At 40.6% G+C, this 60,948-nt stretch overlaps 2 protein-coding genes across 2 annotated transcripts; both read left to right on the top strand.

Moving 5' to 3' along the window:
- The first annotated feature begins 15,296 nt into the window (after nucleotides 1–15,296).
- On the top strand, nucleotides 15,297–18,960 carry RIMOC1 (RAB7A interacting MON1-CCZ1 complex subunit 1). Its single transcript, XM_069880142.1, has 6 exons — nucleotides 15,297–15,378; nucleotides 16,073–16,173; nucleotides 16,576–16,722; nucleotides 17,164–17,295; nucleotides 17,496–17,610; nucleotides 18,543–18,960. The coding sequence occupies exons 1-6, from the start codon at nucleotides 15,297–15,299 to the stop codon at nucleotides 18,830–18,832; spliced, it is 867 nt and encodes a 288-aa protein (XP_069736243.1). The 3' UTR covers nucleotides 18,833–18,960.
- Nucleotides 18,961–19,099: 139 nt separating this feature from the next.
- On the top strand, nucleotides 19,100–26,856 carry FBXO4 (F-box protein 4). The gene is made up of 7 exons (XM_069880126.1): nucleotides 19,100–19,276; nucleotides 19,372–19,607; nucleotides 21,290–21,510; nucleotides 22,512–22,587; nucleotides 22,937–23,115; nucleotides 23,974–24,149; nucleotides 25,180–26,856. Exons 1-7 carry the CDS (start codon nucleotides 19,109–19,111, stop codon nucleotides 25,267–25,269), a joined length of 1,146 nt encoding a protein of 381 aa, XP_069736227.1. The 5' UTR covers nucleotides 19,100–19,108; the 3' UTR covers nucleotides 25,270–26,856.
- The last annotated feature ends 34,092 nt before the right edge of the window (nucleotides 26,857–60,948 follow it).

Below are 60,948 nucleotides of genomic sequence, written 5' to 3'. Positions count from 1 at the left end.
ACTTCTCAGAAAACATGGGCGGACAAAATCATCAATGTTACAGTCGCTTCAGTTGTGCAGGGTGGGGAGTTCATTCACTTTCCTTTCTGATGCTTCTTAATTTCCACAGATGGACAACTCGGATGCACCATGGCACATGTCTCCCTCTGAGGCTAAGGTGGCTTAAATTTATTTCCTACTGTTTTGTGACCAAGGACCAACATAGTGAGAATTAAAGTAAGGATGGAGGCTTGGAATGGTTGAGTTTCCTACTATAGCCCTCAGAGCCAGCCAGGCTCCAGTAAGCGCATGGTCTCCACAAAGCGCTTAGATGCTATGTTTGGGTGGGAAAATGTTACTAGAATAGATGTATACTTGTTTAGGCAGCCACGTGATGTGAACTCGTGGCATTTCTGCTGCTGCTGGAAGGAAAATTCAAAGCATGCCTCCACCATTATTTACACTTTCTAAAAATACCCCAGATGACAGCGCATGCCCTAACAATGCCTGTTGGAACAGAATAATTCACAGAAAGATGTGAGAAGCTGTTCAGATGCAGGAAAAGAGAAAATCTCCTGATGCACGTGACAGAGATCACTCTTCTTGCAGGTCACACTGCTCCTCATCTTGTTTCCAGGCTGTCTCCAAAGCAGCTGCCAGCCTCACAGTGCTTAATCATCATCATATGAACACACAGCAGCATAATTTATGAGGAGGCCAAGGTTTTTAGAGTGTGCTGCCAGTCTCTGAAGTGCTTCTGCATACCCAACCCATTTTATTCAGAGCACTGTTCAGCCTTGCAGGTACTGGTTCATGGCACCACAAGCAGGAGTCAGCTCTATTGCAGCATACCCTGCCATGCCACTCTCCTAAACATTCTAAAAGTTGGTGGCATCTGTAGTTACAGTTCATGTAACAGACAAACTTTGCAGGTCCTAGTAAAGTGTGGTTGGTTTTTTCCTATGTATTCACTGTATTAAGCTGGTCAGCTAACTCTGAGACAATTCCAGCTGTAAAAAGCTGTAAATTACAGGGTCTTAGCAAACAGAAAAACAAAATAACAGCACAGCTTGTTTTCTCCCAAAGATAAGGAGCAGCAGAAAACGCTCACAGTACTGAGTTTCCAAACCTTGGTTCCACTAATATTGAAAACAGATGTGCGAATTCCTTAAGTCACATTTCTTTTCATGAAGAAATTGCCCTAAGCATTGAAAAACTTGTCTAAAAGAAGCTTGTCTTCAGTTCACTGTCTTCCTTTAAACCGGAAGTATGCATTCTCAAGCTTATGAAGGCATTCACTCTTTTTTACGTGCCCAGCTAGCATTTGTTTTGCATGGGGTTTGGACTGTAACAGCACTCCCCCTGCAGACTGGAGGAAGGGGACTAACTGCATGCTGTAGATATAGTGCATGAGTATTAGTACATCCTTGGAACATCTATCATACAAAGCTGATAATTCTACTAATATAAATTACAGTTTCTGAACTAGGAAAAAAGGAGGATATAACTTTTCCTTCTCAAGTGCTATGGATTGTCTACAAATAAAATTATTCAAAAATAATTGTGCATGGTCCACATGCTTTGGACTGCAAGGCTCATATTTTGGCTTAGACAATCTCCAAACATAACTGAACGAGTAGATTAAAAAGTTTGTTCTGGAAGAGTTTCTAAAGGATAGTTGATCGTCTACTTCACCTTAATTTTTTAAGTTATTTTAAAGCTCTTTACACAACATGGACTACAACTAAGCAGCCAACATGAAGCGAGCCTCTAAAATGATCAAGAATATTTTTAAAGTGAACTTATTTTGTTCATTGATGCAAATCGCATAACAGTGGCAGCATGCAAGTCAAACACTTCTCAAGTTCAATAGCAAATGATTAGTGTGAGAGTTTTGAGCCCTTGCTGCCAACAAGTCAGAAAGTAGGCATTGTGGAGCTATTACAGGTTAATCATTATATATACTGCATAACACCAGCTTACTTATGCACTACGGAGCATATAAGGCATCGAAGTCAGCACTACAATACAGTGAAATGGTATTTCCTAAAGAAGCCACCAAAGCACTAGCAGATAGGCAAGCTGTCATTCCGTGTTTGATTTACAGTGCAGGGGGAATAACCAGAACGCTGTGATAAACAAATTTGTTTCTAGACAAATATTTTAAGATTTGTTTATGTTTCACCCAGATTTTAGCTAATTAAAATTTAGCACTTTACCTTTCTTTCAGATCCATTGGAATTTGACAAGAAAACTCAGTTACTGAGGCTTGAAAATCACATACGGAACCACAGAGAAGGGAAATCTCATTAAATTGCTTAGCAACTAGAACACAGATAGAGAACCTGAACTTACTCAACACATCAATAGGTCCCAGTTCTGAAAAAAAAAGAGGTTGGTGTTTAAGTACTTTTGAATATTACTCAAAGTATTAAATTATTTTTATATCAGTCATTTAAAAGCACTTGTAACTCATCTTTGGATAAAGTAGAATGAACCTGATTCCCTTGATAGGGAATGGAAAGTCAAAGGAAATTGACAGATTATTTCATAGCATCTACACTTTCCAGCACTTATGGAGTACAACAGAGAAAACAAATAAAGGAAAGATATAAAATTTATCAAATAGACCCAAAGGCATTAGATTATTATAAAAATATTCCAGCTGAGAACATAAAAATAGTTCCAAGCTCCTGCACAATGCATTCAACAATTTTAAGATGGACTCATAGTGTTTACAGGAAACATATTTAACTTGGGGAAGACAGAAGGGCTGCCACCTGCATAGCCAGTGGTTATACCAGGAAGCCATGTGAACTTAAATATGCAACTTATTAACAAGTTTCAGGTGAAAGGAAGGTCATTACAAATCAAAATGGATATTTACAGGTCTAGTGAAAACTATACAAGTTAAAAATCAGCATGGATTTAGCAAACGAAAATTCATACTTAATTAAACATAAATACTGTGTTCAGTTCTGGGCCCCTCACCACAAGAAGGATGTTGAGGCTCTGGAGAGAGTCCAGAGAAGAGCAACAAAGCTGGTGAGAGGGCTGGAGAACAGGCCTTATGAGGAGCGGCTGAGAGAGCTGGGGTTGTTTAGCCTGGAGAAGAGGAGGCTGAGGGGAGACCTCATTGCTCTCTACAACTACCTGAAAGGACGTTGTAGAGAGGAGGGTGCTGGCCTCTTCTCCCAAGTGACAGGGGACAGGACAAGAGGGAATGGCCTCAAGCTCCGCCAGGGGAGGTTTAGGCTGGATGTTAGGAAAAAATTCTTTACAGAAAGGGTCATTGGGCACTGGAACAGGCTGCCCAGGGAGGTGGTTGAGTCACCTTCCCTGGAGGTGTTTAAGGCACGGGTGGACGAGGTGCTGAGGGATATGGTTTAGTGTTTGGTAGGAACGGTTGGACTCGGTGATCCGGTGGGTCTCTTCCAACCTGGTTATTCTGTGATTCTGTGAAATACCAAAAGAAAAATTGCATTGGAAAACAAACCACCACCACCTGCAAAAAAAAACTTCTTCTAGACAGTTATGGAAATGTAAAGCAAATAAGAGCACCACTGACCCAAAATCTTTGAAGGAAAGAACCTATGGAGCTGTTGAGGAATCCCTCTGACAACTACTTCTGTCAACATTTTCCCTTCACAGTCCTAAGGTTAAGATCAAAAGCAAGACGTCTTCACGGTATGAAAGGATCCTGAAGCTACTTGATAAGGAAGAATCAACAACTGTTTGGCAAGAGTAGTTCTTCATCCCTGAAAGACCTCTTGAGCAAACAACAGAAAGTCAAAAAATATTGATTTGTTACAATGAATATCATAGTAGGATATCAGAGCTCACCTATTTAAGAAAAAGAAAAGAAAACAAAACAAAAAAACCTCAAGAAAAACCACCTAATTGGATGAGCAAGTCCATATTGTGAAACACAACAGAAGGTTGTTTAATACTTAGTTCAGTTTTCATTAGGCATACTTAGATTTTAGGCAGGGTGCCCTACTTTCATATAAACAATACAGAACAGAAGTTTCTATATCTATATCAGATTCTCTTATTATGACAAGCTAAGTAACTATGCAGAACTTCTTACAAGACACTGAACATTTTATACTTGGTCAAAATCTGAGATTTAAAGTTACTGCAGGAAGTTATTCCTTCGTAACCTGAACAGCGCTGAGAAATAGGCACTGAAGCATCAGCAGTTAAATCAAGAGTTAAATAGTTTGACAGTCTTGGGAAAACAAAACTTCACACTTTCTGACCACTGCAAATGCTGCAACTCAGTTCAAAACCACAGTATTTACAATGTGTAATTATACAGAACTTAAGGTGCCATTTTTGTTTAAATAGAACCACAAAGTCTGTTACTCAGCATAGTCCTTGCTACTTCAATTGACATTCATATATAGCATATTTAGTAACTATCATCAACACTGTAAATTAGTTACATGTAATAGCCTTCAACAATGACAGACAGTATGTCTGCTAGTTCTGGAGAAAGGATGATCAACTTATCATTCCTTAGCAGTAGTAGTGAGGAAAAAACCAAAATGCCTATTCAGCAGATATTTGCAGACATCACTGGCACAAGTTCCATATGTTTGTGTACTCATATTTATGGAGGCTGACTTAAATTCTTATTCAGAAAACCCTACTAGTCTCTTATTCCTCATTTTTACCTAGATTTTTTTTCTGCAAGAATGCAACAGAAGAGGAAACCATTCTCCGCTTCTCCCCCTCCGGCCAAGCTGAAAGCATAGGATTATTTTACATTCCATGTTGTAAAAGAGTAAAGGTAAACATAACAAGGCTACAAAAACAATAAATTGCAAACAGGAGTCCTGAGCAGCTGTCACACCGCCTGTCAGTTCTTGTTCCTGTCAGTTCACTGCTGTAACAGGCTTTTCCAGATTCTACAATGCAACGTCACACATTAATATCCTGCTCAGGGTACTTTCAAACAAACCTCACCAGCAAGAGAATGTACATTAAAACTCAGAACTTACAAGGACTTTGAAAATTACTAGTGAAGAAATGTTTTTCCTTGCATTTAATACCCAACTTACAGAAACAAATGCAGAGCCTTATGCTGATAATGCAGAACTATGTTTGTAGACCTTGTGCAGAGTAAACAGATCATGCCCCACCCTGTACCTCACTCAGCCAGTGCTGTACAGTAAGACTACAGTACAGCTGTCAGAACTCAAAATGAAAAAAAGCAACACCTGCCTGGTCTGCAAGTTTCACTTGTAACTCCGTTATCCTCTTTGAAACTTGGACTTCGACACTTTCTGGGTGTGGAGCCTGACTGGCAAGCACCATTTCTTAGCTACAGGAGTCTAACCTGTAAACTCACATAGGCAATCCAAGCCCTTGCAATTATTTTGTTGTCCACTCACTTGGGAGACAGTTCCCAATATATTCTCATCTGAATCATTTTGCCTAATTCTTCTAGTCCATCCAGTTGCTGGAGAAACAGCTATCTGGAGTTCAGAATGCTTTGCCCCAACACTGGCTTGATTCATATTCTCAATGGTCCAAACACATCTAATAGGAAAAGCAGACAGTTTTTTCCTGTGACATTTCATTCCTCAGATGCAGTCAAATTAACAGGAGAATTAGTAAAGAAGGTAACTTAAGTTTCATATGGGATATATGGCAAAATCTAAAACTTCAGTTGTTAAATTTTTTAAAGGCGATTTAAAATTAAGAGCTACCATTCACTCGTCCATCTTTTTTAAAAGCCTCTTAGAATCAGTTAGTATTAAAAAGTCAGGTTTTCTTTCAGCTCTCCCCCATTTTGGTAAAGTGTATTTGTCTAATTTAAATCTGGTTCTACAAATACACCCTCAGAAGGAGCTTGGAAGCCTGTCGAGCCTGAGCAGCAGGTTCCCTGCATCTACAACCACTCATCTGTTTTGTGGAACGCTCTTGGTCCTCTTGCTCTTAATTTCACCAGTTCCAAACATCTCATCAAAGATCCAGATGGTTTGTTTCAGGAACCAGTTTGAAACCATACCCTAACAGTTCATTGAAGATTTCCATACTCTGCTTTCGGGGTTTTGCAGAGTTTCAGGGAATGCAACCATTTCAGATGGACGTCCCTACCACGAAGCATCCCAGTTGGGGATGGACTTCACCGAACGCGCTGGTGACACCCTGTGGCATCCTGCTGAATTCTCAAGCAGAAAGGGCTTCCACTCACTCCATAAATATCTTCCTGCACCAAGGCTTGTCCTCACTAAGATCACAGGCCCCACTTGAGGAGCTACTTCTGCAGCAAATTTAGCATAGAGATCTTTAAGTACCAATGGTAACCAGAAGTACTGTTTGAAACTAACCACTACAGGAACAACAAAAAAGGGTCTCGGGCTCCTGTATAATTTTAAAGCATCTGTAGAATGTATAATTCATGTGACTCTAGATCATTCATCCAAGTGACAAACATCGTGCTTTTTGGTTGTAGTGCATTTAAAACTGTTAAAAAGTCAAGCAAGCAATTCCAGAATTTCACTCAGCTTGCAGGGTATCCACAAAAGGATCTAGAAAATTTGTCCATGATCTTCAATTTCCTGTTTACCTCATAGGGTAAAACCTTGACTACTGTTATCATGGTTTGCCACTCTAGTAGTTGTACACTGTTGCAAGAATAGGTCTTTGAAGTCAGTATGCTTATATTTGTTTTCTTATGCCTTTGAAAGACAGGGTATTTGATTGAACATAGATTCAAGAAGATTCCCTTGGCAGTCACACTCCCAGGCAGCAGATTTTCTACAAGCCAAACAGAACACTGCAGACACTTCACATCCTACTCCAACACAGACTTCCTATCCTAGCAAGGGCAGTACATGTATTTGCGTGTTTGAATATTGAACTGTAGTATGGGAAAAGGGATGGGGAGGGTTTTAAGACAGATGAGCTTTCCAGTCATGTTCATCTCAAAGACATAATATGTGTAAAACATTCTCAAATATACATTGTTTCTTATCCATTCCATGATCCTGTCAGAAATGTTGGGGAGGGAGTTCTGAAGAGAATCCCAGAAAAACCAGAAAATCTTTAATGCCAAGTGCTACATAGATTAATATAATACCCCAATTAGTAGGTTTAATTTTGGTATGATCCAAGGGAATTAACAGTATAAAACCTCTTATGGTAGCAGAAAACTTTACTAAAAGCCAGATAAAGGTTCTCTGAGAGTAACTTACACATTACAGGTTCACAAGGAGGTTACAGTTTCAGATTATAGCCACCCACATCAGCTTGGTGATCCAACTGCAGACTTGGTCTGTGAAAAAAATGGGCAGCATTCAGCCAGATAAGCAAGCTGACCTTACATACAAAATCATCACGTGACTCTAAGATGAATACAACTAAGGATGGGGAACACGCAGTTAGGGACATGAGACTGGTCAATTTTTTGAACAAATGACATTACTTCTTGTGTTAAATAGAAGCCAACTGTGAAGTAATACCCTAAATTACATAGACCTGTAACAGTTGTAGACTAAGGTGAGGACTACTGTAAGCAAGTTCTCTGAGACCAGCATGTACAGGATCCCATAACCGAAATGTGGTAGGCACTAGCATTCCTCTAGGTGAAGGTATCCACTGTACACACTGTTCTTTGATCATTAAGCATGCAATAGAAAAACACAGGTTTCCTTGCCTGTTGCACATAAACCATTTCATTCCATTATAGAAGACTGAAACTTGCTTTTTTGAAAAGCATCCACTCCAGCTCTGCCCCAAGCAGAAAGATGCAATCCCCATTTGTCAATGTCTAATGGTCCCTTCTTCTAGGGAGGTCACTTAAAAGAGTGGTTCCAACATCATAGTTCTGTGCATGCCACTTCCAACAAACAAAAATTGAATTGCTAAATTATTTTGTGTGTTCAGAAGCTATTTAAATGTAAATCATGTATCAAGTTGTTCCAGTTGCAGGTGACTAAACTGTAAGAAAGCTGCCAATTTGTATTCTGTCAGGTCAGTATCTGAACTGTACAGAGAGCAGAAAGCAAGTAGAACAGAGAATGGTTATGCAAGGTTAGGCAAACAGAAATATGACACAATTGCAGTATCTACTAATAGTTGGCACTCACATGCCTCTCCAGAATAAATACATTTCACACCTATTGGCACAAAAGTAAAATTCCATTACAGATCACACTAATGGCCTTATTTCACATTTGGCATCGACAGTACAGATGTCAAATCCTTTGACTTGGTTAAATTTCAGAGTGAATAGATAGCCTTATTTTATAAGGACTGGCTGTATTTGACACTTCCTTATTCAATGCCATGATATTATCTGCTATGGCACTGAATTCTGGAAATCATTTTATTGAGCTTAATCCCACAAACAGGAAGGAAATCTTTAGCAAATGTCTTCCACTTTCTTATCATTATTCTGAATACATTACAGTCTTGGACCCCTTCTCTGGTACTTGCAAAGCCACATAGTAAAAGAGAGAGAGAACATGCATCTGCCTTTGTGAATGTGAGGGACATTTGGAAGGCAGTACCATATTATTTGTCATCTTCCTTCAAGATATTATTAGATACAACAAACTCATTAAGTTCACATACAATAAATAGAGAACCTTGTTTAATAGTTTCTGTGCATAAGTACAAATATTTTTTCCATATTTTCAAGAACAGAAATACTTGCTTCAGAGAACTGTGATGAAAGACATGCAAAGGACTAAATACAACATATTTTAATAAATTCAGTTTTTCTCAACACTATTTATGTAAACAACATTCCTTATAATCTTCAACTAACATAATTCATAATGCAAATATGACATTTAGGGTAAAATGCAAGTGCCACAATCTAGTTGTTCTTCAGGCAGCTCTGACCAGGTGAACCACAACACAGACTGTGAAGCTGGCACGTCCCTTAATTTGTCTGTTTGCTCACTAAAGCTCATCAGCTGATGCGAAATCAAACAAGATGGACCTGAACTGACATATTTTGAGCACTCTTCTATTACTCAAGCCCACAGGAGACAAGTGTGATGTCATTACTAGACATAACTAAGTGAAAAGAGCAAGTACCTGGGGCTGAATTTTATAAATTCTCTGTAGTTACTGGAGGCATAACAAAACACCAAAGCCTCATTTATGAAACTGCTAAATCACATAATGCTCACCACACACACACGAATTCTGATCAAATCCTGAACTCACACTACCACCCAATAAAATGGAATTGGTCCCTAATTTAGATAGTTATGCTTTTGTACACTACTGAAGTTTGTGATTTTCTTAAACAACAAAAAAACCCCACCAGCGAAGTCACTTCTAATTGTTTTGCTAACAAAATACACCATTATTACTAAATATTTTACAAATATATCCCTAATTTAAGTAATTTACCAGAGATCAAATACCCTTGTGAAATTTATTGCGCTTCTGAATAAGCCTGTCTCAGCTTTCCTAACTCAACTCACATCTGTCTTAGTTACACTTACTGTATTAAATTCAGAGATAGCTGTCTAACCCTTGAATAACCTATAAAAAACTATGAAGAACACACAATATTCATGCTTGCAAATAAGGACATAAATTGATTCTTGAAAACATAGTAATTTAGTATCATCCTAAGATGCTGTACCAAATACAATATTATAATTTCTCCCAGCTTCTAAAGGACTTGAAGCACACTGCTACAAATTCACCTTAGCCAAGTACATCTCCATAAATATCCATGCTGTCTTCCCTGTCCATTTCGAAGACAAATTTTTAACAGAGACTTCAAACTTGTTAGGAATCTGCTTGATAAATGATAATGTCTGACATCTTTTGGGTCTTGTTTGATTTGGTCTAATCTACTGCTAACTAATTCCACCTCCACACACACCCCTTTTTTGCTTTCTTTTTTTTCCCTTTTGTTTTTTAACATTAAGATTTAATTCATAACCAAAGCAAGCAGTAAGTAACCCGGTGCCATCATCATCACTAGGCTTAGTAACCTCTGTTCAGACAACTAATTTGCACAAAAAAAAAAAGCCTTTTTCTTCCTGTTTTCTTTTTAGAGACCAAAACAGCACCAATCAGAATCCTGAGGAGTGCCTTCATCACCATATACAACTTCCTCATGGAGGTTAGCAGAGGTGCTGCTCTCTCCTTGCTGGTGACATTAGGACACGAGGAAATGGAATGAAGCTGCATCAAGGGAAGTTCAGATTGCACACCAGCGAAAAGTTCTCCACTGAGAGGGTGGATGGTCACTGGAACAGGCTTCCAGGGAAGTGGTCATCACACCAGGCCTGTCAGATTCAAGGAGCATCTGCATGACACTGTTAACATGTTAAGTGTTAGGTGGTCCTGTGAGGAGCAGGGAGTTGAACTCATTGATGCTCATGGGTCCCTTCCAACTTGAGATATTCTGTGATTCTATGAACACAGAGTTCACTTGAACTCAGCAAAATTTCTCTCTTGGCTACTTTCTCCACAAATTAGTACAATTTCATAATCACGCACTGAGGTACCACAGTTCAACAAAATCCGCACAACCCACACAACTTAAAAGTTCTGGGGGCTGCTAATAATGATAAAAGTATATCAATTATTGCTGTGGAAAGCTGCTTTCTCTAGGCAATTCTGTATTTTTAATTACAGCAGGCAATTCTGTATTTTTAATTACAGCTAACAACATTTTCCTAGTTTGTATAATACTAAACATAGAGAGGAACAACACACTTGTGTCTAAGCATCTTTTTTAACTTTCAGAAATAAAAGAGGTCATAGAATTTCTAAAGCAAGGCAGATTAAGTATATCCAAGACATTAAGTTTTCTAATACATTCAAAGTTTTCAGGTATTCAGAGATGTCATGCTAACCCAGCTTCGGTTACATATATCAGTAGAGTTAGTAAATGCTGATGGAATAAATACCACGGGACAAAAATAGTTTGAAAGTATACAGTTACAACTGCTGTGTTCTCTGGCAACATACACACTTATATACCTACCTCATATACTAAGAAAGAGTATGCGATTTCTAAGGAAAGAAGCAGCAGATTCTACTGCAGCAATGTGGAGAAGCTACTTTACATTCATGCCATATACATATACTTGCGTAAGCACACAAACATATTTATATATAAACCCAAATTAATAGAAGAACAGTTGTGGCAATTCTGTATCTTGGCTCTGAAGGACAGAATCATGACTGCTTTCCCTCTTCCATTAACCAGAACTGTTTCCACACCTCGATGCTTTTCCTGTTTTGCTTCCACCAAGTTAGGAACAAAGCCTGTCTCTAAGCAGCCAACACCTTACCCTTCCCTTCTTAGTAATAGTAGCCTTAAAACAGGAAGTGTGAGGCACTGAAAGGTCACAAATCTCAAATAAATCTCTTCACCTGAGATCATTTTACTGCACTGTAACTATTTCCTAAAGTAACATTTTTTGCTTCAACCTAATTTATGTTAAGTATAACCCAAAAAGAGCGTTTCTTCTCAAACATGGAAAAAAAGTCAGAAAAATACTGGATGCAGCTTTATCTTTGTATGAAGCTCCGAGAATTTGAATTTTAAGATTTCCCAGCCCTGAAAGGAATGGCAGGAGGTAGCAACCTCAAAACCAGACCATTTTCTTTCAAATACCTAGAAGAGTTTTTATACAAACAGGTTCTAAGCAAAAAGAAAATATAAGGCCAATTGAGGTTGCTGTTCTCGCAACAACCTGACACCAAGTCTGTCACCAGTCTCCAGACCAAAGCACTTCACAAGATGCGGGGAGAAGACTTGCACAGTAACCTCACAAACTACAAAACGCAGCTTGGAAGTTTAGGGCTGGAAGGAAAATTGCTTGGAGAGGAATGGACATGGGGCTGTTCAGAGACCACTCCAGCCAGGAGCCAGGCAAAGCCCCAAGGGAGGAGAGGGCTTGCCACCACTGAATAGGCAGCACCCCACCCTAGCTGCTCCTCTGGGTTCTGCAGTCTCTCAGGGGGTTGCCCAGATGTCCTGCAAGAGGTTGTCTCCTCACCAGAGTAGCGGACACCACCCTTTTTTCTCAACACCTGTTCCAGCTTCAGCTTGGCATTGCAAAAAATATACCTCTTTCATTTCATCCACTCATAAGAAAGGTCAAACCCAGATTTCACTATATATTTAAAGAAAGAGTGAAATAGTATTTCATGGGAAAAGTCACTGTATGTACTGCTAGCTTTTTCAAAACAGACACAGCTAAAGTAACCTGCAGCACCTGAAGGACAGGAAATAAAAAAGGTACCACTTCCTTTATCAAATAAGACAAGACACAACTATTTTGAAGTTTTGGTTAGGTTTGACGTTCTGACAGAGGATATGTCAAGAGCTGGAAGACATCTCCCGCATTATTGAAGGCAAACCCGTTTGCCCACTTGTCTAGTTATGAAGAAAGCAACTGCAACACAAAATCATAGGTGGATATTGAAACAGAAAGTGAGGGCAAACCACACAAGCAAAGGATCTGAAGAAGAGATCTTATCAGTGCACAGCCATCCCTGAGACCCAAAACTGACAACTGAAAAGTGTTGTATTTCACAAGAAGCACCATCTCCTCTGCCCTCAGTTATGATACGGTTAACTAACACAGTACTTCAAGTATTGTTAAAACAGCTATGATGAAAAATTGTATCTGCCTATGGACTATGAGGAATAAATGACACTACATATCCCACCAAAACTTCAATAGGTTTCTTATAGAAAACAAACAATTTCTGGAAGAAAACACATTTAGGCCTTTTAAGGTTTACTTTTTTTTTTGTATTTGGTATGTTTGGCAACTCTTTCATAAACAGGCAACAGCAAAAACATCTGTGTCTCTAAGCAGACAGCTAAAGTATTCCAGTAAGTTTTTTATGGTTTACTTTGGTGGGACATAGGCACTAACAGAATGAATACTATGTGACTTAACTGGGGGAAATGACAAGAGACAATTGCCTCAAGTTGCACCAGGGGATGTTTAGGCTGGATACTAGAAAAAAAAATTTACTAGAAGAGTGGTGAAGCACTGGATGCAGCTGCCCAGGAGGTGGAGTCACCATCCCTGGAGGTGTTCAAAAAGCAGGTGGACATGGCATTAAGGCACATGGCTTAGGCACAGTGGTGTTGGGCTGACTGTTGGACTTGATGATCTTAGGGGTCTTTTCCCAGCCTTAATGATTCTATGATTCTAAATGTCTTTAGTAAATCACTTAAAAATATTCAAGCTAAGAAAATGCAAAATGTTGTGTGAGTTCATGGCATATTACTCCAATGAATACTGAGGTATTAGCTTTTTCCAGGCAGGTAAAGAGATGGAGCAGGCTAGAGATGCAATATAGGGGAATACAGCTTTTTTGTAACTATACAACATATACATACAACTATACAACTATACCTCTATGTGTAAGGTAATCCAATGCCAAAATGTAAATTAAACCCCACCAACAAGGATATATTTGTTGATAAAAAAATCTCGGTTTGTTCTTAAAAAGCCTCACTGCCTTTCAGCATTTGTTTCCATTGTCTTATGGGCAAGACCTAGTGCCTGGAGAGCAGTTTGGCAGCACAGCACAGGGACGTGCCAAGAATCCTCCCTGGGGACCCTGACATGGACCAGCAGAAGCCACAGATGTGCGATAAGAGACCTCTGAAGCCTCCACACAAATAATCAGGCAGTCCCAGCACACAAATAATCAGCAGTTCCCCACATGGCTTGCCCAGCAGAAACGGCTGCCCTGTCACCGCCTGCCTGCCTGATTCAAATGGTTATTATTACAGAACATAGAATATTTTCGATTTAAGTTAGAGTTAAGCTTCATCTGAGTAATTGTATTTTCTAAATTAGACAGAATGTCCCTCTGATAGCATAGGCTTTTTTGACAGTGTTTTTCCAGACATTGCTCATTCTTTGAAGGTGAAAATGTCTTATGTTCAGTACGACCTATGCTGAACAGATGTGATTTTTTCTAGAATCACCTGTTTGCATCTTTCTCTATCTCAGATGCAAGATCAGGCAGAGAGCTGGAGCCAAAGCTCCAGATTAGCAGGAGATTTGACTGTTGTGGAGTTATAATAACATTGAAATTAGTCCTTGGAAAGTGATAGAATATGCATAAGATTTCTGGGAAAATTTATATGTATGCCTGTAAGTGGGAAACACACTCAGTCCCCTGTGGGAGCAACACCGATTATATGGAATATTAACTGGGACTAAGGCAAAGCATGAAGGTGATACCAAGCATGTCAGAATAAACGTTACTTAAAAAACCATGCGTTCCAAACTAGACACACAGGATGACGAATCTTGAATGTGTGATAAGGCCAGGCTGGAAAAAATGTCCTGGGAGTAAGTGAATTGGAGATACAGCTGGGAACAGTCATGAGAGTGGAACGGACAAAACCAAAATCATCCCCTTTGTCTGAAGGCTGTAAACGGGTATAAACTGGAGATGGGCAGATTCAGGTTAGACATTAGGAAGAATTTTTTCACCATGAGAGTGGCGAGACACTGGAATAGGTTACCAAGGGAGGTTATGGCTGCCCCATCCCTGGAGATTTTTAAGACCAGGCTGGATGGGACCTCGGGTAACCTGTGGGATGTCCCTGCCCATGGCAGGAGGGGTGGAATTAGATGATCTTTAAGGTCCCTTCCAACCCTAACTATTCTATGATTCTATGAAACTGAGGAACTGCATGAAGATCAGCCTGAATGAGAGCAGCCAGGAGCAGGAGAAGCAGTACTACTGCTTTCATAGAATCATGGAATCACAGAATAACCAGGTTGGAAAAGACCCACTGAATCATCGAGTCCAACCATTCCTATCAAACATTAAACCATGCCCCTCAGTGCCACATCCACCCGTGCCTTAAACACCTCCAGGGAAGGTGACTCAACCACCTCCCTGGGCAGCCTGTTCCAGTGCCCAATGACCCTTTCCGTGAAAACTTTTTTCCTAATGTCCAGCCTAAACCTCCCCTGGCGGAGCTTGAGGCCATTCCCTCTCGTCCTGTCCCCTGTCCCTTGGGAGAAGAGCCCAGCTCCCTCCTCTCCACAACCTCCTTTCAGGCAGTTGTAGAGAGCAATGAGGTCTCCCCTCAGCCTCCTCTTCCCCAGGCTAAACACCCACACGTGACTTGGGCACGCAGTGCTGACTGAAAACAATATCTAGAAATCTGCGAGGCCTGCGCCTGTTTTACCACCGCAGCCACAGAACCACTGAGTCCCCAGGCCGGACACGGCCCCCCGGCCCTCGGCGCGCGGCCTCTCCCTCAGCACCCGCCCCGCCGCGCGCCCCGCCGCACCCCGCCCGGCGCCGGGGAGGCGCCGCCCCCGGCCATGGCGGCGGCCGGGGCGCTGCGGCCGCGGCTGGAGGCGCTGGGCCGGCGGCTGCCGGCGCGCGGGGCGGCGGGACGCGACGGTGAGGGGCGCCCTCCGCCGGGGGAGGGCGGGGGGCCGGGGGGCGAGGCGAGGCCAGGCGAGGCGGGGGCCCCGTGGAGACCCGGGTTTCCGCGCAAGACGCGGTCCCCGTTACAAAAAGTGGAGTGTTCTGGTTTAAGCCGTTCACCTACGTAACTGTATTTGTTGAAGGTTAGGCAGAACGCCCTTCTGATAGTATGGTTTTTTTCCTAATAGTGTTTTTCCAGGCGCTGTTACGTCTTGTGTGAGGTATGGTCTGTGATGAGCCGGTGTGTTTTTTTCTAGCGTCGCCTCTGTTGGTATCTCTGTCTCAAACGCAAGGTCAGCCCGAGAACTGGCTCCAAAGCTGCAAATTAGCCAGAGATTTGACTGTCATGAAGTATACAATATTAAAATTAGGCCTTGGTTAGTAAAAGAATATGCGTAAGATTTCTGGGAAAATGTATACGTGTGCCTGCAAGTGGGAAATGCACTCAGTCCCCAGCTCTTATCCCACTGCCTGTGGCTGGTGGAGATCAGTCCCTGGTGTTGCCCAGGTCTTGCTTTCTAAAACTCCAAAAGGAGTCTTGGAGACCTTATTTGCCGACATTCTCGGTATCAGGGCAGATAAACCTTTATGAAGTGAAAAGGGGGAGTCAGCAAGGCACTTGCTGAGTGTGTGGCAGTGCTAAGGAAGCGTTGTCTTCTTCCTTCAGATTCCTTCTTAGCAAAGGGCTGTGCTACTCTGGAGAAACTGAAGAACCTCTGTAATGAAGGAAGAGAACATCCTTCCACGCTTTTGCAGCTCTATACTCAGGTAGAACACTTAAAGCATGAAGAGCTCCCTTTTAAGAAAGTCAACTGTGTAGGGTATGGGAGAGGGCTGGGAGTAGGAAAGGTTGCATAGCAGAAAGGGATCTGTGTTACTTGGTGTGTGCAGTGAACATCCATGAGTTACAGGGCTGTCTTTGAATTAGAAGCTAACTTAAGTTGATAATAATTGTTCTGGTACTGTAAGGACAGAAAGGGTTTTACACTCATGTTCACTGTCAACAGTTTTAAAGTAGTTTTAACTCGGAGCATTTGTAAACTAAATGTTGAAAATCACCTTAAAATTGTAATGATTTATAAACTGTAAAAAGTGTGTCAATTACTAAACTCTACCATCTCATTATTTTGGTGGTAGCATTTTATATTGTGTATCCTCTTGTTTTAACAGGGTGTCTTAGACATTACATATTTTGAGGAAAACCAGCTTGTGGATGAAGATTTTCCAGAAGAATCTTCATTGCAGAAAGTTAGAGAACTTACTTGTGTTCTCTCAGAACCAGAAGACATAGTGAGGGAATGCAGCATAAATGAAGAAGTGAGTAAATGAAGAACTGAGATTAGGCAGCCAGAGAATTAATTACGTCATTGTTTAAAAATAAAAAACTCTAAACAGGATGGTAGTTTGTGTAGTTTCGATGGGCAGAAGTTAAAATCTTTTGAAAATATTTCAAGTCTCATCTGTCTCTAGGGATTCATGAAAATATTACTTCAAAAAGCTTGTCATGTTCCCAGAATTTCTTATGCTAATATTTCACTATTCCATGTGCTTTTGGCAGCTTAAATGCAAAGCATTCAGTTGGTACTTGTGACTGCTGCTATTAAGTACAGCCTCTAAAGTTAGATATGCAATAGTATGCTGTTTGTGTGTGTAGTTGTGTATATGAGTAGTTCAGATGGTTTACATTTGGGTTAGCCCAGTTTGTTGGGTTTTATTTTACTTGATTTATTTTATTTTATTGGATTTATTTTATTTCAGCCCATCGATATCATTGGTACAGAGTTATTAGAATGTCTTTACTGGAGAAGAGGAGCCTTGCTTTACATGTATTGTCATACAGCAAGAGAGAGGAGTGAATGGCTGCAAGAAAACCTTGCCATATTTGAAAGGGTAAGGGAGATCAAAAGAAGTTCTATGAGCATGTGACTACTGTTTTAAAGTTTGACTCATCTTTTTTAAAATGGAGCTGCTTTTTATTTCCCTTCTAAATAGGGTTTTGGGAAATTCATAGCAAGAAGTATTTCTATCATTAACTTAATCAGAACTTATCTAAGAGGGTTTATTTCCCTTTGTTTTTTAACTGTACTCAGTGTCTTAATGATGGAGTTCATTACTTGATGAAGATGCTTAGCTTTAGATGCCCTCTTCAACTGAATGAAGATGTTACAGTTCAAGATAAAGACACAGCTAGATTACTCAGTGAAGGTAAAAAAAAAACCCCTACCTCCTCCAACCCTTCCCCCTTACTAACTGTGCCAGTTTATGAAATGCTTTATTGCTTTTTTTTTGTTTTACTTAATTTGTATTAAAATATCTCACTTTTTAGAACAATTAAAAACCAATGAGACAGATAGGCAGCATTATTGAAGTGCCTTTACATGAGGATCTGAGACTGCATCAACATGATGCAACTGGGGTGATGCAGCAGGAGGGATTTTGTTAACAGTGGGCTCTGAGGACATGATGTTTGGATTGTAGACATTCAAAACTAACTCTGCTCTGGCAACAAGGCGATGGAGGACATTCTTGCTTAGTTTCATCCGAAAGTAGGATTGATCCAGTTCAGCTCCATGATGCAAAGCAGAGTTCAGTACCTGACTTGTACATTTATTTAGCAGGACTCTTCTTTTTTCTGTTTTTTTTTTTCTTCTTTTTCTTTCAGTGACCATGGATACGCATGTGGCTTTCTATTCAAATAATAGAGCTGCTGGTTAACCTGAGTTAAGGTGATGCTCAGCATCTTTTAGGCTTAAATTGTGAGATGCACAGAAGAACTCTGAAACAAATATGCAAAATCATGCCTGCACTTAGTGGATTGTGAAGAAATACTGAAACTCTCTAAGATAAATAGGCAAACACAATTATCAGAATAATATTTATATAGCAATCTTAAAGATTTTAGCAATTTGCAGGAGGAGAATGCATGGAGTAATGAACAAGGCCTTGATCTTGGTTCTCTTCTAGGCACTGTCAGCCATCCCATGGTTAAAATTTGGGGGTTTTGGTGTTCCTCTTTAAAAGGCTTATATTGCCTTTTTGGATTTTTTTTCCCAGTGTTACTTAAAAAAAAATTTGAAGTTAACGAGCTGTGTACTTACTTTGAACAATAACCTACGTGATCTGAACAATTTTTGCAGGTGTATTTAGTGACACTCACCTACTGGCGATGATGTACAGTGGAGAAATGTGCTACTGGGGACTGCAGCACTGTGGAGAAAGGAAGCAGAAAAAACTGGAGACAGCAGATTCCATCTTTAACAGTGACCTGGGCTGCAGATCACAGAGTGTGTTGGTGGATTTCCGAGAAACGGGCAAAAAAATGTTAATGAAATATGTGGCTGTTTGTGAGGGACCTTTAAAATGCAAAGGGTGGAACACAACAACTGCAAAACAAATGTTGTGTTACTTGGTACAATCCCAAAACTAAACTATGCTGCCTTGGCTGTGCTGGTGTCTGAAGAGAATGCACAGGGACATGGTCTCTGCTTCAGTGTCTAACCGGTCTTCTTATCAAAATGTATGCTTTTCTTGCATTAAAATCATGCATTCCAAGAACTCCTGGAATACAGGCTCCAAAGTCTAATGAAACATTTGCGGAAAAGTGACTGTGGGGTGAAGGCGCAGGCGGAGCCACCGTTTTCCTGGCACAGCCTCATCCTCCGGGCGCCGGCGCACTGGATGCGAGGGGCGGTGGCAGAGGGCGATGGCTGATGGCAGAGCCGGGGAGCGGGGAGGGCTGGAAGCTGCCGTGAGGGGTGGGTTTCGCGTCCTCCGGGAGCGCTGGATGCGTGGGAACCGCGAGCGCGCGGTTCCCACGCATCCAGCGCTCCCGGAGGACGCGGAGGCGGTGAGCGCCTTGCAGACCCTACCGGTGAGTAGAGGTGGGGGGAGCTCGTTATCCTGCCTCTTTCAGCTTCCCTGCTCATTTCCTTCGCTGTTAAACCGCCTCCTTTGGGCCGTTTTCAGATCGACGTGCAGCTGAACATCATGTCTTTCCTTTCGCCGCAAGATTTGTGCAGTTTGGGAAGCACGAGCTCTTACTGGAGGGTGGCTGTGCAAGATCCGTTGTTGTGGAGGTATTTTCTTCTGAGAGATCTTCCCTTTTGGTCTTCTGTTGATTGGAAATCGCTCCCAGATGTGGAGATTTTTAATAAAGCCTTTTCAGAGGTCAGTGATAATGCGCTGCACGATTACATGGCAGTGTAAGTATCTTCATATTCTCGTACACAACTTACAGGCCCTCCAGTAGTAACATTCATCCTACAGTCGTGTTTCATATTTACAGCAGTAAAGCTGTGCTGTGAGCAGCTGCTTCAATTCTGACGTGTCTCAAATTCGCTGTTTATTTTGGCAATACAGTTTCCTGTTGTTCGACGTTTTGGTCAGCACTTTCTGTTTGGAGTAGAGCAAGAATGTAAAACATGGTGAAAAAAATCACAGCTAATGTTATGAAACTAAAGCATTTTGTGAACTGCATGTCTGCTATACCACAGAAACAAGTCATCTGAGAAGCTGTGCTCGTTGTTGAAAGAAACGCGTTCGTCACTGTCAATACAATGGCAAATGATTTCTTATTTTAATAAAAGTACTTAGAATTCTTCAAACTACAGCAAATGTAATGATCTTTATTTTTTTCCATTTTGTATGTTATTTTTGTGTTCAGAGTAACAAGTAATACTGCTTTAGCTTTGATGGTCAAAGGCCATAAGACAAAAGCTTGGTTTCACCTGGTACAATTGAAAAGCATAGCAACGCTCCTAACGTGTTTTGATGACTGAGAGGCACTTTTAAGAGAAGGGGACTATTCTCGGGGCGGGGGGGATTTAGGAAGATTTATTCCATTCCTTTAATTTATTTGCATTGATTTTTTTTTTTCTTTTTACTTTGCAGTTAAATTTTCTAAGTGTTTTCATGAGACTGTTGCTTCATGATAAGTGCCCTAACCTCTGCAAGGTTTGTGCCCTTCATCCTCACTTTATGGAGGGAGAGGCACAGCCAGAATTTGAAGTGCGAAACAGCTACTGAGTTTGAACCTTAGATTTAAATTTCTTTGGGTCTGAACACTTTAGAGCTTCATCTGTTTCAAACCACCTATCACTGATTTCTGTTGTATCTGTGAACACCTAATGGTTTTACTGAATTCAACTGAAGTGTCTCAGGTTGGGAGTAGAGGTGCGACATTGAGTGTTTCATGGAAGTGATTTGTCCAGCAGCATGCTACCATGATGAAAGAAGCAAAGACTGAAACTGCTTTTCCAGGATGTCTGTCACATCTGTGACTGTTACTTCTTTCCCTTGATTACGAAAGTCTTTCCATGCTTTCTAGCTTCTGCATCAAATGAACACATAAGTTTGCAAACAATGCTATCTCTGTTCAAAACAGGTGTTTTCTATGCCGACAGGGAAAATGGTCTTTTCCAGGTGGAGTTACCTGTTTCATTGTTAATAAGCACAAAAGCTGTCTAAGGTTTGAAATGCACCCTAAAGTCTCCTATTTTTCATGCTGTATGTGACTTACCAGCTTTAATGCTGATAAGTTTTATCCAAGAGGTTTTTTTGTTCAGCAAAGCTGGGGGAATTTGTAATTTAATTTTGTTTTTTAAAGTAAACTAAAAGATCCATAGATGGAAGTATACTAAGGTCCAAAAAATCAGTATTTGGACTTTGAAAGGACCGAGCCTTTACCTGCTTTGCACTGGTGCTTGAAACCATGAATTTGGAACTTCGGAACCATTTTTGACTTTTGCTTGAGTTATACCAGTAACAGAAAAGCATGAGAAGTATTTAACCTATATGAATTTATGTTCATAGAATCATAGAATGTTGTTTGATTAATACCACTTTTGTATTCTGTAGTTAATTTCTTCTTGTCTGTTTTACACAGATACAAAAAAAGCTGTCCTCAGAATAGAAGAAGTTTGAAATCAAGCCGTCCCCGGTATGCAGCTGTGACATCCTTTTTGCAGTCACTGGTCACTCAGACAGAACCTCGCTTTGCTATGTTTGGGCCAGGTTTGGAAGAGTTGGATGACTCTTTAGTTAAAAGGATGATGACATGCCCAGAAATTCTACTAGTAGCTGGCCTACCTCAAAGGCAAATTCATGGTAATGCCAGGTTTGGGTTTTGTTTTTGTTTTGTTTTATGAACAGAAATAACAAAAATAGATTGGGGCAGAAATGGAGGAAAGATGCTTTTTTCTCAACTTGAAGCTCAATAGCATAATGCTAGAAAAACCTCAAACTTTTCTGTCTTTGTATTTCTACAGAAGTACAAATGCAATGAGTAGTTGGGATAAAGTTATAGCTGCAGTGAATTTATGATTAAATTTCCACAATAACAGAGGAATCATTTTGATCCTTGAACATCTGTTTTGATCCTGAATTCCATGTCACGTGCTGTTGCAATGGATAAATGCAGACAGAACTTTCTTTAAATGTTGCTTACAATATGTGGCTAAAAGCCACATTTGTGTATTTTGTATAGGAAGTCAAGACTGATGCTTTATGTGATTCAGTCTAGTGGTATCAAATGATGTAAACTTCATTTAAATAAGTTGTATGAGCAGGTGAAGGATTTTTTAAAAGTATTTAAAGACTTAGTTTAGAACATCTGTAATTTCATTTCGTTGCAAACCGGAGACAAAAATTTGTTATTTCTTAATTTATGTTTATGTAAGGATAGCAGAATAACTATAGGAAATGTGGAAATACCAATTTTTACTGCTGCTGTTCTTTGTTCTTTGTTCTTTTCAATGCAGTTTGAGAGAGGCGGACTAGAGCCTTTGCTATGCTAGTTTTGGCTGACAGACCCAAGTCTAACTCCTCTCTGCCTTAAGTTTCTAGATTCAAATCTGAGTATTATAACCATGGAAATGCCTCTTCATTTTCTCTTAATACTCTTGAATTGTTTTTAATTAAGTTAATATTCTGATCAATTAGAGCATGTATAAAATTTCGCTATAAAATAGTAAGTACGCTGTCCCTAGCAGAAACATATGGACTTGGATATAACCATTTTATAGCACCACTGGAATTTTCTGCCTACAACTTAGTTGTATTCAGTAGCCAAATAGTTGTAATCTCCTATATTTGTTTTCACCCTATAGGAATTGGATCAGGAGTCACTTTTCAGTTTAATAACAATCAAAAATTCAATATTCTGACATTATATTCAACCACAAGGTAAGATTTATTCTAAAAAAAAAAAAATTATTATTTCTCAGTTATTTCGTACTTTTCCTCATGTTTTTGTCATGTAATTTTATGTGTATATTTTATGCATGGATATCTGTTATAAACTGAAGCTTCAGTGCATATCTTTTTCTTTCTTGTTCTGGTGTGTGTTTTCATATGAATCGTGCAGACTGCTAACCAGCTGTCTGTGTAAAGAAAACGGGAGGGTGGAGGGAACTCATAAAAGAATTTTGCTGCCTTAGGCCATTTTTGTGTCACTTTCCTATGCTGTTAAGACTCTGATTTTGTGTTCCCTGCTCAATTGACATGACTACTGAAATATTTCAATATTTTTCAGTGTTGAAAGGAGGAGAGCAAGGGCAGAGCAAGCTGTTGTTGTGAATAAGATGTTCTACCAAGAGAACAGCATAGTAGGGAATCAGCAAGCTGTGCATTACAATGTAATAGCTCAAGTTAAAAGGGTGTGCGAAGTAGTTGATGGATTCATTTATGTTGCTAATGCAGAAGCTCATAAAAGTAAGGGGTTTCTCTTTATTCTTTTTCTGAATGATCAGAATGTCATAAATGATTGCAGAGAATACAGAATACATCAAAATATGCTGATTCTTTCAAAATCTCCTTCAGTAGTGCTATTTCTTTGTGGCTTATCAAGCTGAAGAGGCCCTCTGTCCTAGGTATTCTTCATTGTGTTGTGAGGGGTTACAGCCCCTTCTTTCAGTTATGGCTGATACTCACATGGCTGCTCTTTAAGCTAGGTGTGGTAAATGAGCTGGATTAAAACAATTAAACACAACAAAAGAAACCCTGTGGGTGGGTCGGACGACAAGCCTGAACTACGTCAGTGGTGTTGTAATAACCTGGAAACAGAGCCTTCATCAGGAAAACTCCAGTAAAATATGCAATTAACCCAGATCCTATAGAAAGGATGATCCAAACCCTTATTATGGTAATTGTCTTTATGTTCATCAACTTTAAATGGAGGGGAAAGGCTAGCTCAAGACATAGAGTGGAAAAAAAAAAAGTGAGGAGATACGCTAAGGAGGTAAGTAGGGAAGGGCTGCTGACTACAGTGTGTCAGTATTTCTTAGTGGCTTATTGTAATTTTGATCCCTGTAAGGTACTTGGAAAACGCTCTGAAATTAAGGACTGGAATAGGCTGCCTGTAGAACCCATGAAGATCTTTAAGTAATATCTAAGTGTGACATGGATGCCAATAATCCATCTTTGAGATAAGCAAGACTAGATAATTTGGCCAGGCTGCTTCCAGCCCTATGTTTTCTCATCTCTGAAATCTTAACTATTTGAAAAGTTTAAAAAATATATTGTTGGGATTTGCATATATTTAATACTCATGTATTAAAAATTGTTCCCTAGGGCACGATCGTCAAGAGGAACTGGCTCGTATTTTGGCAATGATTGATCCAGCCCTTGGGCCTCCAAATAGACCTCTGCTAGTTTTGTCTTGTGTCTCTCATGTTGGTGTCGAAAGAATTCCATGTGTTTACATGGCACATCAGTTGCAACTAAATCTGCTACGTCAGCCCTGGATGGTATTTTCTTTTTTAAACTTTTATTATCTATTTCTCTGTGGCTTAAATGTGATTTAAGCTTCTGGTAGTTCCCTAACTGTACTTGCCCTAGCAAGTGTGTAACTTTTAACACTAGAGTGTGAGCTCTCCACATCAGGGAAGAATTTAGTTTCTCTGGTACTCTTAAGATGAAGCATTAACCTGTCTCAACGTAGAAGAACCAAGTGGCTTGCCCAGGAGCACACAAGAAACTTAACATGGAGCCAGAATGTAAGAAAGGGTGAAATGCTAGTCTTGAAAGGAAAAAGGAGGCTTCAGTTAATTTAAATCAACGTTTCCTGGCTTGTGACCCAAGGCCACAAGGTAGATTTTTATGCCATTTTCAGGGCACTGTTAATTGTCACTCACTTGATGTGATTTATTGAATTTTTGACCACTCGTTATTTTATCTAGCACTCCTGAACCTGTTATTTTATGCTTGCCAAGGACAGTATATATCAGTTTGGCTCAGCAGCACATTATTTACTTCTGGTGATGTTATGTAGCTGAAGGATAATACTTAATCAGAAAAACCAAAATCCTGGTGAGAGAGAATTCCTTTGTTTTAATGAGGAAAATATTTACAAGCTTTTTTAAAAACATACCATTGTTAATAATCACTTTTTAATACCTTGCAAAGTCTGAGAAGTAATAATATGCATAGAATTCCTGTGCTGGGAGCATTTTTGCTTCAGGAAGTTTGAAATAGTATAATGTTTCAAGTAAGTATAATGTTTCAGAATGGCTGATGGAGTGATTGAAAGTAAGTTCTGGTTGATCTCAAAAGTGCAGGTTTTCTTCCTGGGTCCCATAATTCACTTTGTAAAGAATAGTGTTTACTTTTTGTACCTCACTTTTAAGAAATCTTGCCTGTCTAAGGGACCTTTAAACCAGTGATAAATATTTAGATTTGATAGGGGTATTTCTGACTTTAATGGTAGATGTGGAGTTATGCTAAAATCCATTAACCTGTTATCTGTAATATTAGCTTTTTTATTATTATTTTTTACAGGTTCAGGACACTGTAGCTGCAACTTTAGATGGATTGCTAAGTGGAATTGAGTGGCTTCTAGAAGAAGCAGATTATAAAAATGCTCAGTAATGGAGCCGTGCATTGCTCTGATGTATGGAGACTGATGTTTTGCAATTTGGATGAAGTGAGAATCTTGTTTTGACACAGCGCTGTCAGAAGAGAGATTTAAAAAAAACCTGCATCTATCACACTGCGCATACTCTAATAACTAACGTTCCTCAAGCTGTGTAACATATTCTAACTATCCTGCATTAAAAGTACAAGTAGGATTGCCTGGATTCCAGCAGGTGATGAAGTGATTTGGGAGGAGGGCAATCTGGGTGATTTGTTTTCTTTCTTTTCAAAGGGCCTTTAAGATGTAATCTTTTTCTTTGATGTATCTGATAGTCTAATCTCTTGTAAATATACCTAACACTAGGTTAGTTTATCAGTACAGCCCTGTGGTACCTATCACACATTTAGTAGAAATATTAAGTGGACATCTTGGCATTGACAGTTCCCACCCGAAGAAAATGTACTGCGCATTGTACAGAAAGACACCGCTGCTTTTAAAAGACTAACTACCTTGTGTATTTGTAGAAACAATACATAGAAAAGAACTAGCACTTGTGAGACAATTTTCTGTGCAGACCAAAACTCCTAGAGGCAAACAAACTACCATGAATGAATTGGTTGTTTCTTGTTTGTGGTCGATCTTATTAACCAACCACAAAGGACTTGCAGCATCTTTTGCCTTCTGTTTTCACTGTGATTATTAGCATGAACTGTACATACCTTTGATATCATGAACACATGTTAAATAGAATCATAAGTACTTCAGAAACTTTATCAAATAGCACCTACCAGTTACTTAAGTAGTTCTGGCCATTTACAGGTGAGAAGTGTATTTGGCTTGAAATTTTCTACACAGCTGCAAATATTTTTATAAAAATGGAAACCGCATTTTAGAGCTGGAATTGCATTTTCCATATTGATGTCTTTTGGGACAGTCCTAGTTTTCCAGCTTTTAAAGATTCTTTAATTATTGGATGAATGTTTGGAAACTTCCCTTTGATTTCTTTCTTATGCATTTATTTGTTTTGTTCTGACATTGTTTGTTGTTTTTTGGGTTTTTTTTCTCTCCATGGAAATGCAGTAATGGTCACATTTTTTTTCTTAATACCTGGATTAATGCCTAGGTGGTGCATGTTCAGCTCTAAGTGCCCTCAATCTAGTGTGTGAAGCTCAATACAACTATATCAGAAACATTCCGTTTGAGAAGTCTTTTTTTTCTTTTTTTTTTTTTAATGAACTAGGACAGGCAGAGGAAATGTCTTTATGAACAATTAACTCAGTTTCCCAGGTGGTTTTGTATATCTTCTAATCGTGTCATCATGGGATTTCAAGGGAAAATCCATGGTAAAGCTATACTGTGATAATTCTGTGCTTTGCCCCCTTTTTTTAAAGGATTTGCTTACTTTGTCCTTTAAAATAAAGGAGATACTAAAGATTGAGTGTTGGGGGGTAATTCCATGTTTGTGACTGAGTGTATGTGACTTGCTTGTCATAATAGTTCTGTAATGATCTGTAGAGGGTTGAATACAGCAACCTGGTGCTGCAATAGCTACTACCTATATGTTTTTCTTCATAGGGAAAAATTATTTTTTCAAAGAATGGTATCTCTGTGTGTTAAGTCCCCCCTGCACACATGCATGCACACACGGTCATGCTGCCTAACAGATAACAAATTATCATTGTCATTAATGAAAAATGTTATTGTGTGTTACCTGTTTGAAACTTATTCACTGACATTTTAGAAGGTCAAGATAATATAGAGAATATAGTTTTTCTTAACCTAAAGAATATCAGTTAACTTATAGGATAACATAAAGAAGTAAGAATTACAAGTTATAAAGATGCAGCCTAGGAAACAACCGATGGGAATTGAAAGGTCATGCTGTTACAGAGCTCCAACATCGTAAGAGTCACAGAGCTGGTGGGTTACTTTGAATGCTTGAGTACTGTGGTAGATACAGGCAAGGAAAATGATCACCTGTGTTGTGCAGTGGAGCAACTTAGAAGCATAGAGGTATGCTATGGAAAAGTCGACCATCCTACTGAGAATTCATATGCCAAATAACTGCACAGTTGCACTGCGGATATAATTTAGCACTACCTTTCAGATTTCACCTAAAATACCATTTTAATTTCCTGAGTCTCGTGAGTTTAGTCTGTTACATTGATGATACATGTGATTTATTCTATAACTCAAGGCTGGAGAACAAGTCTTACGAGGAGCGACTGAGAGAGCTGGGGTTGTTTAGCCTGGAGAAGAGGAGGCTGAGGGGAGACCTCATTGCTCTCTACAACTACCTGAAAGGAGGCTGTAGAGAGGAGGGTGCTGGCCTCTTCTTCCAAGTGACAGGGGACAGGACAAGAGGGAATGGCCTCAAGCTCCGCCAGGGGAGGTTTAGGCTAGACGTTAGGAAAAAATTCTTTACAGAAAGTGTCATTGGGCACTGGAACAGGCTGCCCAGGGAGGTGGTTGAGTCACCTTCCCTGGAGGTGTTTAAGGCACGGGTGGATGAGGTGCCGAGGGATATGGTTTAGTGTTTGATAGGAACGGTTGGACTCGATGATCCGGTGGGTCTCTTCCAACCTGGTTATTCTGTGATTCTGTGAAGGGATGTCATCCAGAGGGACCTGGACAGGTTGGAGAGGTGGGCCCGAGAGAACCTGGGTCTGGGCAATCCCCGATTACAGTACAAGATGGGCAATGATGTGATTGAGAGCTGCAGAGAAGAGTTTGGGGGTGCTGTTCAGTGAGAAGCTCAACATGAGCCGGCAATGTGCGCTCACAGCCCAGAAGGCCAACCGTATCCTGGGCTGCATTAAAAGAAGCGTGGCGAGCAGGGCAAGGGAGGTCATTCTGCCCCTCTGTTCATCTCTTGTGAGACCTCATCTGGAGTACTGTGTCCAGTTCTAGAATCCTCAGTATAAGAAGAGTATGGAGCTGTTAGAACGGGTCCAAAGGAGGGCTACAAAATTGATGGAGGGCTGGAGCACCTCTGCTAAAGGACAGGCTGAGAAACTTGGGGTTGTTCAGCCTGGAGAAGAGAAGGCCTAGAGAAGATCTTGTAACAATTGTCCAGGACCTGAAGGGGCTACAAGAAAACTGGGGAGGGACTGTAGACAAAGGCTTATAGTGAAAGGACTAGGGGCAATGGGTATAAACTAGAGAGGGGCAGATTCAGGCTAGACATGAGGAAGAACTTCTTCGCTGTGAGAGTGATGAGGCACTGGCACAGGTTGCCCAGGGAAAGCTGTGGCTGCCCCATCCCTGGAGGTGTTCAAGGCCAGGTTAGATGGGGCCTTGTGCAACCTGATCTAGAAGGATGCATCCCTGCCCATCACAGAGGTGGTTGGAACTATATGATCTTTAAGGTCCTTTCTAACCCAAACTATTCTATGATTCTATGATTCAGTTACTAAGTCTTCTGAGCAGCTTTCTAAAATGAAAAGGACTGAGGGGGTGCTAAATTTCAAGTCTTTGAAACTTTGAATAACAAAAATGCCTGCTGTCAGCCTCAGAGCAGTACGTGAAAGTACCTGCCAAGCGCTCGGGACAAATGAGACAACACACTGGCAGCGTCCCTGTAACTTGCTGCTTGTCTTGCAGTTTCATATATTGGAGTGGCCCTGGGTGGTCAAGCTGGAGAGCCTCCAAGCTGGAGGGGCAGCGGGGACCCTTCTCTTTCCTGTAACTTCAGACGGGAGTTGTGGCTCACTGTGTGTCCCACTGGGTGGCACTGCTGATCCACATCAGCCGCTGATGCTGTCCAGGCAGCATCCATACTCCCTTTGCCAAAATTGCTTCAAATAGTAAATCTTAACCACTTCTCAGATGGGGCAGCAAGCAGGTGGGTTTATAAAAAAGCCTATGAGAAACCAACGTGTTTTTCAAAGGCTTATAGACAGAGAATATGCTACCTCTCTTAATCCAGTGGGTATCAATACTGATTTCTATAGTAGGGTGAGTATTGCAGCTAAAGAGACATTTGTAATTGGTTCTGGGAAAGAAGTATGGAAATAATTGCGGGTATCATTGGAAGGTTACAGGGCTGGTTACAGAAGGTGATACTATAGCTAGAGCTTGTGTTTAAATCTCAGGCTGGAGGACTTTTGCACACAGACTGCTCTCAGTTCCCTCTGGAGGATGAAACTATGAATCAAGACTGTAGGTAAACATATAGCAGAGATACTCAATGAGTGAGATAGAGCAAATAACAATGTGCGGTGAATCTGGATAGAGAGGTGTATTTAAGAACTGCTGCGAATAGGTTATCTCCCACGCTCGATCACTCCCCCTCCAGTGTTATATTTGCTGTGTTTGACCTTTTCAGCAGGGAGGTCACAGCTGGTCCAGGGGCAGGCAGAAAGTCCACGCTATTTGTGATGTGCAGCTGCTCACAGCTGCCAGTCTGGGTGTTGCTGGCCAAGGTCTCTGGGCATGTGCTTCAGTCTCTCAACCATCTTAGTGGCCCTTTGCTGGATTACCTTTAGTTTATATCTCATATACTGCAGGCTCAAAACCAGACACCCTGCTCCAGGTTCATACCACAAATCCTGGGCAGAGAGAAAGGGCTTCAAATGTAGCCCAGTATGTGGTTGGCCTTTACTGCTGCATGGGCACACTGCTGAGTCCAGGCTCGCTGGTCCACCAGAAGCTCAGGTCCTCTTTGTGGAGTTACTCCCAAACCAGTGAGTGCCTGACCTGCACATGTAGATTGTGTTCCCTCCCAGATGCAGGAGTTCATGTTTGTCTTTGCTCAACATCTTCCTGAAGCCCCTGTTAGCCCTTTGAATGTGCACTTGCAATATTTCTGGCTGTGCTTGCACAAGGAGCCTAGTATCTTAGGGAACGCTGGCCCTGCAGATGATGCCGTGCAGAATCAGCCACCTGATGAGTGAGAAAAAAGGCCTTCAGTCTTTTCCCAAAAGCTGAAATAAATCAAGCCGTCTGCTCCCATCAGAGAGTTGAACACTAATGGTCTTAGAGTCTCAAAATAAATTTCTCCATAGTTTGCTAAACTATGGAGAAAAAACTTACTTTTGCGGTAAATGAAAGCTGTGAATATGAAAGTCTGATACTGTCCCAGAAGTAAATTTTATAAAGCTCTGAAATGTATTGCATTGTGAAATGATCCTGATGACAATCCAGAAACATCTTCTGTACCCATTAAACTATTAATACTGCAAAGTGTTAAAATAAACTTCTGTTTGTTCTCTGGAATGACAGTCAGAGAACTGAAGTAAGTTGGGAGGGATTGAGGGCTGTATTTCTTATTTAGTTGATAAAGAGATGTAATTTTGATGTGGCATCTTTCCTTTCTTCTCCATGGACTTGACTGACGATGGCAGTTCCACAGCCTGAGGTCAGGGTAGACATTCTACAAATGTGATTATATAAGGGCGACTCTCCAAGAACACAACCAAGCCTTTTTCTCTACTTTGAATCAAGTCCAGCTTGTCTTATATGAAAGGTTTTTATACAAATTTCCTAAGCAAATCTATCAACAAACATCAGTTGCTTAAAAGAGTCCTTTAAGACTGATAGTATTTACCGCTAGTTACCTTTGAAATTCAGCTTTCTTTTTTTTGTGGAGATACAAAGACTTTTGATGTATATGTAAGCAGTAACTTATATTTGACCTGCGCACATGCTATACATTAAATTCTGTGGGATAAATGATTTTAAATTACATCATAAATATGAATCACAAGGACGTAAGTAAATGAGTTAACTGGGAATTCTCATTTTAGAGTACAATCTTCATTCATCACGTGCAAACCTTTCACAGTGTAGCATAAGGATACACTGATACAGCTGCACATTACACTTCTAAAAAGCCAAGCTATTTGTGAGACAATAAATGCAAATTACAAGTTTAACTAACAAAAAGATTAGAAAAATATTATGCTTTTCCAAAACTAGAGACTTAATTTGTGTAGAAATATAATTATCGACAGCAAAGAACCTAATTACTGATTACTGGTATGTTCATAGAAAATGAGTGGAGCAAGTCTGAGTATAATCAACATATGGTTGAATTGTGCACTTGAATTCAAGCATCTTTCAGGCTTTTGTTGAAAATACTTGCCTCTAAGCCAATAGCTTCTACAAACAATTGGGAGAAGTCTCAAGATCGCTACCTCTTGTCCTTGTGGGAGAGTTTAATCTACCAGATGTCTGCTGGAAGTACAATACAGCACAGAGGAAGCAGTCTAGGAGGTTCCTGGAGTATGTGCAAGACAAGTTCCTCACACAACTGGTGAGTGAGCCAACAAGGGAAGGTGCCTCCTGGACCTGCTGTTTGTGAACAGAGAAGGGCTTGTGGGGGATGTGATGGTTGGAGGACACCTGGGACAAAGTGATCATGAGATGGTAGAATTCTCAGTTCTAGGTGAGGTGAGGAGGGGGAATTAGCAGAACAGTCACATTAAACTTCCAGAGGGCAGACTTCGGACTGTTCAGAAGGCTGGTTGATAAAGTCCCATGGGAGACAGTCCTTAAGGGCAAGGGAGCCCACGAGGGCTGGGTGCTCCTCAAAAAGGAAATCCTGGCAGAACAGGAGCAGGCTGTTCCCACATGCTGTAAGATGAGCCGGTGCGGAAAAACCAGCTTGGTTGAGCAGGAAGATCTTGAGGGACATCAAAAAGAAGAGGAATGTCTATGAATTTTGGAAGAAGGGACAGGTGTCTTGAGTGGACTACAGAGAAGATGTGAGATCATGCAGAAGAAAAACCAGGAGGGCTAAAGCCGAACTAGAGATTAGACTGACCAATTCTGCGAAAGATAATAAAAAAATCTTTCTACAAATACATCAATAGTAAAAGGAGGACCAGGGAGAATATTCAGCCTTTACTGGATGCAAAGGGAACAACAGTGACAAAGGATGAGGACAAGGCTGAGGTACTTAATGCCTTCTTTGCTTCAGTCTTTAATAATAAGGAGAGTGGTACCCTGTGTGTACATCCCCAGGAGCTTGAGGAGCAGAACAAAGCTCCCATGTTCCAAGAGGAGGTGTTTGAACATTTGCTTGAACAATTAGACACTCAAAAATCTATGGGGCCGGATGGGATCCACTTGAGAGTATTGAGGTAGCTGGCGGACTTGCTTGCTGTTACCTGTGGGTATTAATACTGCTACCTGTGGTAAGAATAACCCCCTCAAGTCTCACACTGAGCACAACGCTTGAAGTCAGCACCTGTACTTTCCCACGGGGATATATTCTGTGTGTCTTTGGTCTCTAAGCACAGTAATTTCTTTGCTGTTTTGTTATTCTATGCACCAAATTAATTTCCTTGGCCTGACCTGTGATTTGATGAACAAATCATTCTGAAGTCAGAGGCTGAAGGAACTGCAGAACAGTGCTTCATCTAGAGCTTGTGGCCCAATGAGATTCTGCACTGAGGAGCAGCCATATGCCAGGAAATGTCTCCTAGTCCTAATGACATCCCAGTTGTATAAATTTACCCCATATTTGAGTACACAGAATTGCATACACTGGGAGAAATGGAGATCTTAGAATATTTGACCCACATCCACAGAATTTCAATAGTTGTGGCATGATATATAGTTCACATCCTGAAGAATGACCGAGTCAAAATGTTGCTTGGATATTTCTTTGTTTATATGTTGCAAGTTTGGTTTTGTAATGTGCACTTCAAAGTGGAATGAAGATATTTCGATACTGTAATATGAGCGTTGCCACAGCATTCCTTGCAATGGCAGAAAGGTCAGTTTGCTTCCAGAGAGGTGCTTGTAAGGTACTCAGAGATCATCAGACTGCATATTTATCCAAGCACAGGTAGAATCTGGCATGAGGGTACCACTCCTCGGAATAGGTATTTTCTTCCTAACACTTCTGTGAAATATCTGAACAGGCTGTCTGTGTTTGAAAGTTGTGTCCAATTAGAAAGCGAATTCAGAAAAAAATTGCTATTCTTGAACAACTGCAAATAGGGCCATTCATATTCCAAAATAAAAGCACTCTGTTCATTCAAAGTGGGTTGAACTACACCAGAAGAACATACTATTGTCCTCAGAAAAGAGCATTAGAACACCAGATTTATATTTAGGGATAAAATGCTGTAAAATAATTCCAGGGTAACTTCACAAAAGGCAAGCCTTAAATCATAGAATCATAGAATCATTATGTTGGAAAAGACCTTAGAGATCATCAACTCCAACTGTACTTGTCTACTACTAATTCTTGTCCCAGGCACCACATCTACCCACCTTTTATGCACCTCCACGGATGGTGACTGAATCACCTCCCTGGGCAGCCTGTTCTGGTGTTTGATAACCCTTTCTGTGAAGAAATTTTTCCTGATGTCCAATCTGAACTTCCCCTGAGGTAGCTTGAGGCCATTCCCCCTTGCCCTGTCCCCTGTCACTGGGGAGAAGAGGCCAACAGCCACCTCTCTGCAACGTCCTTTTAGGTAGTTGTAGAGAGTAATAAGATCTCCCCTCAACCTTCTCTTCTCCAGGCTAAACAACCCCAGCTCTCTCAGAGCTAACCATTTCCTCTTGGATCAAGAGAGTTTTATTCTGCCCTTCCTCCCTGTCTGCTGGTTCACGAGCTTGAGTACCCAGGGAACATCTCACCTTACTATTAAAGACTGAGGCAAAGAAAGCATTAAACACCTCAGCCTCACCCTCCTCCTTTGTCACTATTGTTCCCCCTGTGTCCAGTAAAGGATGAAGATTCTTCTTGATTCTTCTTTTGTTCCTCATATATTTGTAGAAGGATTTTTTAATTACCTTTCACAGAATGGGCCACTCTAACTTCTAATTGGTCTTTAGCCCTTCTGATTTTCTCTCTACAAGATCGCACTTCACCTTTGTAGTCCTCATGAGTTGCCTGCCCCTTCTTCCAGAGTTCATATATTTTCCTCTTTTTCCTGATTTCCACCCAGAGCTCTTTACTCAGCCAGGCTGGTTTTCCACCCTGTCAGCTCATTTTCCAGCATGCAGGGACATCTTGCCCTTGCGTCGCCAGGAATTCCTTCTTAAGGTGCCTCCAGCCGTCGTGAGCTCCTTTGCCCTTAGAGACTGTCTCCCATGGAACTTGATCGATCAGCCTTCTGAACAGACCATAGTCTGCCCTCTGGAATTCCAAGGTGGCCATTCTACTGACCCCCCTCCTTGCTTCTCCTTGAACTGAGAATTCTATCACCTCATAATCACTGTGCCACAGGCGTCCTCCAACTGTCACATCTTCTCAAGTCCTTCCCTGTTAACAAGCAGCAAGCCCAGGAAAGTGACTTCCCTTGTCAGCTCACTCACCAATTGTGTCAGGAACCTCTCTTCCACACACTCCAGAAACCTCCTCAACTGTTTCCTCTCTGTTGTACTTCCAGCAGACATCTGGGAAGCTGAAGTCTCCCACAAGGACAAGGGCTAGCGTTTGCTAGACTTCTCTCAGTTGCTTATAGAATAACTCATCAGCCTCCTTATCCTGGCTGGGTGGCCTGCAGCAGATTCCCACCACGATATCTGCCATAACAGGTGAACCTCTGATTTTCACCCACAGACATTCAATCCTATCATCACCGTCAATGAGTTTGAGGCTCTTGAAACTCTCTCTAACATAGAAGGCTATCCCACCACCTCTCCTTCCTTGCTTATCTGTCCTGAAGAGTCTGTAGAATTCCATAGCAGCACTCCAGTTACGTGAGTCATCCCACCACGTTTCCGTGGGAGCAATTATATCACAGTCCTCCTGCCTTACAATAACTTCTAGCTCCTCTCGTTTATTGCCCATGCTGCGTGCATTGGTGTAGATGCACTTCAGTTGGGCTGTTGATACCGCTATGCTTCTAAGGTGAACAGTCTTAAATTCCAAGCAACTACTCACTGAATTATCAAACCCCTCTGTGGAGCCTTTTGAAGTGCTTTTCCTCACTTCTTGTGAGGTGGCAGACCAAGGGTCCTTGCCAGTGCACCATCCCTCAGAAACTGGAGTGCCATTCCCAGGCCTTTTTCAATCAAGCCTGGTTATGTCCCCCTCCCCCTTCACATCTAGTCTAAAGCTCTATTAATGAGCCCTGCTATCTTCTTGGTGAGAATCCTTTTGCCCCTATGGGACAGGTGTACCTTATCCTTGGATAGGAAACCTGGTGACTTGCCTGTCAACTCATGATCAAAGGACCAAAAGTTTTGCTCCTCACACCAGGTTCAAAGCCAATTATTTATTTCCCAGCACTTCCTAATCCTTCCCTTGCCATTGCCAGTAGTAGGAATGACAGGGCAGAAAAATGATGAATTCTTGAAAGATAAACAAATACTATGCTTGCAAATGACAAATGCAAGGAGTTAAAAATTTCAATTAAATCTTTTTTTTTTTTTCTTCCTGGATCATTAATTAACATGTTTCGATCACAGGGGTTCTTTGAAACACACACCCTGGCCTCAGTAAGCTGTGGGCTATGTTTGCACCATACTTCATCTGCAGCGCAGTTTGCACCTTGCCAGTCCTGTATGATTGCCGATTGCCAGGGAAGTGCATTGTGAGTTGTATGTTTGTGGACCCAGGTCCAGAAAGCACAGCTTACTCAGTCCATTTAGGGTGACACTAAACCATAACAAGGATCACTGTGGGCTTATCTCCTCTGAGGTGCCAGTGCACTGGACCTCACAGAAAACCTAAAGCTTAGTCTCAGTCATATTTATAGTAAGCTGGAACCAATTCCTGAATTGAACATAGACGTAATCTAAATCTGTTCCTACTAGCTTAGGTTAAGAGAGGACCTGAATCTTCTCACTGCTTTAGATCGAGGAATGACAAAATAGCCCCCTTGCTGAATTTATCATCAAGGTTTCTAAAGACAGATTTCATCATACATCTCCTCAAGGGTACTTAGGTAGCATGTTTTTGAGAGTATCCAAATTTAGGCACCTGAAGTCCTTATACCAAGAGAAAGAGGGAGAAAGAGATTTGCCCTTCAAGAGCAAGTTGGAGATTCTGTGTTAAATTGGCACATTGCAACATCATTGCTCTTAAGGAATTTGGTTTATGATATTTCATTCCTTTCAGTTTATCTGTTTGAGACATCATGAAAGTCTTGAATAAAAAAGTGCTGGAGTCTTTCCCAGCTAAGACTCTGCTTTTGTCCAAACACTAGCAATATCATATCTTGCTTCTTTCTATCAACCACTCACAGAGGTCACAGTGCTGTTTCCTCTAGGAAATGACCCCATTGTTTGCAGAATGATAAGAGTTTCCTGTACAAACTATGTTTATTTTAAAGTCTAGGACATTGGAGTGCATTTCTGCCATAAATGTAATAGGGTCAGTGCTATTACTCCTCTTATAACCCTAATATGCTGTAGCATCTATGGATTCAGATCCTTAAAGTTCCACATATATGGCAAGGGTCATCAAAGTCAGTAGCACTCCTGCCTAAAATCTAGCGAATGAGTCTTTGCAAAATGTCTTTCTTGTCCTTTAGAAATAATAAAGGATATAAATACATCCATGTGTGTGTAGATATAATTAATCCTGATCTTCTCCAGTCTTGGGAGTTTCTTCGTTCTCCCATTCCCTGCCTTTGCCTTCTATGACTTGGGCAGTGTGGCTTGAGCCCTTGACCACAAAGGCTGAGGTAAAAACGTCATTGAGTACCTCAGCCTTCTCTATATCCTGGGTGATGAAGTCTCCCATTTCCTTCCAAAGAGAGCCCACATTTCTTCTAGTCTTTCTTTTACCACCACTGTACCTATAGAAGCTTTCTTGTTGCCCGTGATATCTATGGCCAGATTTAATTCTATCAGGGTTTTAGCTTTCCTAACCTGACCCTTGGCTGTTCAAACATTTTTTCTGTATTCTTTTGGGGCTATTTGTCCTTGCTTCCACCTTCTGTAAGCTTCCTCTCTTTGTCTGAGTTGTTTCAGGAGTTCCTAGTTCATCCATGCAGTCCTCTTGGCATTTCTGCCTGACTTACTTTTTGTTGGCATGCATTGTCCTGATCTTGGAGTAGGTGATTCTGGAATATTAACCAGTTTTCTTGGGCTCCTTTTTGCTCTAGGGTTTTATTCCATGGTACTCTACCAGGCAGATCCATGAAGAGGTTGTAGTCTGCTTTCCTGAAGTCCAGGGTAGTGAGCTTGTTGTGTGTCCCTGTCACTGCCCAAAGGATCCTGAACTTCACCATTTCACGGTTGCTGCAGCCAAGGCTTCTCTTGAGCTCCACATTGCCCACCAGCCTTTCCTTGTTGGTAAGAGCAAGGTCCAGCATACCACTTCTCCTCATTGACTCCTCTGTCTCTTAGAGAAAGAAGTTATCATAAACACACTCCAGAAACCTCCTGAATTGTTTATGCCCTGCTGTGTTTGCCTACAACAGATTTTGGAGTGGCTGAAGTGGGCCGTGAGGATCAGTGCTAGTGAATATGAGGCTGCTCCTACCTGTATATTGAAGGCCTCACCTGCTCAGTCTTCCTGGTGTGGTGGCCTGTAGCACTACAATGTCATCTGTTCCTGTCTTCCCTTTAATCCTGACCCATAAGCTCTTAGTCAGCTCTTTGTCCATCCTCAGGTGGATCTCCATGCACTCCAGATCGCCACTGACCCAGAGGGCAATGCCCCTCCTTATGTCCTCTGACTGTCCTTCCTAATGAGTTGAATCTTTCCATTCCAGCCCTTCAGTCACAGGAGCCACCCTTCCACATCTCCATGATGCTAATGAGATCGTAACACTGCAGGTGCGTGTACGTCCCAACTCCTCCTGTTCACATGCTACATGTTTTAGCATAGAGGCATTTAAGCTGAATCCTAGTGAAACTGATTTACTATCTGGAGTGTGCTGATCTTCAGATTCTCTTCTGCTGACCCGTGATCCTTCTCCAGACTCCGGGTATCTGTTGCAGATGCTGGTATCAAACTAGTAGGAGTCTGATAGGAGATTGGAATTCCTCTCCCCTGGTGATTTCAGTTTAAAGCCCTCTTCACCATCTTGACAAGCCTACAGCCTAAGATGCCATTCCTCTCCTCTGACAGATGGATCTCATCAGCCCGCAGTAAACCAGGTTTCTGAAAGTGAGTCTCAGGGTCTAAGTAGCCAAACCTCTGGCTGTGGCATCAATCCTGTAACCATGTGTTGATTAGCCAGTCTTGACTGGCCCTTTTAAACCCCATCCCTTTGACCGGGAGAATTGATGAAAAAATTATGTGTGCCCCATAGTTCCTTACAGGCACTCTTAGACTGCTCCTGACTGTTGCCATGTGACGGTCCGCTGGCTAATAGGAAATAATAAAAACTGAAGCTGAAAACTAAACTGAAAACATGAGCTGGAGGCTGGGTGATAAACTAGATGGTCTAGGTATGTTTTCCTGTGGAGCTGCTCTCAGATCCACTGAGTTATTAGAATATAAAAGGCAAACAGAGTCAGACACGTTTCAACGCACGTCTTAGCAGATTCTTTCTTCTTAGCTGAGTATCAACTCTTATAAAAATATCAGACAAACAGTATCTCACTGCTTGTTTGCTCCACAAGTAAAAGGTCAGGAAACAAATTCTCATTTCCAGAAAAAATTATAATCTCCTTTTAAAAATTGTGCCAAATGCACTATTTTTGTATGAAAATATGATTTCTTGATTCTTTCTTGAATGCAAGAACAACACTTTGTACTGTTAAAAATAGTTCTGGTACTCCTCATGAGAAGTAATCATTAAAGAATGTTACAAATTCCTTCTTACAAGAAAGCACAGATTAATTTTTTCTTTTGATTTTCTTTTCCCATTTATTTTGTTAAATGCAGAATAAGACTAAACAAATGGGTTTAGGTGTGTTCAGTTTTCCCTGAACTAACCAAACAGGAAAAGCATACAGAAAATCTTGGAAAATGAATTTTTGCTACATGGTAAGAATTTCTCCATTGACTGCTGGCATTGTGATAGAAAGAATATGTATTTTCAAAACAAAGCATAGAAAATAGAGTATGGAAATTTTGAGGCAATCTGTAGTAGCTGACAGAAGATCTCAAAGCAGGGTCAACAGCCAGACATCTTAAATAAGTTTAAAGTTCTGTCTTTCTAACAGGATTTTGCACAAATGCCTTGATATTTCTCTCTTTACGACAATGAGGGAGAAAAATCACTGCTGCCTAATTAGTTCTCTGTCTGCTGCAGAAATGCCAGTGAATGTGCTTGTCACTGAGGAAAGAGCAGAAAGTACCAAACCAAACAGCTGCTGCTGCAGTGACACCAAGCCATGTTGCAAAGGGAATACTAATAAGCCTAAAGGATAAACACTGGAGAAGAAGAGACTTTGTATGTCAAAGTGTTTTGTAAAAAAATAGCCCCAGTACTTAAGAAGGATCATCAACAGTATGGTAAGATATAGCTCTATCCTGCTCATACCAACTATTTTCTTTCATTTACCTAAAACTAAGAAAGAAACCTAAGTAGTGTGAAATTGCTATGCTTACAACTAAACATACAAACAGCAGAGAGCAGTAATGCTGGGACTATTTTGCATTTTCTCACCCAAGTACAGCTGCTCTTGCGTGGCTAGTGGCAGAATTCATGATTAAAATTAACTGCTTTATGAATGCTTGCTATTTCATATTGATTATTGGAGGTTTAAGACAAAAGTTGCACCTGTTCCATCCGATCAATGAGTATTATTAAAGGCTAGAATTGGTTTTGAGGTAAACTTACTATGTATTTCAAAACAAATAAAAAGAGGCTTTTCCCCTTTTTTCCTCCCATTCAGACAGTTAGGGAGTGTCTTAATTCCAACTGTAATAATACTGCTTAGGCAATTTGAGATGGATATGAATAAGATGGACTGGAAGAGAGAAGGGGGAATATAAGCTAGCCAACTTTTCTCATAGAGGAGGAAGAACTGAGGGAATATCCTACCTCCAGCAGGATACTTCTTTGTTTGGTTTGGATGTTGTTATTCTGCTATGTGGTTCTTAGATTTTAGTTGTGGATGGTGCCCTGCAGCATTATTAATGAGAAGGAAAATACATGCACTCCTCAAGAAGCCTGGTGGCATTCTGCACTTTCAAAAGCACCCTCCTTGCTTTAAGTCTTTGCATCCATAAAGAAATAATTACCCAAATGTTAGAATTAGTGCTCTAAGAATGGCTACTACTGATTTCATGTGCATTTCACATGTAGCTTTATCCATTCTAACTGTCACTAACATGTCCTTGTACTCAATAATTAAGGAGCTGTGATGAATGAAACCGAAATCAAGGAAAATAGCCACTGTTTCTGTTCCGAGTCTTAACTAAACCACACCTGGTGTAAGTTCAGCCTATTATACAGGAGCACTGCAACATCAACCTCCTGTAATTTAATACCAACATTGTAAATAGGCTACTGGACAGCAAACAATGGGTCAAAGTCCATTCACATGGGTTTCCTGAAGCACAAATACACCAAACAAACTCAATAACCTGAACAATATGAATGCAATTAATAAACACCTTGATCTGCTTCCGGAGATCTTTGTTGCAAGCGGGATGAAAAAGAAGGGATTCATTGGAAAACATGGGGTGTAGCTTTAAGCCAGGAAAGATTGTGAGTCTGCAATGCCTTCTAGGTACAATGAATCTTCAGATTTCTTTTTAAAAATTAAACATTCCCTGCAAAGAAATCTTGTAAAAAAATGACATCTAGTGGCTATCTCTGTTGAAGAGTAGTACAAATTGTACGGCTGATGTCTGATCACAGAATTTGTATTTCGGTCTCCATTTATTTTTTTAAACCTTAGGCAAAGATATGTTTTAAATTGTCAGGCCGTGAAATGTCAGTATCAGTGTATGATGCAAGAGGATCATGTTGCCCAAGTAGAAAGAAACAGAGAGGCAAAAGAGGTGCGCATCACTGTACCTGGTTGAAATCAGTGGTATTTTCTTCATGCTGTGTCATCTAGGAATCTAAGCTCACTCAGGAGTAGCTGAGGCAGTTCTGAAGTGGCCCTGCATGGCAATACCCTGCATGTTTCCTGCAGTCCTCAGTTCACATGTACATCACTAGGCATGCATGAATATATGGCAAGAATTTATAGGACTTGATTAAGGGGTTGAGCCAAACAATTGTTTTCAATGAGAGCTTTGGGTTCTTCTCTGAGGAGGTGGAAATCTCAGCTCAAGCCAGACATTCAGTCAGTCCAGAGAAGGAGCTAGAATTTCTGTTTCTTCTAAAGGGTCAGTGAACTTCTTAATGTAATGGCTATACTGTGTAAGACATCAGAACCATTGACACAACTGCCTCTTTCTCACCAACGTTTCTTTAGTTACACCCTAAACATAACTGAAAGTGCAAGTTAGTTGTTTTTTCACCTTGGCTATCTCTTCCTTTTTTTTATTTTTTTTGGTTTGGTAAATACTATTCCCTGAATTCAGCTATCATTGAGACTGACAAAACACTTGTCAAATAAATAATGCCTAAAAAACAGTTAGGAATAAAACCCAATTTGTCTAGCTGCTCTTCTCTGGCAGCATGAGAAAGATTCCTCTAGATAAAATGTAGTATTCACAAGTGGGCCTTGTAAACAATTGAGAAGTCTGCACATGCATGAAATAAACTATTTCAGAAACACCAGTAGCATATATGGCACAAATAGAAGTTTTAAGAACTTCAAAGCAGTGATATGAAGCAACATTGAGAAGGCATAGAAGTACTTTCCAATGGAAAAGGCAAAGTGGGACTGAAGCATGCCTAAATTGGTAGACTTGGCTGCTGAGGGTACAGCTGCAGTACTATAATAGAATACCTGAGCAGGGTTCTGAGTTAACACTCAGAGTCTGGGAGTCTGAGCGTTATGGTTCAGAGTCTGGGACTCAAAATTTGAGATTTGGTATATACTGGAGAATCTTCCAGAGAGGAGAACGATATCTTTAATATAAGAGTTTTGTGGTTATGATGCATGCTCCAAAATGAGAAGGCACCTTGTTGACCCTCAAGATACTGCAAGGACTTTAGCCCCTTGGTTCAGCTTTACAGCAACAAAGTAACCTGAAGTAGGGCAGCTCTCCACAAAGGTGAGGTACTGAAAAAGTAATGCAAAAAATCATGGCACCAAAGAGACAATAAACAAAATAATTTCTGATTTTGTCACTCGGTGGGAAGACTGTCTCTGATTCAGTTTCTTGCTCCCAGAGCTTGTTTAGTCATCTACTCAAAGTGGAGAACACAGCCAAGGTTATCCCAGAGATCAGAAATTGTGTTCTTTCCTTATTCTCCTTACCAAGTGAAAGAGTAACTCAATCACAAGGGCTTTGCATTTCTGGCTGCACATACATCTCAGTCTCATAAAGAAACTGTTGTGTCAAGCTGAAGGTATCTCTCTCCCTAATGTCCTGTTTCCTTTGCAAGTCTTTTACCACTAGGCTACTATGGAAAGGTCCTGTCAATCTCCTCTTTCATTTTTAAGTATTTTGCATTTGAACAAGATATGATCAGCTGCTGTGTGACAGAGAATGTAGCTGAAGTATTTTGAAACTGCCATAGAACTCACACACAAAGGATTTTAGCCAACTTGGACATTTAGGTAACACTTGACAGTGCATAATGTGCTTTGCACCACTTAGAAGGTCCCAGCTCTGACACCTCAGCACGTTCTAGTTTTGCTCATGGTAGCTCAGAAAGTCTGTGTATGAACAGTGAATTCAACCCACACTAAAGATTTCAGTGGTCATTTTAAATTTTCAGTTGAGATTTGGGTAACTCATTGAACAGTTGGAGACAGTATGTCAGGTGAAAATACAAATGAAAAATTGGACTCCCTCCCTGCAGGGAGAGTAGATATCAACTCAAGTTGTAACTTTTCTTAGCTGCAAAGGAGATACAAACAGACACAATACGGATTGCATCACAAGTGTTCGTATTATTCAAGAAGATGAAGCCAGCTGGTGTCCAAATTACTGAAAAGCCATCTTTGTCTGTTCAGAGATAGGGAGAGTAGTTGTATATGAATAGTACATTATGAGTCCAATTCTCTGCTACCAGCGTCTTTTCCCTGAGCAGCAGCATCCTAAATAACCTTTCTATCTAACCACACTAATTAAACTAAAGGAGCTGATTTCATGTCCTCATCTGTGTCACTACCTTGGACAAAAAGGAAAATGCTGTACATGCAAATGGCAGAAGAAAGCGCATTGCGCTGATAAAGGTCCTCAACCGTTTTTCCCCATGAGAAACAGCCTGGAGCAGCAGCTGGAGCAGGAGCTGTTGAGAGGACAGGAGCATGGGTGGGCAGCTCAGGGATTCCTGTCTACTGGTTCAAACGAAACAGCATCCTGTTGAAACGGTCTCTACCACCTGAACCAAAAGTTAAACAAATCCCCCAAAAAACCAATTTAAAAAAACCAATAAAGCTTTATGTTTGGGTGCAACAGGCCTCTTTAATTCAGCCTACAGAAGACAGGTGCCCCCTGGGTGCTCCTGTGAGCACTTTGGGTACTGGCCACCTCTCAGAGAACCCGTGGCCCCACTGGCCATGTCTGGTTTGCCCCAGCGAGCCATGGGCTGGCTTTGGTGTTTCACTGCAGTCTCCTCTTGAGCTGCAGACCCTGCCACTGAGTGGAGAGGCTGCACTTTAAAAGACGAAAGGTGCTGTGTTTTGGGAGCAAACGGCCCAGGCAGCTGCCCAGGGAGGTGGTTGAGTCACCTTTCCTGGAGGTGTTTAAGGCACAGGTGGATGAGGCACTGAGAGGCATGGTTTAGTGATTGATAGGAATGGTTGGACTCAGTGATCCGGTGGGTCTCTTCCAACCTGGTGTGTGCTCTTGAAGTGAAGAAAGCTACCTGTATACTGGGCTGCAGTGCAAGACAGGAGCTCACAGGCTGAGGAAAGTTGTGTGTCCCTCCTGTGCTGCATTCAGGAGGCCACATCTACAGCACCACGTCTGGTACTGGGACTCTCTCCCAGAAGTGATGACAAACTGGAGAGGGCTCAGCACAGTCCTGCTCAGAGGATTAAGGAACAGTCAGAGACTGAATTTGTAGAGCCCTTGTAATTTGTTGTAGTAATGCAGAAGAGCACAGATCCCTCTGTGGAGGTGAATTAAAATGAGCACGTCATGGATTCATTACTAACTGCAATACTTAAACACATAATTTTGCTTAAAAAGTAGTTCTCAAGGCTGCTTTACATTTACGTGATGTAAAGTGAGAGGAAAAGGCCAGTAAAAAGTATCACTATAGAGCTGGGAAATACATCCCAGCATCTTCTAATATCATCCAGACTCAATGTTTCCTTCTCCTTCCTTCTTCCCCCATTGGAGGTAGGTGTCAGGATATCCATCCCGCATCCTAGTAAAGTGTTTCTGCCACATCACTTGCCACATCACTTGGCTTAAACCAACCATGAAAGCCTACAGGACAGAGGACTTAAGGGGGAAAAGCAGTGCTACTTCTGCTCCTTCCCTGCTGCAGCACCTATGAGACCACGTTTTTTGAGGGTATCAAAAGAAGCAGAGGAATCACATGAAGCTCTACCTTACATATAACACAAGCATGTGAGATTAGGCAACAGAAACCAGCTGGCAACCAGCCTGTGAGCAGATTGGCTCCAAGTATGCCACTTTCTGATGAACATAAATATATTCATGTTCTGGAGTAGGCTATATGGATACTGTTGTTTTCCCAGGGTGGATGAGGCCTTGTCACGTGTGTCAGCAAACAGAAATAATTAGTTCACCGCTTACTTCATATCAGTCAGATTTAGCAAAGCACTGTTTTTGAAATATATAGTGGGCATCAAATACTGAGCTGAGATCTTTGCTATATGAGTCTGTAAGGATGTCTTGTGAGATTACACCACCTTAAAAGTATCCCTGTAGCTGCTGATATGTTCATAAGAAAGTCCTCCTTCAACCAAAGAATGCAATAATGCCGTAGGGCACAATCTAGCATAATCATTGTTATCATAGCTGATGAATCAATGATAGTGTTTCTTTCATAGCAACTCAGCACATTTCTTTTGGTATTTGTGTCACTGCAAATAGAACTATTCTCCTGCACATTGAAATGTGGGTTTCATTTTCTGAAATGAAATAGGAGGTAATATAAACCATTGGTTTATATAAATTGTGTGCATATACTAATACACTCTTCAAGGCACGTTGTCTTTGTGCTAACATTCCTGCTTGGACGCATATCGATATATGTCAATGGGACTGTTTATTATTTTAGGTACTTGCATAATAAGACAAGATCTTTTTGAACACTGCAATACCTGTGTTTACCGATACTGTAAGTGGATGCTGAAGATGTAATTGTTGGGTTGCCTCAGAAACCTACATATCTTACTGTTGCCTCAGAAACCTTCATATCTTATTGTCATTATTATGAAAATTAGACTTTTAAAGTTCAATATTATCTTCTAGGGGGAAGAAAAAGGCTTATGAAGTTGTGAAAGGCTCAAAGTAATAACACCTTCATGGACAGACTTTTCATCTGCATTCCCATCTCCAAAAGATTGATTATTTCAGAACCTCAGCTGTGACAAATATTTTATTAGTACTAAAGGACTTGCAACATTGTCCAGCAGGTAGGAATCTTGGATTTAGGGTTTTTTTTTCCCTCTCACTCTAATCTAAGGGATCTGTTCCCTCAAGATACTTATTTTGTATTCTGGTATCAGACGGATGTTCAGCCTGTATTATAGCCTCTTCATATCCCCTTCTTCAGCACTGAAATCCAAATATTATTCAGCCTACACTTCACCTCTCATTATCAGTGAGAGCACAAGCTAATTAACTAGCACCTTTGGAAAATTTCATGCTCATTTTAGCAAATTCATACAAAATATGTTCTCTCTATGAAACTGATCTTTTCTAGCACTTATGAAATTAAAAATCATGGAAAATATTAGGACAGCATTGCACTGATGTAAGTAAAATTATTGAAAGACTGTTAGAGATTGCTATAATTGGGGGTGCTTATTACTTTCAATATTTTTTTAAAAAAAATTTGCAATACAAGGAGTAAATTCTTTGATGTCTTCACACATTTGTTGTCTTTCACAAACAGAAGCAGAGTGAGCTGTTGCTCACAGATCTGCCATTGGACCTAACTTTTGATCCAATGAAAATCTTGTAAATGGAAGCAGTTTCACTTCCAGGGTGTGTTTGCTAAACTAAGTACTTGTGTCAAAGGTACTCATGGCAGCAAAGTCTTGTTATAAAGATTAAGTTCTAAAGCAGTATATGAAATGCTTTAACTGTTGAGGTAAAGTGGTATACATGGTGAGAAACAGTCCTTCCTTCACATGTGCAGAACAGACTCTGTGCCAGTCCCTTTCCCTTCCACAGTTGTATCCACTGAGTGAGCATTCTTACTTTCGTAATCTGCTTTAACAGAGGTTAACAGCACTTCACAATCTCTTGCTTTCTCTTCAAAACAGGAAGTCTTCTGACTAGCGTTCAGTAGTTCAAGCACTTTGCAGCTCTGCAGCAAACCAACTTAAATACTGGAATTTATTTTGTGGCTAAATTAGCACTTCATTTAGAAACTGTCAGGTGCCTATTTGTTTCATAAATATTCATAGCAGGCTTCTTTTGCTGTTTTTTAATATCAATGAATGCTACTAGTCATCTCTCCAGCATGTTTGAAATCTTGAACTTTCTTATGTTACAGGATTTTGATATTGCATTTCATAGAGCCAAAATGTCATATTTTGTTTTCAGGTGACTTTAATAAGTCTTGATTCTGTGTCCAGATATTCCCAGTCACTGTTACAGAATCTTTTCAGTCAGTAATTCAGGAAAGGGCATGGTTGTTTTCCTTACATTTTTTCAGTTGTTGGGGAATCACCAGAAAAACTTGCAGGAAGTTAAATTTTAAAAAAAAGATTTAAGTGTCAGGAAGCTGCATGTCCTAACTGTTATTCTACATACTTATTAATTATAGGTCATCTTATTTAAAAAGCTAATCTTGTAATATAATTGCGGTTACATGCAGTTAGATATGCCAAGCTGTTTCTTTATATTAAATTAAGAATTATAATCGCACAACTATGACTGTAAATAAAAGAAATATAGTGAACATCTGGGAGAATTTAACTTTTAGTTTTACTTCTACCGACTTTACTTATTAATGAAAGGCCCTAGGTGAAGTTAGAGTTCAGTTGAAGTGGTTGTTCATTTACTGTATCAAATAATTTACCACCAGAATAGCTTTCAAAGATTAAGAAAATTAAAGTATTAACCCTAGTAATTTCCAAGTGCTCCTTAATCATAAAAATCTGTTAAGCTTCTTCCAATGTGTTTAGCTGATTGCTGATTCATTAAATTGTGTTGCACCTGAAGAAAAACAAATCTATGAGAAGTTTCAATGAGAGGATAAAATGATTTGCTCAAGTTCAGTAGTAACTTAACTAGAATACTGTGTATCAGCTTTGTATGTGGAATGAATTTAATTACTTTTTCTTGACATATGGAAAACAACATATATCCTACCTACTTTTCAAACTGGTTTTGTTTTTATCAAATAGTAAGTTGCCATGTGAGCTGTTGTACAGGTATTTAGTTACGTGTGTATCTGTCCTTTCTGTATGGGATATGTTAGAAGTATTAGGAAAGTTTACAGCGGGATCCTTCTCTAGAGGACTCACCAGGGAGTCTGTTTCATACTGAAATGCTGGAAAAAACAAACACAGTAATAAGTAGGAGCTAGCAAATAGTTTTTCCCAGTTTTTAAAGAATTCAGTATTTAAAATGGCTGAATTGCTAACAGTACTGTATGATCTGATTTTTCTGGAATACAGGGCTATAGTCTGAAGTACATCATAGAGACTAGGTAAAACTGAGATAGTAACTCATTGCTATTCTGGCTTTTGTTTTATCAGAGAATAAATACAGAAAATGTGCCTTCACTAACATCCTCTAATCAAAACCGTATTGCTTTAAGGAGAAAAAAGAAAGCGTTCATACGATACTGAAAATCTGGTATGGTGCCAGCAGAATCAACTTGTATAACAAAATTACCCTAATTGGGGAAATAATGTACTCATTTGCATTGTTTCTCCTGTTTTAAGTGCTGTGGCAATATTGCATTGTCAGAAAGGACAAAATGTTCCTGAGTTTATACGTTTGGCTTTAACTTACATCTAGCTCTATATGAGCAACTACTTAATTTAACCAGAGAAACAGAATATATGGAGTGGTTTGTTTATTCAAGGAAAAGAAATAACATGGCTTTTGGTGAGGAGGACCTGCTTGTCTAATCTGGATAAAAGGGGTGTTTAAAGCCTTTAGTTCTTTGGTGGTAAATACCTAACGCACCGCTAGCTTTTAGGGTAACAGACTTTTTGCCAGTGCTGGAGTCCTAGAACCTTTTAATGCTTCTGCAAGGCACAAGGGTTGAGTAAAGCATTTGAGCATCTTCCTGCCCCCTGACTGAAGGAGCCCAGAAAAATCCTCCTGCAAAAGAGGAAAGGGAAAGGGCAGCATTATGGACAGTCCTCAGTTTAACATGTACTGAGGTAAGGCCACCTGAAGCAGATTAGAGGAACTTCCATGGAGTCTGCTTTGTGAGTTAGAGTGGCTTGTGCCATTTGTTTATTTAAACGGGGAGATCTGATAGAAAGGGGTTTTTTTTGATGTCTTAGAAGGAAACATCTAGTCAGATGAGGACCAGATGGCAGAGGTAACACTTCCCCAGTGCTGCTGAGAACTGTTTCCATTATAACTGCATATTTTTTTAAGGGAGCAAATTATGCCATTTCCTGTGCAAAAAAAGATCAATATTGGCAACACTTTGCACTGAGCTGGTGATGGTTTAGAACAGAGTTAATAGCATAGATATATGCAAGTAATTTCTTCAAAATGTGGTGTCTGAAAAAGCATAAGTATTGTTTGGAAATATGTAGGAAGCAATGTTGGCTGTCTCTGCAAGGTGTTTGGAGAGGAGTGAGTCTTTCCATAATCTATCGATAAAGTGCAATAATATTCAGATGAGTACTGAAAGGTGAAGACTGCAGATAGAAGATAACAGGCTTGTCTTGTTTATGGCAAATCCGTCTGAGAAGTTCATAGTGGTTTTTGCATGTTCAAAATCCATTTTCCTATCCTCTTGATTTTTTTGCTTTGCTAGAGGCATTGTAGATAGATATTAGCAGGTAAAGAATTGTCTGTCATGGTCAGAGAAGAGTATATAGCAGTAGTCAGGTTGTAAGGTGACCACGAACAGCCTTCACACTCAGCTAAGCAGCTAAAAGATCTATCCTTGTTTTACAGTGTAACCCTAAAGTAGCGTGGGGAAAGTGTATGCAAATATTTAATTAAGTTGAGGTAAATCTCTACATTTTGACCTTCAGTCATGTTGGAGAATGAAGTACTTTTGTGGCATTAGTGACAATAATATAAAAAATCAAACGTATGTGTCACAGTAATTCCTCTTGGTTTCCAAATTTTCCATTCAGTTTGGTGGAATCAATTTCTAAGAAAACCCATATTCCTGCAGCCAGGAGTATCTCTTACTTTCGGTATTTTTTCTACAACAGTAGGAATCAAGTACCTAAGTTGAAAATAAAGCAGTTTGTTGCAGGAATAAAAAGCAAAAGGCATTCAGTGCTCAGCTATGGCAGCAGTACGAACACTTTTGATGTCAAAGATGAATCTATGCCAGGGTTACATCTCTGGCATCTTGTTACATCTCCTTTCATCTGTATCGTTTCTATCATCTATCCTGGAAAAACTGTAGACTTAAAAACAAAGAGGGACCTCAGCAAGCCAGCTGCCAGCCTATTTGAATCGATTGTGTCTCTCCGTTTTTAGTTACTGCCTTTGACCTAACGCTAGCTGACATACTAAAAAATAACCATTTCACTTCTTTAATATTAGGTCAGTGTTAAAGCAGTGAAGAAGAATATATCTCACAGCATTTCAAGTATGTGATTGTAACTTGCTAAATGAGATATGCAAGATCTTCTTTACACTTCCTTTGGAAAAGAGGAAATGTTTACCCTAACATATAACTTAGCTTTCATTTAAAAATATTAAATTTATTGCTAAGGTACAATATAAACCCCAAAACCTTTTAGTTGATGTAACTTTCCTCTCCTTCATATTTCAGCAGTTCTGTCATTACAAAATTGTCCATTTTTTCTCTGAAAACTTCAGCACTTTGTTTGCTGCCTGATAATGCTGAGAAAGACGTTATGATAAGGAATCACAGAAAGAAAGATGCAGGAAAGTTTCCCTTTTTATTACAGAATTGCAGAATGGTTAAGATTAGAAGGAACCTATGGAGGTCATTTGAGTAATTTATAACCTAAACAATGTATACAGAAGCAGCGGCATCTTCTATGGTCTTAAAATTTGTTGCAGAACATAATAGGTGGTCCTGACTTGCTTTGTCTGATGTTTTATGCTTTTTCTGTGTCTCATAAAGTTGCAAGATGGGAAATATTCTCGTGTTTGGCATTCATAGTAATTCACTTGCTTCACTTCCATTTACATGGGATACACACAGGAGAAGACAGGTTGTGTTCTAATGTGTTTTTAGCTCACAGGGTGACACCTGGCTTCTTTAGGAGAAGATACTTTTCTTCTTAGGTATTTGTTTTTCTGCAAAACTTTGCTTTATTTTTCATCCATATAGTAGGCAATTAGCTGCTCCTTGTTTCCTTCACACCTTTATCAAGCAACATTTGAACATCTCATGTAATTGTCCAGTTTGAGACTCAGAACAAAGACTGGTCTGTGACAAAGTCTCACTTTCACATATGAAGGGCTTGTTGCTACTGTAGCTTATAAGGGTCACTGGACACTGGCACAGGCTGCCCAGGGAGGTGGTTGAGTTACCAGCCCTGGAGATGTTTAAAAGATGAGTGGATGAGGTGCTGAGGGGCATGCTTTAATGGTTGATAGGAATAGATCCTGGGGGTCTTTTCCAACCTAGTGATTTTGTGTGATTCTGTGATTATACCCTTAACCTGAAAAAACGTTATGGTTCTGTTACTGCCTACAGAACTAAAACCAAAATAGGTATTATCTCTTTGTTAAGACTTTATGTTTCTGAAGCTCAAAACATATTAGCTTTTCATGGAGGCACAGCTTTTGAGGACTAAAGAGAACACGCTGTTTTGAAAGGAAGACTCTGAAAACAGGGAATCATCAGTCTCTCATAATTTCTTCCTTGTTCCCAGTTTGTGCATTTATTACTGGAATTAGCTTACAAGAAAACCTAGTTAAGCCTCTTGTCCTTACTAAGGAGAAAGCCTGTAGGGACAGGAAGCGTGGTTTTCAATAGAAAACACTTAGTTTCAATAATGAATGTTAGCAACATCAGAACACATAATGACCTGAGCGGTATTTTACATGAAACAACAAAGCCAGCTTGGGACAGAGGTCGAGTAGAGGACATCCTCAGCCCAGACAACATATTTTGGAAGGTGGATATTCTGTGATTTTTAACAGTGGGGGTTTTTTTGAGTCTGTGCTGTGTGATAGGTTTCTTTTTTTTTTTTAATCACTTGATCTTTGCATTGATATTATGAAGTCTAAATATCTCTTTGGTCATTCTTTGTAGATGTTGTAGGGGACATGGTTCTTCTAGAAGAATTTAAATGTCCTCATGGGCAACTGTGAGCCTTGTGTGTTACAGGAAATAACAAATGCAGTTTTAGGTGACATAGAATAAATGGTTCTATTCACATTTGTAAACTTGACATGAAATGTATTTGAGAAAAGACCTTAAGGATCAGGTTGTATGTGATGATTTTGACATGGAAGCTATTTATCACACTTAAAGTTGTTCTCTGTGTAGCTTTTAAATAAAGACCATATAAAACCTGAGCATAGCTAAACAAGGATCTAAGAGAGATTTCTTCTGTCAAGAAATACAAGTAACATTGCACAGCTTTTGGCTAAAAAATTCCTCTCCTCATTTCTCTTCAGTTTTTGTTACATTAACAGATGGACTTAATGATTGTAATGGCCTTTCCCAGCCTAAATAATTGTATGATTCTAGGACTGTAACTCTTGGTTAATTGCGTAAAATCAATGTTGGCTCTGGAATTTTTTTCTGTTGTGATTTGTCAAGTGTTGACAACTTGCAATATAAAAGCTTATCCAAGTCTTTGTTATATTATCTTGCAGGAAAACAGTGGATTTTTATTATCTACTACTATTTTGTACAATCTATTCACAAAAAAAATCATATAATTATACTGCCATTATTAAGGAAGCAATACAGAAGAGTCAGAATTATTGTAGATGTACTTGGAAATCAGCACCCATATAAGAGTTTTATTTTAGAGAGAGAAAATCCATTGCATGTGTAAGTAAATAACTACTTTTTGAGACTAAAGAGCTAACCTCATTTAAATGTAATGGCTGTACCTTGTTCCTTAGTAGTTAGCTTCCTAATCAAGAAAGTCCAGTTTTTGTAGTACTATCATATGCAGTCTTGTCATCTTACACACTTCTCCAGATATGTGTAGTAGAAGAATGTAATTTCTTGCCTTTGCTTTGCATACAGTTAGGAGATTAAGGATGAGTAGAGGCTTTTTCTTACATTTGACCTCTTTCCCTCCCTTGTTTAAGATGGGAGAGCACTTCCATTGCATTTCTGCACAATCATTAGGCATGTAAGTGATGATTAAGCTGCAGATGTGCAAACTTATATAGGTATCTGGGACCTGGGCAATGAAAGAGAGGATTATTTTCAAGGTACAAAAGTTTTGAGAGCATAGCTTAGAGAAAGTTTTTTTAAAATGAAATCCTTCTGTCTGCACTGAGCTGATTGAAGGATGCAGAGTCAGTTTTGTATCTCTTGGATGGCTAGCTGTGTAGTTGTGGATGCTTCTGGCTGATATTTAAAAACATCATAGCAGAGATATAGAGCAAACCCATACCACTTACCCAATAAATAAATACAAACCCTTAAGAAAAGGCAAAACTGTGCTGGCGTGACTAAGTATTGACATAAAGAGAAAAGTGTTTTAAAAGGAAAAAGATATTTTTCAGAAAGCTCAAGCAGCGTTGGGAGTATTTGCTGGTTAAATGTAAAACATAATGAAACAGGCAAGAAAGCAGGAAGAACAACTAGCAAAAGGCAGAAACAAAATACCAGGTCAAAACCTTTTTTCAAAGGCAGCAGGAGGAGGTATCTTTCTAGACATCATGCTGGGCCAATAGATACCACCATGTGAAAGGAGCACTCAGAGAAGGTACGCATCTTCTGGGGGAAAAAATGAGGTTTTTGTTCAATGCACATGAGTTTCAAGAGGTTTGTATGCTGGAATTCTTTTGAGGGAATATTGATCGAAATATTTAAGTCAAAGTGAAGAGTTAGTGGAAGAGGTTGTGGAACAAACAGAAAGTGGACTACAGCAAATAGCCAGCAGCAGACAGTCTTTAGCCAGGACTTATGAAAGTTGAAATCAAGGATGAAATCTCCGATCCAGTTAAATGGAGCAGGTAGCCACATGTTTAAAGATCCCTTGCTCTTCATGATTCAAAGGTCTCAGTTGTGACAGTAATTTTAGAAAAGGCTACACAGGAGATCTAGGCAAACTAAAATACACTAATCCTAGAAGCTGTAACAGGCGAATAAGTAGAAAACTGTAATAAAGACTAATTCCTGCATACATGAATATATCTGTGGAGAGGAGTAATTGTGCAGAGGCATTAGGAATCTTAAGACACAGAGAGCAACATCTGCTCAGTCTAGTCTACCTGTACCTTGAAAAGGTGTTCTTTGAGCTAGTTTACCACAGAATTCTGAAGAAACAACAAAGGACTAAAGAGACAAGAGAGAAGACAGATGTGAATGATCAGCAGCAGTTTTATGAGTAACCAATTCCACACCCCATCTCAAAAACCAATCTAGTAGAACTAGCAAAAATACAATTACGGATGTGACAAAGTTGATGAGAGATATGAGATGCCTTACATTCCTGGAATCAGTTATTAAAAAAAACCCCTCTCCATCCAACAATAAAAACGGCTAACAGGAGATATGATAAAGGTGTTTTAGATGAAAGTAGCATGGAAAGGATGAAAAATAATTGATTGTTAGGATCTTTCCATACGCAAGAGCGTAAGTCAGTACTCCATTTAAGTTCATAGAAGCCAGGTTCAAGAGATATGATGATGATGATGATGAAGATCCTCATGCACTGTATCTGTGACCTGAGGAGCCTCTTACTTCAAGGGGTTGTTATGAGTTCCAGAAGACTTAGAGCAGACAAGATATGGTCATGAAAGAGAATCCACTGAAAACTGTTAGATATATTTGACTCAAGGTTCCCTGAACTGCAAATGAATGACAAATGTTCAGTGTGAATGTTTTTCAGAAAGGCCACTGTCTGCTTACACTACTTTTGTATTCACTTTTAGTCACCTGCTTGGGCTTTTGTTAGAGACTGAGTGTTGGACTTGACAATCTGACTCAATATAGCTATGTTCAGTCTTTCTTCCTACAGTTTGCAGGTGGCTGCCTCTAGCTGCACCTCTTTCAGAAGCCACTTAGCCTGCCTTGTCCAGATTTGACTTAAGAATTTTCATTCAGACTGCTTTATGATCTAATGTAGCAGGGCACAAGCAGAAGTCTGGCACTGCACCCTGTGCAGCCCTCTCAATAAAAGTCCTAGTTAAGTGGCCATGGAGAAGAAATTGTAGCTCCAAGTTTATTGTTTCCTAATCACTAAGGTTTGTTTGTCAGCCTTATCTCTTGCATCTGTAAAATACTAAGGCATTGAGTGCACCCTTCGAAAGTTTGCAGACGACCCTAAGCTGGGAGGAAGCGTGGATCTGCTGGAGGGCAGGGAGGCTCCAAAGGGATCTGAACAGGCTGGACCGCTGGGATGAGACCAATGGCATGAGGTTTAACACGGCCAAATGCCGGGTCCTGCACTTGGGGCACAACAACCCTGTGCAGTGATACAGACCAGGAGAAGTCTGGCTAGAAAGCTGCCTGGAGGAGAGGGACCTGAGGGTGTTGGTTGACAGCAACTGAACATGAGCCAGCAGTGTGTCCAGGTGGCCAAGAAGGCCAATGGCATCTTGGCTTGTATCAGAAATGGCATGACCAGTAGGTCCAGGGAGGTTATTCTCCCTCTGTACTCGGCACTGGTGAGACCGCTCCTCGAATCCTGTGTTCAGTTCTGGGCCCCTCACCACAAGAAGGATGTTGAGGCTCTGGAGTGTGTCCAGAGAAGAGCAACAAAGCTGGTGAAGGGGCTGGAGAACAAGTCTGACGAGGATCAGCTGAGGGAGCTGGGGTTGTTTAGCCTAGAGAAGAGAAGGTTGAGGGGAGACCTTCTTGCTCTCTACAACTTCCTGAAAGGACATTGCAGAGAGCTGACTGTTCGTCTCTTCTCCCAAGTGACAGGGGACAGAACAAGAGGGAATGGCCTCAAGCTCTGCCAGGGTAGGTTCAGGCTGGACATCACAAAAAAATTTTCCACAGAAAGGGTCATTGAGCACTGGAACAGGCTGCCCAGGGATGTGGTTGAATCCCCATCCCTGGAGGTGTTTAAAAGACAAGTAGATGAAGTGCTGAGGGGTATGGTTTAGTGGTTGATAGGAATGCTAGGACTCAATGATCCTGGGCTTCTTTTCCAACACAGTGATTCTGTGATTCTGTGATACATCATCTAATTAGTTAATAACTCTATTCACATGGTAAACATGCACGGCCATTAATGTCACTGTTTCAGCCTCTGGTAAATGCTACAGTAAGATCTTTTCTTGTCTCTGTCTTTGTTGAGTATTACCATTTCCATAGCTTGTGTAAGTCAGATCAAAGATGTTCTGTTGTGATTAAGCAGGACTCTGCAGCCTTATTCACTTATTACCGCAGAAATATTGTATACATCAGCTGTCCATATAGATGCTTACCCTCTCTTCAGATAATATATATGCTTCTAGCTACCTATCAGTTATTACCTAATAGTATCATGTCTGAGCTAGTCAAATCTGCTGGCTTGTCATGCACGTGTGAGTGGTACACTGCTTTGAATAACAATTTTCACCTTTTTAGTGCCACTTGACCATGATCTTTATAGCACTGTTTTCTGCATGAACAGTGGTGAACGGAAAGATAATACAGAGCAAGCCTAAAATGCTTAAAATTAATTTACTGTCAGATAAAAATGTGCCCCTCAGCCAAAAAATGTGAGGTAAATTCTCACACATTAGATGTGCTGTTACGGGGAGGGAGGAAAAAGGCTATCCCGTGTAATTTTGTTCAGTGTAATATCAGATTTATTTGGACTTTCATTATTTTCGTCTGTATTTCAACTACCTCTTTAGTCAGGCATTTATAAACTGGAGCTAATAAGTGCTAACACTTTTTTCAGTACTGTGTAAACATAATTCAGCTGTAGTTTCTTTCAGTCTTCATTGTGTACTACTGAATTTAAAAATCATCCATAGAGATCTTTTGTCCAAAAGTCTAATGATGTTTTTATCTTTGAAGTGTCATGGCACCATGCAGGTTGGCAGCACCATGGGACCGCGAAGGGCCCATGTTGGCAGCCAGTGAAGGACCTGGGCAGCTTCAGCCCTGGTCATTGAGAACTTCTCTGGGAGCTGAGGCTGGGCTGGGATGTTGGCCTGTGGGTGAGGTTCACAGTCATTGATGTCCATGGACAGGCAGGAGCATAGACTGATGGCTCTGGGCTTGGTGAGATGGGACAGGGGAAGGTGGGCTGTAGGGTCTGCTGGTGCCCTCGGAACCCTGACTTGAACAGGAAATTAGTCAGAAAGACAAATTCCTGTAACACTGGGGCATAACTGTGTCTTGAAATATAGAAACTTTGGGAGAATGCTCATACTGTTGTGTTCATCCCTTTCACATCTCAAATGTATTGTAGATTTGCACAAAATATTCTGTCAATACTATTTGTCAGAAGACACTTGAAATGCTTCATGGTCTGGTTTTTTTTTCCAAGTGATTCAGATGGGAACATTTTTTTCCTAGCATTAATGCTAATGTTAATGGTTTTATAACCTCTAAGCAACTGCATAAATATAATATAAAGTTATCCATGTAATAAGAGCTGCTAGATGTGTTCCTTTGCGTTTTGGTCATTTTTCAGACATCAGGTTATTAAATGTGCATCTCTGTATACCCTGGCGAATCTGATATGCTTTTAGTAAAATTCTTAAGTATTCGTTGCTCCAAAATTCAGAAGATAACAGAGCTGCTGATTGAAAGATTCATCAGGGACATGGAACATCTAGGTTATGTATCCTGTGCCAATAAGTGTTTTATTTTTTTACACAACAATATCAACAGGAGAGATTATCTAATGAGTCTGTGTCTTGGCAAAGTGAATAATTGTTAATGTTGAATGTCAGCAGTATTTGACATCAAAGTGAACTAGAGGGCATTGCTTTACAGGGTACACTCTCACTTGGACTTGTCCATAGCATCATCACATGCACCCCATCTGCAGAGACTGACCATGGTCACCAAATTAAATTCAAAAATTAAATACAAATAATTAGAAAAACAGGTGATAGGATCAACGATGAGGATTCAGTTTGCTATCACTGATAAAAGGTCATTCATCTAAAGAACACGATGGTAGCTATTGTGCCATGCTGGATCAGGATATCTGTATCTATCATAATTGACTGTCTGTGGGTGCAAACGTCCATGTGGAATGGTGAATCACAATTAACGAGGGTATTCTCTAACATTTAGCACTAATCTCTTTGAGATGGATTGGACACGACAATGTATACATTAACAATCCATGTAAGACATAGTGCTGCTCATACACTGCCACAATCATGTGCTACCACACACCCACACCCTATGAAAAGTGCTGATGGATAATATTTTACAGGATATTTTAAGTATAAGAGCTGCTTGCCAAAGTGTGATTGCTATGTGGCAGGTCACTGTGGAGTCTCCTACAAATTTTGGCTACCTCTCTTAAACAAGATCAGTGAAATATTTTGCAGTGCTAAGCCCAGAAAAATCAAATTTAAATACACTTTGCAAACTTCCCTTATTCACAGCATGCAGTTCAGCTTGGTAGAAGGGCAAAGGAGGCTCAGACGGCCAGTAGAAGTACCGGGAAACTGGCAGTTTTTAGCAGATAAAGCCTTTTGGAAAACTTCTGTGACTGCCATTTAGTGACCTCTCTTCTAGAAGGACAATATGGGAGAAATTATCCACAGAAGCTAATAAAATGCTGAGCAACCAGTAATTTCCCGACTGCTGAAGTCTTGACAAGATCTGTAAACCAGTTCCTCTATGTTTTAGGCAACTGCCAATTTACTGGATTTTTCACCTCAGTGAATTCATATGCATATTTGTAAATCCTGAAGAATAACTAGTTTACTGGCTACTCCAAATCATCATAGAATCATAGAATCACCAGGTTGGAAAAGACCGGTTGGATCATTGTGTCCAACCATACCTATTAACCACTAAACCATTTCCCTGAGAATCTCATCTACCCATCTTCGAAACACATCCAGGGATGGTGACTCAACCACATCCCTGGGCAGCCTCTGCCAGTACCCAACGATCCTTTCTGTGAAAAATTTTTTCCTGATGTCCAGCCTAAACGTCCCCTGGCGGAGCTTGAGGCCATTCCCTCTTGTCCTGTCCCTTGTCACTTGGGAGAAGAGACCAACAGCCAGCTCCCTGCAACCTCTTTTCAAGAAGTTGTAGAGAGCAATAAGGTCTCCCCTCAGCCTCCTCTTCTCCAGGCTAAAGAACTGCAGCTCCCCAGACACTCCTCATAAGACTTGTTCTCCAGCCCCCTCACCAGCTTCGTTGCTCTTCTCTGGACTCGCTCCAGAGCCTCAACATCCTTCTTGTGGTGAGGCGCGCAGAACTGAACACAGGATTTGAGGAGCGGTCTTACCAGTGCCGAGTACAGAGGGAGAATAACCTCCCTGGACCTGCTGGTCACGCCGTTTCTGATAAAAGCCAAGATGCCATTGGCCTTCTTGGCCACCTGGGCACACTGCTGGCTCATGTTCAGTTGCTGTCAACCAACACCCTCAGGTCCCTCTCCTCCAGGCAGCTTTCTAGCCACTCTTCCCCTAGTCTGTAGCTTCATACGGTTGTTGTGCCCCAAGTGCAGGACCCGGCATTTGGCCTTGTTAAACCTCATGCCATTGGTCTCATCCCAGCGGTCCAGCCTGTTCAGGCTCCCTTTGGAGCCTCCCTGCCCTCCAGCAGATCAACACTTCCTCCCTGCTTAGTGTCATCCGCAAACTTGCTAAGGGTGCACTCGATGCCTTCATCCAGGTCATTGATAAAGACATTAAACAGGGCTGGATCCAGCACTGAGCCTGGGGACACCACTTGTAACTGGCCTCCAGCTGGAGTTAACACCATTTCCCACCACTCTCTGGGTCCAGCCATCCAACCAGTTTTCCACCCAGGAGAGCGTTCGCCTGTCCAGGCCAGAGGCTGACAGTTTCCTGAGCAGAATGCTGTGAGAAACCATGTCAAAGGCTTTACTGAAGTCCAAGAAGATACATCCACAGCCTTTCCCTCATCCAGTAGCCGGGTCACTTTGTCATAGAAGGCAATCAGGTTACTTTGGCAAGACCTGCCTTTCGTGAACCTGTGTTGACTGGGCCTGATCACCCAGCTCTCTTGCATGTGCTTCATGATAGCACTCAAGATCACATGTTCCCTGGCACTGAGGTCAGACTGACAGGCCTGTAGTTCCCTGGATCCTCCCTGCGACCCTTTTTGTAGATGGGCACAACATCAGCCAGCCTCCAGTCCAGTGGAAATTCACCAGTCAGCCAGGACTGCCGGAAGATGACGGAAAGGGGTTTGGCAAGCACAGCCACCAGCTCCTTCAATACTCTCAGGTGGATCCCATCCAGCCCCATGGCCTTGTAAGCGCCTAATTGGCCAAACAAATCTCTAACCACCTCCTCTTGGAACATGGGGGCTTTGTTCTGCTCCTCAAGCTCCTGGGGATGTACACACAGGGAAAAAAATTCCTTACTATTAAAGACTGAAGCAAAGAAGGCATTAAGTACCTCAGCCTTGTCCTCATCCTTTGTCATAGTTGTTCCCTTTGCATCCAATAAAGGCTGAATATTCTCCCTGGTCTGAGTTCTAGTTGATTTTTCCTGATTTTTCGTCTGGAAGATCTCACTTCCTCCCTGTAGTCCACTCAAGACACTGGTCCTTTCTTCCAAAATTCATAGACATTCCTCTTATTTTTGATGTCCAATTCAAGCTGACTAGTTAAAGGTTTTGGTGTAGCCTTTAACTTCATGATCACCTCTGTTACACTAAGTCATCCATAATCTGCCAGTTATAAACAGCTTTTGGGGAAGCCTTTTCAAAAGTGATTTCTGTATTTTTGAGCCTACAGATATGTTTTTCTGCTTAAGCCTAATCTGATTCTCCCATGACTGGTAGCTGGCACACTGTTGGTGCTCTAGGCACCAAATGTTCTCTTCTCAATTGACACATTAGTTCACTGATTCCTTTTCCGATCTCTTTTTATTAATTCCCTCATCTTTCCCCTCTTCCCTACTCACTTATCGGGTTAATGTCTGTTAAAGTGCTTTCTTCTAAAAAGAGTTCCTTCTCTAAGCAAACCGAGAAATTCAGCCTCTGGATCCAATTTCTGGCACCTCATTTAGATTTATTTTGTAATTTTTCTGGGAACTGTAGTCTTCTAGATGATGGGGAAGAATTTTTAATTATCTTCTGGATTCAGAACCTGATACTAGAAAGGCTCCCTCACTATACCCCGCACCCAGGAATGTAATTTCCTAATTTACTTTA

Source organism: Phaenicophaeus curvirostris, chromosome Z (genome assembly GCF_032191515.1).
Source record: "Phaenicophaeus curvirostris isolate KB17595 chromosome Z, BPBGC_Pcur_1.0, whole genome shotgun sequence".
In the NCBI taxonomy this organism is placed as follows: Eukaryota; Metazoa; Chordata; class Aves; order Cuculiformes; family Cuculidae; genus Phaenicophaeus; species Phaenicophaeus curvirostris.
This window is presented reverse-complemented; position numbering and strand designations above follow the sequence as displayed.

What these genes read in the sequence shown, in the direction of transcription:
- FBXO4 (XM_069880126.1), top strand. Translation starts at nt 19,109, where the DNA reads ATGGCTGATGGCAGAGCCGGGGAGCGGGGAGGGCTGGAAGCTGCCGTG. An exon ending in ACATTATATTCAACCACAAG is followed by an intron (nt 22,588 to 22,936) that starts GTAAGATTTATT and finishes AATATTTTTCAG; the next exon opens with TGTTGAAAGGAGGAGAGCAA. An exon ending in TGCTACGTCAGCCCTGGATG is followed by an intron (nt 24,150 to 25,179) that starts GTATTTTCTTTT and finishes TATTTTTTACAG; the next exon opens with GTTCAGGACACTGTAGCTGC.
- RIMOC1 (XM_069880142.1), top strand. Translation starts at nt 15,297, where the DNA reads ATGGCGGCGGCCGGGGCGCTGCGGCCGCGGCTGGAGGCGCTGGGCCGG. An exon ending in CGGGGCGGCGGGACGCGACG is followed by an intron (nt 15,379 to 16,072) that starts GTGAGGGGCGCC and finishes TTCTTCCTTCAG; the next exon opens with ATTCCTTCTTAGCAAAGGGC. An exon ending in ACCTTGCCATATTTGAAAGG is followed by an intron (nt 17,296 to 17,495) that starts GTAAGGGAGATC and finishes AACTGTACTCAG; the next exon opens with TGTCTTAATGATGGAGTTCA.